Below are 60,000 nucleotides of genomic sequence, written 5' to 3'. Positions count from 1 at the left end.
TTATCTTAAATTAGGAATGTTTTCTTTTATTTCAAAGATTATAATGAGTCGTATTTGAGTAGGATTCATGCTTAGGTTCCGGGTATAAATATTGGACCCCAGCTATTGTAAAAGATCATCCAATCAATCAATACCAATTACTTTTTTTGGCTTTACGCCAACCCTTAGGAGTAGGAGCACTGTAGATCTCGACGAGTTCTTCAACAAGCAGGGCTGCATCGATTCGGTCGACCTATGGCTTGTCTGTGAGTACCGTCATGGCTTATACTTTTGTTTGTAAGGTTGCATCGGTCTAGCCGATCTCTTATGGGCTCTAGTATAAGTTAGTTATCGATCTGTATTATTATTCGTAAGGCTACATCAGCTGATTGATCTCTTATGAATCATAATATAGATCAAAGTTATCGATCTTGTGTCAGATAACCTATTATTTGATGCAATATCACCAGTATCGAATCGGCTAAGATTAGTAAGGTTTTCCTGGCTGTTTTTAGTTGATTCACCAGTTATCGATCTTGTTGTGATCAATGTTCTATTAATCATAACAAGTCATCTGATTGAGATAGAAATAGATCGACATCATATCATCACAATTGGTCGTCTTCCAGTCTGGTCATACTATGAATCTCATGATTGATGGCTTAATTCTACTAGATCGGCTATTATATCTCTATTCCAATCAAGCATAGTACGTATTCAAAGACATGTTTCGATCCGCTAGTTAATGGGATCTAATCTATTGACACTACCATAGCTGCATCGATCTGGTCGAACCTCACTGGTAAGACTTTAGATTAGGGATTATCGATTAGTGGTTTTGTTCATGGTCGAGATATGTACTCTTTTTGTTTGCTATGCATGCTTCGGCTATTTTAGCTGATTCGCCTGCGCTTTCATAGATATGGCATGCTTTCATGAATCTGTTGACGTATAGTTGGTTTTATGGTTTTTCTGGTTTTAGATTATTGTCATCATCATAGCTGCATTGATCCAGCCGAACCTCACTGTTGGTGGTAATGAATTAGATCTAGACGATTCATAGATCCTTTTATATTAAGCAATCGATTGTTTGCGTGGCATATCCGTTTTACTGAATTCATTGGCTTTGCACTATGCATTTGATTAAATCTGATCTAGCCAGTGATGTATCTTTAACGTGTACATATTGATAGCTCAAGGGAAAGGATTCATTAAAAGCTGGGTGCATTGTGCTCATTATTATAGATCACTCATGACCCACGAGCGTCACAATCCTTAACAGTCAATTTTCTCTCGTATCGGCTATTTAGTCGATTTTCCCGTTTGGCTGCTCCCAAAGCGGAACCCTTGGAACTGTCTGGGCAAAATACTGATAAACTTTCTTTTCTTGTCAATTGCAGGTCAAATTGACTGCCATGCCCTCGGGAATTCGCAGGATCAACTGGTCCTGCGTTGAAGCCAGGTAGATCTCCAGATCATTTCGGCTTGTTGTGTTTCCACCCGACGCGTCGACCACATTTCACGCCAACAACGGCTCATGGAGATCATTGATGAAGACCCCATCTGGAGACGAAACCCACCTGGCAGCCAATTTTGTGAGGAAATCGGCAACATCATTGTCCTTTCGGGGGACATGATGTTGTTCGATCCCTCGAAACTTGTCCTCAAGCTTGCGCACCTCCTAGCAATATGCTGCTGTGAGAGGGCTCTTGCAGGAGGACTCCTTCATGACCTAGTCGACGATCAACTCTGAGTTGCCATGGACATATAGCCGCGTGGTGCCAAACTCAACGATGATGCGCATTCCGTTGATGAGGGCCTTGTACTCCGCGGCATTGTTGGAGGCTAAAAAATGGAGACGGATCATGTAGCGGAGCCTGCTCCCATCCGAGAAGATCAGAACCACTCTAGCCCCCGAGCTAGGTGCCATGATCGACCTATCAAAGTACATCATCCACTACTCATGGGTGACGTCTGGGTTTGGGAGCTGAACTTCCGTCCATTCGACTATGAAGTCGGCGAGAGCCTAAGACTTAATAGTGGTGTAGGGGAGATACCTGTTGTCATGGCCCATGAGCGTCAGTGCCCATTTGGAGATTCATCCTGTGGCATCACGGTTGTGGACGATGTCTCCTAGTGGGTATGAAGTGACGACAATAACCTCGTGATCGGTGAAGTAGTGCAGGAGCTTTCGGGTTGCCATCAAAACGACGTATAGAAGCTTCTGGACCTAGGGGTAGCAAACGTTGGCGTCAGCGAGTACCTCACCGATGAAGTACACCAGTCGTTGGACCTTTAGGGTGCATCTCGGTTCTTCCCTTTCGATGATGAGGGCGGTGCTCACAACGTGGTTGTTTGCCACGATGTAGAGGAGGAGGGGTTCTCCCCGTTCAGGGGTGACAAGGATTGGGGCCAACGTCAGTGATGCTTTGAGGCTTTCCAAAGCCTGTTGTGCCTCCTCGGTCTAGACGAATGCGTATGTCTTCTTGAGAAGTTTATAGAGAGGCATCCCATGTTCGCCTAGTCGGGAGATGAACCGGCTCAGGCCGGCCAAACAGTCGGTGAGCCTCTGTACGCCCTTTACGTTGCGTATAGGGCCCATGTTGGAGATGGCTATGATTTTTTTGGGGTTGGCTTTGATGCCACACTCGGACATGATGTATCCAAGTAGCTTCCCCTTTGGAACCCCGATTCAATTTGATGCTAAACCTTCGGAGGTTCACAAATGTTGCGGCCAAGTTTGCAATCAGGTCGCTATCTTGAGCTATTTTCACCACTATGTCATCTACATAGACAACGATTGTTGGTTTTGGCTGCTCGACTTGGTCAGGCTGGTCGGGCGGGTCGATTTGGTCGGCGAAGCACCACTGCTTGCACATTTGATAGGTGGTGCCAGCGTTCTTCAGACCGAAAGGCATGGTTACATAGCAGTACAAACCATACTAGGTGATGAATCATGTCGCGACCTGGTCAAACTCTTTCATCATGATCTGGTGATAGCATGAGTAGGCATCTAGGAAGGAGAGGATTTCACATCTTGAGGTGGAATCGACTATCTGGTCTATGCGTGGCAAAGGAAAATGGTCCTTTGGACATGCCTTGTTGAGGCCAGTATAATCAACACACATTCTCCATTTCCCATTCTTCTTTTTTACAAGAATAGGATTAGCTAGCCAGTTGGAGTGGTATACCTCTTTGATGAATCCGACTGCCAGGAGTTTGGCGATATTCTCACCAATGGCCCTATGCCTCTCATTGTCAAAGCGACGCAGGTGTTGCTTGGTGGGCTTTGAGCCTAGGATGAGGCATAGTGCATGCTCGGTGATCTCCCTTGGTATGATCGGCATGTCAGAAGGTTTCCACGTGAAGACATCACGATTGGCGCATAGGAAGTCAGCGAGCTCATTTTCCTATTTGGTTGGGAGCTTGGTCCTGATCCGCACCATCTTGGTCGGGTCGGTGGGGTCGATCCTCACTGCCTTCATTTCCTCAGTTGGATGGAAGGCACTTGAGGACGTCGGCTCGTTGCAGTCGGGAACTGCTGGAGTCACCGAATTCCTGAGCTCTGAAAACTCAGCGGAGTTGATGACAGTAGTGGCGAGCTCATAATGCTTGTGGTCGCACATGTAACCATGCGAAAAGGTGCTACCCATGGTGATGACACCATTCGGTCCTGGCATCTTCAGCTTGAGGTAGGTGTAGTTGGGGATCACCATGAACTTGGCATAGAATGGCCGCCCTAAGATGGCGTGGTAGGACCCTAGGAAGTCCACCACCTCAAAGGTGAGGACCTCCGAGCAGAAGTTGGCTTGGTCACCAAACAAGATGGGAAGGTCAATCCACCCTAGTGGGTATGCCTACGTCCGTGGGATTATGCCATGGAAGGGAGAGCTCACTGGGCGGAGCTTCGACCAGGGGATGCACATGGCGTCGAGGGTATCAACGTAGAGAATGTTGAGGCCACTGCCTCCGTCCATCAACACCATGGTGAGGTGCTTCTTGTGGATGATGGGGTCAATGATGAGTGGGTAGAGACCCAGTCAGGCGACATGGGAAGGCTGGTCTCTTTGATCAAAAGTGATCGAGGAGTCTGACCAACTAAGGAAAGAGGGGACAGCCGACTCGATGGTGCATGATTCTCTGTAGCGTACCTTGTGCTGGCGCTTGGAGTGGATGGTGTCGGATCCCCCAAAGATCATGAGGCATTCCTCAGGGCTGAGGAAGTCATCATCATCCTTGCCTGTCATGCCTCCTTTATTGGCCGCCTCCTCCTTGCCTTTCCCTTCCTTTGGTTTGCCGGTCTACCGCAGAAAGCGCTTGAGGAGCTCATAGTCCTTGTAGAGGTGCTTGACGGGGTCGGCATGGTTGGTGCATGGACTCTCCATGAGATTGTTGAAGTGGTCAAGCTAGGCCTGCTAGGGCTGCTTGCCCGCACAATCAGTCACGGTGACCAAGGCTAGTTTGGCTGGTCGACGCCGATCCTTCTTGTTCTTCTTTCCCCTTTGTGTGGAGGGGCCTTCACCTTGGTCCTCGCGCTTGGCATAGCCCCTGTCCTAACCGCTGCTGAAGACCGCCCCAACCACCACCTCGTCGAAGGCGTGGTTCGTGGCGATGTCAAGTAGGTCGCAGGTGGTTTGGGGCTTCACACAGTCGAGCTTGTAGATCAAGGATTCACAGGTTGTCCCAGAGAGGAACACGCTGATGACGTCCGCATCAACGACATCAAGAAGGGAGTTGCACCGCTTTGAGAACCTGCTGATGTAATCCCATAGGGACTCGTTGGGCTCCTGCTAGCAGCTCTTGAGGTCCCAGGAATTCCTAGGATGGACATATGTCCCCTGGAAATTGCTGACAAAGACCCTCTTGAGATCCGCCCAGTCGCGGATGCTGTCGGGCAGAAGGAATTTGAGCCATGCTCGAACATGCTCCCCCACGCAGATGGGGAGATACTAGATGATGAAGTGGTCATCATCCACTCCTTCGGCTCGGCAGGCGAGCCAGAAGTCTTTGAGCCATGTACTGGGGTTCATTTCCCCGGTGTATCTGGCGATGTTGGTGGGTGGTCAGAAGAGCTATGGATCGGTGCTCTCTAGATGCAATGATCGAAGGTCCATGGCCCTGGGCCATCTGGGCTGGGGCACCAGTCATTCGGTTAGCCGACATGCCTAGGGTGCGTGTCCCCGCATCCCTTGATGGTCAGGCTAGGCCCGTGCCGCCTGCTCTCGTCGCCACTCGATGGACATCATCATCGTGCGGGGCATGGCGTCGATTGTTGATGATGCTGTGAGCATCATGGTTTGGCTCGAGCTATTTGCGCATAGGTGGTCGGTGTGGAGCGGGCACCGGGTTGGGCTATGGTGCAGCCGTGGCTTCCTACCCCACACCGGCAACTGTAATGGTGAGTGGATGGAGCGATTAGACTAGTGCGGCCCTTGTCCCCCTGCAGGGCAAGAGGCTGCAAACTGGTGTCGTGACACAGAGCTCTCCGCCTATTGAATAGCGGCGGTCTCCACCAGCGCCTGGAGGTTTCGGTGGATTGCCTCTTCCTGGGGTCGGCAAGATTAGGGAGGCCACGCAGAAGCATCGCAGCAGCAGCGATGTTCTGGCCAGCCCAAGTAAACTGAGGGGGATCATTTCCTCCGTCTAGGATGTTACGCTAGACTTGATAGGCATGGGCTCGAGTGCTGTACATGGGGTGACACACATGTGGCGCAGCGTGCTACGCCGAGCGAGCGAGCGTAGATGGCTACTGTCTCTGCCGCCTTTGTTGTAACTCCTCGCCGTGTGCCTATGCATGTGTGAGGGCCTTCGCATGAGGGTCTAGAGGCATGTGAGTCTACAGAGACTCTGCTACCACTGGTGGCTATCCTAGGGCATCTGCCATAGCGAACTCCCGGGATAGAGGGTGGCCAGGTGCCACAACATCGCCGTCGATGAGGTCATGAAAGGAGGCGGGAGCATAGCCCACCATCGCCACGAAATCAGATGTGAGAGGCAGCGGTGTCAACATCCTTTGGACCCCCCCATGCACACGTGTCCCTAGGGGACACGAAGCCATAGGGGAACCGATCGCACGGCGGTCGCGATGGGGACAACAGGGTCCCTCCGGAGAGTCGGCAGAAGGCATTAAATAGTGAGTAAAGAACAAAATGTACATCACTCACCCTGGGGTTTGAGCCCAGCATGGGCTCGAGGCAAAGCACGAGTGTCTCTATGTTGGGGTCATCGAGTGGCCAGGGGCCAGTGGAGAGCGCTCCTCCTCTAGTGGATGCCAGGATGAGCGCCTCCTGGCAGAGGTGCAGTACACCGAGCCGGTCGGCGATGAAGTCTAGACTCCCAAAGAGGAAAGTCTGGAGCGGCTGGAAGATGGGAGGAACCCACATCCCAACAAGTGGGAATGTAGGAAACTCCAGCGAGCTTAAGCGAATCGTATCGCTCAAGCCTGCCATGACGAAGATGGTGGAAAGGTGCATCATCCGATGACCAAAAGCGTGAACGCACGACGTCCTCCCCACGGACGACGCCAACTATCCGTGTGAAAAGTGACCAACAAGTAAATATTTGTAGTTTTGCCGTGTGTTGTGATCGGATGTGGCCTAGCCCTCAATGATATAGGATTTATACTGGTTCAGGCAATGTGCCCTACGTCCAGTTTCAGTCGGTTAGTGACTTTATTCCTAAGCCCAGGTGCTCGAAGCTTGCTGTGGGGTTACAAACGAGTAGGAATGAGAAGGGGGGTGTTAAAGGCCCAGTCGGACTCTGAACCATATGGAAGATAGTGATGGGTGCTCTAACGTGCGCAAAGTATTGGAGCGTATACTCTGTGTAGCTTTAGGGTTCTAGAGCTTTTGAGATATCCGAGTTCTCAGGTCCTCAAGTGCTCGAATCGTCTAGCTTCTCTTTTCTTTTGAGAGCTAGAGAGATTTTTAGGAGAGAGCTCATCCCCTTTTATAGTCGAAGGGGATGGCCTTATAAGTCAGAGAAAGAGAGAATGAATACGTGTGTTGCCTAGTCTTGTTACCCACGCTGTTGGGTACGAGATGGTCGTTGGTGCCACAATACTGTTTATGTCTAGACGCATGTGGCAGGCTCTACTGTGTTCGCCTGGTATGGTAAACGTCGGTGCCTACAATACCGTTCATGCTCTGACACGTCTGGAAGGTTACATAGTGCCCGTCTGGCATAGCCTAGTGGCATCGTCCTGCAGGTGCATAGGGCAAGGCAGAGTACGGTCCTCGATATTGCGGTTGACTTAAGCGCCTTACCTTATCTGCTCCTCCTGATCCCTAGGCATTCACCGAGCAGCCATCCCCGGTCGGTCATTCCGAGTCGGCCCCGACCGTGTCGGTCGGGGAAGAGCCACGAGCAGAGGTCTGGCGTATCCCCAGTCAGAAAAGGAGGTCAGAGTCAAACTATGGTCCCACTTTGGCCAGGCCTTCTGGTCGGGGACCAGATCGTTGTCCTAGCCTATCATTATGTATCTGGGCTGGCCCAGGATGCAAGTGTTGTCGCTATGTCATCTGCTGGGCCAAGTTTTTGCAGGGAAGCGGGTCCATTGGAGACCCTGGGTTTATGAACCCGACACATACAAATTAAATTAGAATAGTTCACTAATCAATGAAAAGGTTTGAAAACTAATCTACTCATTGTTACGAACACACATGCACGAAAAGCGCTCTAATCAGAGCTACGGTGAAAGAGAAATGACTACCGAAAGATTTACTCATAGGAGAAAAGATAACTATAAGCTTAATTTATTTTAATTATATAAAAGCATGTATAAGGTATTTTTAGGTAAATACCCAGTTGTATTAATCCAAGTTATATTTGTATTAGAAAACCAACATAAGACTAATCTTATTTTATTTACAAAAGACTTAGGTGGAAAACTTAACTTACTTTTAATTGGAAAACTAATTGCATAAAGATTAGTCAAATTAATATTTTCTAACATGTGAAACAAACATTACTAAAACATAGATTACTTCATTACGAATCTAACGCAAGTTGAATGGGTCAAATCGGAGCTAAAACGCGCGAGATATAGGGTTTAGAAGGCTAGATGGCAATCTTGTAATTAACTGGATCTATTTTTGAAATAAAAACAAATAAAATTCGGAATTAAAACCGAGACAGGGACTGTGGGCGTAATTTTGAAGAAACTGGAGGTCTCTTTTGCAAAAGCAGAGCGAAGGGGTAAGTTCTAATTGGGATCGTCCGATCCAGATCGGACGGCTGTGGTGGCTTCGGGGTTTCTGCCGGCCGGAACAAACTCCTGGCGGAGACGGCTCCCTTGCTGGTGATGAGCTTCACGCCGGCGAACTAGGAAAGAGGGCTACAGACCTTGGTTTGGCATTGGAAAAGCACTGGGAGCTGGAGGGGCGCACGACGAACTTGTTAAAGGGGCCGGGGATGGTGGCAGGTGAGCGGAGATGGGACCAGGCTCGCCCTTGCGGCTTGGTTCACCGGATGAGCTAGCGCAAGCAACAGAGAGGGAGAGAGGGAGCACATGCAGTGCCTGCATGTTGCTTACCGTCGTCCAAGGCTTGGCGGGCCACTCAAGGCTGCGGCAAAGCTGCAGCAAGGGAGGTCGATGGTGTCGGTGGGAATTAGGGTTTCACAGTGGCTGTGAGGCGCTGTGGTGTGGCGGTTGCGCTAGGGTTTGGGATGAGGGCGGTGCGGTGAACATTAGGTCACGTGCAGGCCTAGGAAGATCGAACGGCGGCGGTAGAGGCTTTCCAACTCGAGTCCAGTTTCGATGGGGAAGGTGACACTGTAGCTGGGGCCATTGCCATGCGGGCCCCACCTAGCGGTGGCACAGGCTAGGCAGCACCTGCTGCTCGGCTCCACTGCTGCCTATGGGCCACGGTGCTGGGCCTTGGCCCAAGAGCGCGCAACGTGCGAGAGTTGGGTAAGGGAGGACGAGTCGGTTGTAGCGCGGGGAGAGGGCGACCTTAAGTGGCTATGCTACTACTTTGGCTTGCTAGGCTGGCCTACTGAACTGGGCCATGGGATCGAGATTCGAGTAGGCCCAGTCTTGATGCCAGGGCCAATCGGGCCAAAAAGAGAGGGGAAGAGTTTTCCAAATTCATTTTCCTTTTCTTTTCTTTCAAAGCCATTTTCAAACCTTTTTGAAAGCAATTTGAATTGATTTGAATTTTGAACCAAAACCACTCAGCACATTAAGCCCAATGCATAGGCATGTATGCTCAAACATGTTGCTACCTTATGATAAATTTTAATTTAGTGAAAAATATTGTTTTTCCTATATTTTTATGAGCATAAAAATTTAGAATTAAATCATTTTAACTCTATTTTCTAAGAAGCAAATTTTAGGGTGTTACACTTATCTGTCGACAAAAGCTGGGATATACAGTACAACCATGAGGGCTACATGGATCTGGCTTTAATTCAGTAGAAGGACCTTTTCTAGCTTGCTAGTGGTTACCAAAAGGCACAAATGGGGTGTGTTCTGGGTTGGGTGTAGTGCGGCCTCTATTCTTAAGAGTATAGCCTACGCGGAATGTGCCTTATGAAAGGGGGCTCTATATTTGTAGGGCACAAAAACCTAGCGGCCCTAACTTGTTAGACGAACCTTTGAAAGGCTTCATATTGAACCCTACTGACCTTCCTTGCAAGTGGGTTAAGAGGCTCGCAACCTCAAGCGAAAGGGTAAATCACGACTCATGGGTAAAGATGTACAACCTTTGCAGAGTGTAAAACTATTATAACAGCCGTGCTCAGGGTCATGAGTGGCCTAGAGAACTCACGGAATAGGTAATGAACAAATATGGTGAACGGAACATGTGTTGAATGTAATTGATGACAGTTATTATGCTTACTCATTGTCATATTGCCATTACTCGTAATCATGTAGTTATTTGGGGTTTAAGCTAAACTTGCTATACTCTAATGCTAAAACTTGACTCACCAAAAATGCTAACCGCTGTAAACCGTGTCAAACCTTTTGAGCTTCATAACCCCATGTTATATTGTTGAGTACGACATGTACTTACGCTTGCTTTATTTTCAATTCTTGGATAAAAATCCTTGATGGGTAACAGAAAGTGGTTCTAGTGAGTTTTCTAAGGAGTGCTAGGTGTATGTTACCCACAGTCAGCCATCCCTGCGAAGTTGGAGCCTAAAGAAAAGATTAGTAACCATTCCGCTATACTCTGATGTAAGTGTTAATATAACTATATTTCTATTATATACCATTATTTCTGATATTTTTCTTTTTGTTGATGTATGTGTGGACTTTCTGGGCACACATATGGCGAGCCTAGTTTTGTTCTTAAAACTGGACGTTACAATGAGGTACCTCAAAGAAAGGGAGCATGAACAATGGTAAACTAAACAAAACAAAATTAATAAGAACTAATCTACCTCCGGCTGACAAGATGTTTCCTTTCCAACCACCTAACCTCTTCTCGATTCTATCCTCTATCATCTTCCAATCTTTGTTATTGAGTTTTCTATAGTGCATTGGAATACCCAAATATAAAAAAGGATAAGAGCCTACTTTGCAGCCAAATGGCTATGAATATTTTGATTCACAATCTCTAGCCTGGCCAAAGTAGAAGATTTCACTTTTATGATAGTTAGTTTTAAGACCAGACAATTGTTCAAAAACACATAGGAGCAGTTCACGTTTTCGGCTTGTTCAATATCATGGTCCATAAAAATAACTGTATCATTTGCATATTGCAAGATAGATAAGCCGCCATTGATCAAATGAGGCACTACCCCTTTCACTTGACCATCGTTCTTAGCTCTAGTTAAAATGATTGCCAACATATCTAATACTATATTAAATAGAATCGGCAATAGAGGATCACCATGTTTTAGGCCCTTTTCAGTTTGAAAATATGACCCTACATGACCATTTACCTTTATCCCTACATTTCCTCCTTGAACATATGCTTTGACCCACTCGCACCAAATAGGATCAAAACCTTTCATTCTTAGGGCTTGTTGTAGGAATCCCCGCTTAACCTCTGGCACCTATGTTAATGTCCATATATCAAGGTCTCACTGATCAAATTCCCACATAAGAAGACCACCAGCACGCATCATTTTGCCTTGACCACATCCTGCTAGCTTTTTTTAATCCTCCCTTAGGGTGTGTAACTAGACTCTAGCCTGCTACACCGCATACACAAGTATGCAACATGAAGGAAAAAGGTCCCTCTATGGTTTGATTTTTCTCCTCAAACTCTAAAACCATACATCTTACTCCCCCCTCAACTCTTAAAACCATTTAAATCAACTCACTTCCTTTGTTAAAAGTGGATTTCATGACTATTTCATCCTTTTATTTAGTAAAAAGATCTTACAAATACCTGATATGGTTTAAAACCACAAAAATATCTCTAAGGTAAATAGGTAATAAAGTTTGAGAAAAATCCTATGCCTAGGACCACAAGGGGCTCCAATAGTGATAATCTCAATGTTAATGATTTGGTCTTTGGCATGTTTAAGATTGGTACATGGTTGTTGTGTTCTCTTAGATTTCTGGCTATGTCTACTGACTTGTTTATCCTTGGTGGTATTGGATAGTTATTTCTATAACCACAGGTGTAACACCCTAGGTGTTAAGTTTGCATAATTTGACTTGCATTGCATTGTGTGACCTTAGGAATAGCTTAAACATGTTTAGAATGCCATTATGAACAACTTTGGTATTCATGGCTAGAGCTAATTTGGTCACTAAGTCATAGTTTAAGTGTAAGCCATCATTTGAATGTAGCATGTTTGACCTAGTTTGAACTATGTGATAGAAACCTTGCATGGATGTGGTCACTAAAGCAAAGTTGTAGTATTTGATGAGTGGAACAACTTTTATTTTTGGGTGATAAGTTAGTTCAGCTCCTAACATGCTTGAAATTGGCTCACAAGAATCCGCTTTTTCCTATTTTTAGCACTTCGAAAAAATTTGCTAAGTGTTTGATGCCATCAGTGTGACGCGCTCAACTTTGGGCTGATTTTACTCCCTAACCATTGCGAATTAGGAGAAGGTTTCTTAAGCATTATTGTATCTGGTACTTAGGGATACAAGTTTGGTTAAGGTTGTTTGCACTAATAAACTACGGATTAAGAGTTTTATCGCCTCCAAATAGCTCTGTCAGGCACAATTGGCGGGCTCTGATGGTGGCTACAGTGACCGACCGTCTTTAGGCTTCAACCGCCACATGGAGCCGATGGAGGCTGAGCATCGGCGTTGTTCTACCTGGTCGGGCCATGTCGAGCCACAGCGTGCCTTCAACATCCCCAGCATCTGCCCGTGACGCCCCACTCTCCCATTTGCATTTCCCTGCCTCCTCCTTCGCCATAGCGCTCGCCCGTAGCAGCCGCAGCAGCCCCGAGCTCGGGCCGTCGCCATTGCCGGCCACCCCACTCACCTAGCACCGCGTCTCATCATTTCTCCACCACCGCAGCAACTTATCCATGACCCCAGCGTCTCACCACACTCGCATTGCTCGCTCTCCGCGCACGGTAAGGCTTCCGTGCCACATTTGGCCTCGCCGGTGCTCCGCCGCCGCACTCCGTCGTCGTGGCCGCACCGCCTCCGACCGCCATTCACTGTAATAGTTGGTGAGATAGCTTCGCAGTAGCCTATAGATGCTTGGCCGAACCCTAGATCGAGCCTTCATGGCCGACTCCGGCGTATCGCCATCGTCCCGCTCTGCCACGCCGCCTTGGCCGCCACTGTCGAGCTGAGCTTCACTAATCCATCCCAATAGCTAGCCTAGTGTGTGCGCTAGGTCGTGGGGGTCACTATAGTTCTGATTCCATCGCCGGAGATGTCGCCGTCGGTGAACTCTGGCCGCTCCGCGTCGAGTAGCGCCGCTGCTCTGTTTCGCTGTCAATGACAAGCGGGTCCGACTGACCTGTGGACCCCGGCTGTTAGCGACACAGTTTCAAAGGATAGTTCATTTATTTTCAGATTTGTTGCAAACTTTAAAAAATCATAAGTTGAGTTGTAGGGATCCAAATCTTGTGAAACAAATTTTGTTGTGTTCCTGAGGAAGTGTAGTATTTTATAAAAATATGATATATATAGTTTATGATGTTTTTATTGGGGATTTAAATGTATTTAGATGAATGCTTTTTGAATGTTAATAATCTTGTAAAATAGATATCTCAAGCTAGAAAACTCCTAAAATTGTGATTCTAATTTTGTGGGTTTTGTATTTACATGCTATAGCTTGGAAAAATAATAAGCTTGCTGTAAACTTGATTTACATATGGTCTTTCTATTTATTTATTAATAAATGGCATTTTCTAAGGAAAGTTGTAGGGATAGAAATATGTAACATATTGATATGCAAATTTTTGTATAGTAGAATGGAACTAATATGAAGCTAGAAAAAATATATAATCTATTGCTTGACACTTTTCTATAGGGTTTACTATTTTCACTAAATTAACCCTTGCTAGCTTATCATTTTTGCATAGGATGTTATACATGTGCAAATGGTATGAAATTTTCACAGTAGCCTATTGTGAGCATTAGGAGTCCACTGTAATTTTATGAGAATTTATTGTACAGCTTTGGTGTATGTTTATTATTTACCCTAATTATTTAATTAAATTAATAAAGGCATTTAAGTAATTAAATTGGGGTTCACCATGATGTTTTCTATGATTCTTGTGATGCATACTAACTGTTGATGTTCATAGTAAGGTGTAGAATCCATTGATTGTATGCAACAAACTAATTATCACTTTATAATTCAAATACAAGGCAGCATGTATAGTTTTGATTGTGTGGATGATTTTATATGGATAATGGTCTTTGCTATAAAACTTGTTAATAACAAAGTTGTAGATAACTTACTAATCTACCTTATGTTAAATTTTCATGGTCATAGGACTTAGGGTTTTAGAGTTCTAGCTGTTACAAGTTTGCTATCCGAAATGTTTACTTTCTGGACAGATTTGATTAAATGATTTGTTTGCCCTATATAACTGTTGAATCACAGTAAGAGTCTTAAAAGAGAGTTGTAAACAATTTCTTAAGCTTTCCATAATGTCCACATTCATATGATTTCAATATATATAATTCTAGTTATGGTTAAAACAAATAGCTGATATTTTGTAGTTCGGTAAATGAGTCACATGAGTGTGTGCTTAAGTAATAGAGAAGAGATATGCACCTACTCAGTAAAATATGATGCACTTGTTATTACTTTCACACCATGCTATTGAAATTACTTACAAGGATGCATTTAGTATGTTTTATCATACTATACTTGTCGACACTATGCATTCGCAATATCTTATGTCATATTCATGCATATAGGATCGACAGAGGAAATAACGTTGTTGGAATTCAACGAAGAAAAGGAAGGGGATCAACAGGAGAATCCTTAAGCCATAGCACCCGGGGACAAGGAGCAAATCCAAAAGAGCTTTCGGAGTGCCCTGATCACCGCCCCACTTCTTTTCTGAAAGGCAAGCCCAGAGCATTCTAAGTCTCCCAGTGTTTTATAAAATAATACTTGAATCCTTTATGATTGATGTATTAGGTTATAGGAGTTGTCTAGAAACACTTAATGCATGGAACTACCTTGTCTAGATATATACACCTTTAACCCTGTGTAGGTCCAAGATTGAACATATGCTTAGCCATGCTTAGACCGGTAGAAGTCGGGTGATTTCCTGTCACCTACGAGATTAGGTGGATACCAAAACACGGTTGGCTATATTTGCTATCACGGAAAAGAACCATGGGGTAATGTAAATCAAGGCTAGGTAGAGTCTATGGTAGGTTGACTCATGTGATTCTGTCTGTGCCGATTAAGGACCATACCGTTGTTGGCCCTTCTGACAAGATTGAACGCATGCCTATCACTTAGCTGGCCGGATAACTCATTCCGACCACGAAGCCGAGTAGCTTAACTCAGGCCGGGCCTTGTTTTGTTGTGTGCCCTCTATGGGGAGCAGATCAATAGACCATGGGCAAGCATGACCTGAGCGACCTGGTCCGGGGCCGTGGGCAGGCATGGCTTGAGCGACCTGGCTATCGTTAGTCCCTGATTGCGCAGCGCTGTACGAACCCACGAAATGTGCACCTGAGTTGTACCAAAGGTGACCCGACGCAACCCCGACGGGGGAAGGGTGGGTTTGTGTTAGGAATAAATTCCCAGCTGGTTAAAATCGATTCGAATCGCCGTCTCTCCCGAATAGTGAGAAACTTGGCTAGCACCAACATCGTAGTAATTGTATTATGGAAGTTGATGGTTCGAATAAATATGGAATTACTACACCTGCTATGGTTACTATTGTATGCTCTTAACATGATATATCACATGTTTGACATAGGATAGTTGCTAATCTAGAGATGAATAGCTATAATTAACTTGATGACCGAAGTATAATTGTATAATTGAGTTAATCACTTTTTATGCAAAATATTATCAAGCTACTTCAACTTATAAAGCCTTGTATAATCCTTAGAGTCAATTTATTTCTAGTTTATGATGAGTAAGTCTAGCTGAGTACCTTCTTGTACTTAGGGTTTTATTCCCATTGTTGTAGATGGCATAGTTTATCTTGGATATTGCAAGAATTGCTTCTATCCCGTCGTGGATGAGGAGTGAGCCTTGGGTAGGCATCTTTAATAATCCTTCTATATGCTTTTGTGGATTGTGATCATGTGTTGGCACCGTAATTGAACTATGTTGACAAATGCTACTTTCAAACTTAATTTGCTTCCACTATTATCTATCAAAATTGGTTTGTAATAACTTTATTTCATACTCTGATGATGGAAATGTATCTGCGAACTTTATGTAATATGTGACATGTATGTTGAATCATGTACGATCTTGGTTGTTTGTGGATCGTTTATCGAGACCCGTCATGGTACTCGACAGACTACCTGATTTATATGGGCTCAAGTATGACAGTGCGACCACTTGCGGATTACCATTGTACTTGTGCTCTTATAAATTGGTCGGTTCTGTGACAACAGGTGGGTGCCAAAAGTTGTCCTAGACCGAGAACTTAGATAGTGCGAAAGTATAGTATGGTTAGTGTCTCGAAATAATTAAAAAATCTTCCCTATCATGGCCTGGAGTGGTTTTGAAATAATTTTGTCCTATTTTTAGTTCAGAAAGTTCGGTAATACCTAATAAGGTTTTAAGCATACAAAATGTCTCTAAGCTTTTAAAATTTCTAAAAAATATTCTAGAGATAGATTGGGATACAACAAATCCAAATAAAATAATTAGAGCTTGTGAAAACATCATTAAAAACTTCAACAATTAGGTTTAGCTCTAGGAAAATGGAAAAAATATAAAAAAATATTTCAAAACATTCTAATTGATGTACAAACATGTTTCAAGAGCTTATGACATAAAAAAAAAGAGATGTAACAAGTATGAATGCAATATACATTAATGTTGAGCGCATTAACGCTATGCAATCATGAAGGTTGCTTGTTATGTTTTTTGTCGCAAAAAGTTTTCAAAACATGTTTACAAAACAATTTGAATGTTTTGAGAATTTTCTAGATATTTTAGATATTTTTTTGCATTTTCCTCGGGATATACCCATTTTTAAGCATCTAGAGACATTTTGATAAGCTCTAAATACTTTATTTGTATTTATCGTATCCCAATCTATCTATGGAACTTTTTGGGATTTTAAAAGTTTAGAAATATTTTTTTATTTAAAAACATTAAATAGTATTTACTGATTTTTTTAACAAAAGAAAGAAGAAAACGGCCTATTTGATATCTAGTTTTAAAGATCAAAGAGAAAAAAATAGACTACTTACCAAGATAGAATAGTCATTTTTCTTGGGCCCGGCCTACCAAATTTTAACAAACAGCCAAGACCCTAAATTGTGGACGGGATTTTGTTCTAAAGAGAAAACGATTCAAGCAGCTGTAGCCACTACAGATGGAAACTGGGCAAGGACTACCGTAGTACTGCCCCACAAACCCTTCTCCCTGAGGACAGCTGAAGCTTAGCACCTGCTCGGCGAAATGCCGAAGCGGAGACGCGAGAGCTGTGAGGAACCGTCGGCCACGGCGGGCAACGACAACCGCCTCGGTTCCCTCCCCAACGACGCCCTCCTTCACGTGTTGTCGCTGCTGCCCTCGGAGGACGCTGTGCGGACCTGCGTGCTGGCCCGGCGCTGGCGCCACCTCTGGCGGTTCACGGCCGCGCTGCGCATCGCCCGCGACGACGACAAACGGTGGAGCGTCCGGTGGCTGCACAGGTTCGTCACCAACTTCCTGCGCCTCCGCTACAGCCTCTCGCCGCTGGACGTGTGCGACATATTTTGCTGCCCGTTCGTGTCGTACCGGGGTGGCCACGCTGCGCAGGCGTTCTGCTTCAAGGTTGCGGAGGAATGGGTCCGCAGCATAGTGTCGGAGTACCGAGCTCGGGTGCTGAATGTTTGGATCTACACTCCCGAGAATATGCTGGAGCCTGCTGACGCGCCACTCGTCTCGCAGCACCTGACTAGGGTGGAACTAGGCGAGGTGGAATTGCCAAGCGGACTTCTAGATCTATCAGGCTGCCCTGCACTGGAGCATCTCGAGCTGATATCTTGCAGAATCCAGGGCGAGAGGATGTTGTTTCCATCAGTGAAACATCTTAGAATCACTCACTCCAGTTTCGGCATTATCCCCCGCTGTAGCATTTCGGCCCCAAGTCTTGTTTCCTTGCAGCTATATGACAATCGGGGCTTTACTCCTGTGCTTGAGAGCATGCCGTCACCAGCAAAAGCATTTGTCCGGTTTGATGACGAATGCTGTGATAAATGCCCTAGAAATTATTACGGGGATTGTGGTCATGGCAACTGTGATGGATGCTATGGGAATCTCTATTTTGAGGATGACGAAGACAATCAGTGTGTGCTTCTTGAGGGTTGGTCAGGCACAACGAATTTGGAGTTGATAGCTCTACCTGAACTGGTATGCTTGCACTTTTGTAGCTTTTAGTCTTGTCTGCCTCCCCTACCATCATATCTCTTGTATATTATGTAATCTTTAGAAAACATGTATCACCTTCTGTGTTCGCTTGAAACAGAATTGCATATGAGCTCTTTTACACTTTTCCACATCCACACTGTATTCCCCACAAAGCAACATTTTGAATCGGTATATCTCTTTGTAGACATGTAGTAGTTAGTTTGTGATAATTGTCTATAAAAGATGCACACATCTGTTTGTGCTCATGGATGTTCGAACTTATAACTTTAGACAATTCGAAAGCATACAATTTGGAATGTTTTTAGCTTCTGCTTTCACCTAATTTCTTATGCAACTAGAAACCTGCACCCATTTCATATATAATTCAGTGTTCACGACACGAGTTAAGTGCTTTGAAGGTATACCTTGAACCATACTCCACTCCTTTGCAATTTGCAGTTTGTCTGCAGAAAAGATTTTAAATGGCGCCCTATATTTAGAAAGTTGAAAACATTGTCGCTCAATGAGTGGTGTGTTGCTGATGACTTCAGTTTGCTAATTTACTTTCTCCAACATTCACCAATTCTAGAGAAGATTACTCTTCAACTGTCCAAGGTACCATTATTTGTTTCCTACCTATGTCATCACTTGTTCGGTTAAAACTTTACATATATTGGGTTCACCTCTGTGCATATTTTTTCATCTAAAACAGATGCCAGAACCTGTTGTTAAAGCAAACGGATGCTGTTGGCCCCTTCGATCTTCGGAACGGGTGAGTCGACCACTCACCGGCGTTGCCGACCACACACTATGGCTAGAGGTAGAACAAGATATTGAGAACAGCTCACACACACTCTGCACAAGCACCAGTGTTGGCCGGAGCTCTCCGCTATAGCTCTGAATCAGAGCTCTGTAGTCTTAGTGTGGCAACTGAACTGAGTATTCCATTGCCCTTTGGATGGAATATATACTACTCTAGCTGTATCTCTACTAGGTATATAGTTGTTGGCCAACTAGCTACTCCTGAGTACAAGAGTACACCAACTACCTACTCCTAAGGTACAGGGTACACCAACTACCTACTCTTAAAGTACAAAGTATATCAACTACTCCTAGAAGTACAAAGTTTACCTCAGCCTAATACCAAGACATGGCTGATGTAATAGCTATCAACTAATGTACTAGAGGTGGCCTATTGCCACACTGCTACAACTACAGGAATTGGCCGGCAGAGCCGAGCAGTCCCCAACTCCCAATAGGGAGTGGTCGACCGAGCCGACCAGTTTCCAACCAAGGAGAAATGGGGAGCAGCAGATTGTGTCTAACAATTTCTTCCCCTAATCCTGCTGCTAGCTCGATGTCTTGACCTCATTCATGCCAATCATCTTCCTCAGCTCCATAAACCGCAGGCGTCTGAGTGACTTAGTGAGGATGTCAGCGAGCTGTATTCCGGTCTCGACAAACTCGATGACGATCTGCCCTCCATCGATGCAGTCCCGGAGGAAGTGGAACTTGATGTCGATGTGCTTGCTCCGGTCGTGGAGGACAGGGTTCTTGGCGAGGGCGATGGCAGGCTGGTTGTCCACCATTAGAGTTAGCGGGTGAGATTCCTCACCGGTCAGCTCGCCCAGCAGCCGTCGCAGCCAGACAGCCTGGCACGCCGCCGTGGCCGCTGCGATGTACTCTGTCTCACAGGTTGATAGTGCCACGATCTTTGGCTTCAGCGACTGCCAAGCAATCGGGGCCGCTCCAAAGAAGACGAGCACGCCGGAGGTGCTCCGTCGCCCATCAATGACGCCCGTCATGTTCGCATCGCTGAAAACAGTGAGCTTCGGCTTACCTTCCTTTGCCTTGGGGGTGCCTCACTGAACACCGTGAGCCTCAACCCTCCCTTGCCGCCGCTCTTGGGGAAGATGATCGCTTGATCGAGCGTCCCCTTCACGTAGTGCAGCAACCTTTTCACCGCCAACCAGCGATCGTCGCGCGGGTCCTCCATGAAACGGCTGACGTACCCAACCGCGAACGCAATGTCCGGTCGGCTATGAGTGAGGTAGCGCAGCTCGTCGACGATACTTCTGTAGCGCGTCGCGTCTACCTTGGCAGCAGTGCTGTGTTTGCTCAGCTTCAGCCGCTCCTCCATCGGAGTTGCGCACGGCTTGCACTCCGCCATGCCGCCGCGCTCTAGCAGCTTCTCCGCGTAGGCGCGTTGACCAGGGAGATGCTCTGCTTCCCCTACCTCACCTCGATGCCGAGGTAGTAGGAGAGCGCGCTGAGATCGCTCATCTTGAAACGAGCTGCCATCTCGCGCTCTGCTGACAATCAAGTCATCCACATACATGCCGACGATGAGCTCCTCTTTCCCCCATCGCCGTGTGTAGAGCGCGTGCTCGGTTGCGCACCGCGTGAACCCAAGCTCGCCCAGCGTGGCGTCAAGTTTGGCGTTCCACGCTCGTGGGGCCTGCCGTAGCCCTAGAGCGCCTTGCGTAGTCGGAGCACCCTGTGCTCCGCTCCCTTAACGGCGAAACCCAGAGGTTGCCTGACGAAGACCGTCTCTGCCAGCTCGCCGTTGAGGAAGGCTGATTTTACGTCCAGGTGACGGACGCGCTAGTCCTTCGCTGCTGCCAATGCCAGCAGTAGTCGGACAGACTCCATGCGCGCTACCGGCGCAAAGACTTCCTTGAAGTCGATGCCCTCGCGTTGCACGAAGCTGCGGGCGACGAGCCGAGCCTTGTACTTGACAATGGCGCCGTGCTCGTCCCACTTCACCTTATAGACCCACTTCAAGCCGATCGGCCTGCAGCCCACTTGTGGATCTACTAGCTTCTATGTGCCATTGTCCTCGATGGCCTTCATCTCTTCCAACATCGCCCGTCGCCAATTGGCGTCGCGTTCAGCCACTGCGAACGTCGGTGGCTGCTCGGCACTAACAAGGAGCAGCTCTGGATCATCGAGCAGTCGACTCGCTAGGCCTGTGGCCCATGCATTGCCGACGATGTTGTCTAGCCTACGGAACCGGACCTCCTCGCCGTCGTGGAAAGCATCCACGAACTCGCTGATGTCGCTCGGAGGGGAGGTGAACTCGATCGGTGGTCCCCTCGGCACTGCTACTGAAGTGCTCGGCACCCCCTCTGCAGTGCTCGGCACCCCTCCCCGAGTGCTCGGCACAGCTGATGAAGTGCTCGGCACCCCCTCTGCAGTGCTCGGCACCCCTCCCGGAGTGCTCGGCACTGCCCTAGGAGTGCTCGGCTGTGTTGCTGGAGTGGTCGGCACTTCCTCTCTAGTGTCTCCATCACCGTGGATGACCAAGTGCTCGACGACAAAGTTGCTGGTGAAGCCACCAGCTTCCCTTGTGCCCGGACTGTCCCAGTCCCAGGCCGTCTTCTCATCGAACACCACATCCCTAAAGATCACCACCTTGCTGCTCTTGGGGTCATAAAGCCGATAGGCCTTGCTGCCCTCCGCGTAGCCTAGGAGCACCATCGGCGTGCTCCTGTCTTCCAGCTTACCGAGGTGAGGCTTGGTGTTCTTCACATGGCCGACGCAGCCAAATGTCCTGAGGAAGGACACATTCGGCTTGCGTCCATACCAAGCCTCGAACGGCGTCTTGCCATTCGGGTCCTTGGTGGGCGCGCGGTTGAGGATAAACACCGCTGTGGTCACCGCCTCTCCCCAGAACTTCGCTGGCATCTTCTTAGCCTTCATCATGGATCGAGCCATGCCGATCACCATCTGGTTCCGCTGCTCCACCATGCCATTCTGCTGTGGCGAGTATAGCGTAGTGTGGTGCCGCACAATGCCCTGATCCACGCAGTACGCAGCGAATTCCACCGAAGTGAATTTATCGCCGCGATCAGTCCGCAGCACGCGTAGCTTCTTGCCGCTCTCCGCTTCCGCGCGCGCCTTGAACTTCTTGACCACTTCCGCCGCCTCGGTCTTGCTGGTCAAAAGCTGCAGCCACATGTACCGGCTGCAGTCATCCACCACCAAGATGAAGTACTTGCGCCCGCCGGGCGTCGCCGGCGTGATCGGCCCGCAGAGGTCAACATGGACCAGCTCGAGGGCCTCTGCCACACGGTACTTCGCCGTCTTCGGGAACGGCAGCCTTCTTTGCTTCCCGGCCAGGCAGCTGTCATACAGCTTGCCTGCGTGCTCGATGTCAGGCAGCTCGGTCACTATCTTCTCCAGCCGACCAAGAGTGTCGAAGCTGAGATGTCCATACCGGGCATGCCACAGCCACAGCTCCTTCGTGCGCTGTGCAGCCAAGCAGATGGGCTGCTCCACCTTGAGGTCGAGCAGGTATAGCCGGTTCCGGGACCTCTTCACCTTGGCAAGAAGCCGCTGCTCCCGGTCCTTGATCCTGAGGACGCCGTCCTTGATCAGTACCTCGCTGCCGCGCTCATTCAACTGGCCAATGCTGATGATGCTTGAACGCAGTTGCGGGATGTAATATACATCCGTTAGCACACGGTGCTCGCCGTTCTGGCACCTGAAGATGATGGTGCCGTGCCCTTGGATTGCCACCCTTGAGCAGTCACCGAACTTCACCGTGCCGGTCACGTCGTCGTCGAGCTTGGAGAAGGCTGCCTTGGAGCCCGTCATGTGGTTGCTGGCGCCGGAGTCCAGGTACCACCGCTACTCCTGCTCGCTGCCCACACGTCCAAGGTGGACTTGGGCGCGCGGTTCGTCGATGTTGATAGCCTTCAGAGTCTTCCCAGACCCTTCCACCGCCATCACCTCTCCCTTCTCTTTGGCCTCAATGTTGTGCAGTGCACAGAACGTCGTCATCAGGAGAGTGGCCTCATCATCATCATCAGCCTGCGCCAGATGAGCCTTAGACTTCTTCTCCTGCTTGCGATTTGGGTACTCCTTTGCCTAATAGCCCGTCTTCCCGCAGTGCCGGCAGGCGTTGGGGACGACCTTCTTCTTCTCTGAAGAAGCCTTGCCGCGGCGCTTGTCATCGCCACCGTGGCTGGAGGAGGCTTCCCCGGACTTCGTCTCCTTCATCCGGGCAGCCAACTCCTTCTCTGTCAGCAGCAGTTTGCCGCTGTCCATCGTTGCTGTCGGCTGCTCCAGGCGCTCGTCCACCGCCCGCAACCGACCAGTCACATCCTCAATGGTGAGGGTGGACAGGTCCAACATCGTCTCTATGGAGAGCGATCTGGATGTATTTCGCCGGCACGGAGTGGAAGTATTTGGAGACCGCCTCTTCTTCGTCGATGGTGACGCCGTGGCTCCTCAGCTTGCTGATGAGCGCCTATAGGCGGAGGGAGAAGTCCTGCATCGATTCACTATCCTTGAACTTGAGGTTGGCGTACTCCTGCTTCAGCAGCTGGGCCGTCGCCTTCTTTGCACGGTCGGAACCGACATGCATCGACGCAATGGCCTCCCACGCCTTCTTAGCAGAGCTCTTCGCCCCCAACGGCTCCCTGTACTCCGCTGACACAGCAGCGAGGATAGCCTCCAACGCTAACATGTCGTCTTCTTCGTTGTCGGTGCCCTTGTCAACAGCATTTCAGAGCCGTCGGGCTCTGAGCTTGACCTTCATGGTCACCGCCCACTCGCCATAGTTGGTGCGAGTCAGCGTCGGCCAACTGGTGCCGTTGACCTCTCGCACCGTGTGCACAACGACCTCCTGTCGTGGCTGGGCAGCCACAGCAGCGCCGCTGCTGTCGCCCAAATCCAACCCGTCCGTCATCGCCAGCGGTTAGTCCGGCGACGGCGCTTATACGGCTCTCATACCCACTTGTTGGCCCTTGGATCTTCAGAACGGGTGAGCCAACCACTCACCGGCGTTGCCGACCACACACTATGGCTAGAGGTAGAAGAAGATATTGAGAACAGCTCACACACACACTCTACACAAGCACCAGCGTTGGCCGGAGCTCTCCGTTATAGCTCTGAACCAGAGCCGCTCTGAACCAGAGCTTTGTAGTCTGAGTGTGGCAACTGAACTGAGTATTCCATTGCCCTTTGGATGGAATATATACAACTCTAGGTGTACCTCTACTAGGTATATAGTTGTTTGCCAACTACCTACTTCTGAGTACAAGAGTACACCAACTACCTACTACTAAGGTACATGGTACACCAACTACCTACTACTAAGGTACAAAGTATACCAATTACTCCTAGCAGTACAAAGCTTACCTCAGCCCACTACCAAGACATGACTGATGTAATAGCTACCAACTAATGTACTAGAGATGGTTTATTTCTATACTGCTACAGCTACATGAACTGGTCGGCAGAGCCGAGCAGTCCCCAACTCCCAACAGGGAGTGGTCGGCCGAGCCGACCAGTCTCCAACCAAGGAGAAATGGGTAGCTGCATATTATGTCTAACAGATGCCATAGCCCATGGGAAGGATCCATGGTATCTAAATGCCTCAAAGCAATTGAAGTCAAATATCAGGACGATGGAGTGTTTGATAGACTTTTAACGATCTTAAATACCTATGGTGTATCTTCTGTGGTGGTTACCATCCAAAAGAAGGAATCTTTATCTTTTGAAAGTAAGTTAACTATTGATGCTTTTTGTTATTACTATATTTGCAGACTATGTGTGTGTGTTTGTTTACTAAATCTTAATGTATACCTGCAAAAAGATAGGCAACATAAAGGTTGAAGTTTCATGTTAGTATTATAATGATTTTTATATTGAAGAAAAGGAATTAATATGATTCATTAATTAAAAAAATCTAAAATGGGGATTATAGTAGCATTACTTTGGTTTACCTTTATTTAACTATTTATTCGCATCATCGTACACACTTCTTCCTGCCAATGTTACTGTACAATGCCGGCTCCCTGTTCTCATCAGCCATTGCCAGCATAGGTGCAGAAACCACAGCAGCCATTGCCCTGGTTTCTGTGCGATATTCAGATGGGGCTACAGCCAACTTGTTCTTTAATCATCTATTACCCATACCTAAGGTGACTATGAATGGCTGTCCTTCTGAGTTGAAAACTAATGCTTGAGTAGCATTTGTCACCACAGAATATTTAATCTGTCCACTTTCAAGGAATGGTCTACCCATGCTAGCAAGAGCTGGCGCTTTTCAAATTTCAATAGGACCTTTCTGTTTCTGCTCTCTAAACCATTGGTGAAAATCAGAATCGCTGCACCAAAGGCAAGAAAATGTATGACGGTTCCTCCTTTTGTACTCCCAATGAGGCAACTAGCTATATGTCTGTTTTAATGTGTAGAGCTGGGACACCACATATAACCTACCAAGTACCAAATAGTAAGCTAAAACTTTCAAACAGTTAGCACCATTAACACATCCTTCATGCTCTTCAATACTAAGTATGCAATACCATTTTTTGTATTTCAGGGCCCATTACTAGGCAATCTGAAATTTAGTTTGAACATCATATTTCTCTCTTTCTGCCTTTCTGGCTCTCTAATACTCACTTTTGTTTAATGGTTGTACAGAATTCAGTTTCGAGCAGATGGATGAAGACTGATGCCACTGACATCTCTACTGTCTCCTAGTTATTCAGAAATTTGTCATAAAATTTGCAGCAATGGCATTGCTGGCTTTTGTCTATCTAATTCTTAGCTCAATCATGTTTCCCGAATTCAGGGGTAGCTTGTATGACTGTAGCTGAACTTGGATCAATTGCACTTTGCATGATGTATACATTTGAATGCATCATCTCGACTTTCAACTGGTTTCATTCTGGATGCACATACATTTGAATGCATGAGTCTCAACTTTCGACTGGTTTCATTCTGGATGCACTTTTTCTATTGTTGTGTACCTAGTATAACTTCCTGATGAATATGCTTGCTTCGTTCATAGTCATATATTTAGGCTTAGTTTCCCTTGTTTTGTTGTACCCACAAGTGTAAAGAATGCACGTTTTTCCACACTTTGAGTAGCAGGTTTGGGTGATTTGAGATTCCAGCAATTCCTGAAAACCAAGGCATGGTTGCCGTATTTGTTACTGTGAAACAGCAATTTTTGGCTCGAACTACACATATAGAGCTATTCGACAATCAGCATCCTTCACCGGCTACTCTAAGGCTGCACGGGGCCATTGCATCCTGTTTCCTGCTAGAACGGCTCGTCCCACTTCACCTTATAGACCCACTTCAAGCCGATCGGCCTGCAGCCCACTTGTGGATCTACTAGCTTCTATGTGCCATTGTCCTCGATGGCCTTCATCTCTTCCAACATCGCCCGTCGCCAATTGGCGTCGCGTTCAGCCACTGCGAACGTCGGTGGCTGCTCGGCACTAACAAGGAGCAGCTCTGGATCATCGAGCAGTCGACTCGCTAGGCCTGTGGCCCATGCATTGCCGACGATGTTGTCTAGCCTACGGAACCGGACCTCCTCGCCGTCGTGGAAAGCATCCACGAACTCGCTGATGTCGCTCGGAGGGGAGGTGAACTCGATCGGTGGTCCCCTCGGCACTGCTACTGAAGTGCTCGGCACCCCCTCTGCAGTGCTCGGCACCCCTCCCCGAGTGCTCGGCACAGCTGATGAAGTGCTCGGCACCCCCTCTGCAGTGCTCGGCACCCCTCCCGGAGTGCTCGGCACTGCCCTAGGAGTGCTCGGCTGTGTTGCTGGAGTGGTCGGCACTTCCTCTCTAGTGTCTCCATCACCGTGGATGACCAAGTGCTCGACGACAAAGTTGCTGGTGAAGCCACCAGCTTCCCTTGTGCCCGGACTGTCCCAGTCCCAGGCCGTCTTCTCATCGAACACCACATCCCTAAAGATCACCACCTTGCTGCTCTTGGGGTCATAAAGCCGATAGGCCTTGCTGCCCTCCGCGTAGCCTAGGAGCACCATCGGCGTGCTCCTGTCTTCCAGCTTACCGAGGTGAGGCTTGGTGTTCTTCACATGGCCGACGCAGCCAAATGTCCTGAGGAAGGACACATTCGGCTTGCGTCCATACCAAGCCTCGAACGGCGTCTTGCCATTCGGGTCCTTGGTGGGCGCGCGGTTGAGGATAAACACCGCTGTGGTCACCGCCTCTCCCCAGAACTTCGCTGGCATCTTCTTAGCCTTCATCATGGATCGAGCCATGCCGATCACCATCTGGTTCCGCTGCTCCACCATGCCATTCTGCTGTGGCGAGTATAGCGTAGTGTGGTGCCGCACAATGCCCTGATCCACGCAGTACGCAGCGAATTCCACCGAAGTGAATTTATCGCCGCGATCAGTCCGCAGCACGCGTAGCTTCTTGCCGCTCTCCGCTTCCGCGCGCGCCTTGAACTTCTTGACCACTTCCGCCGCCTCGGTCTTGCTGGTCAAAAGCTGCAGCCACATGTACCGGCTGCAGTCATCCACCACCAAGATGAAGTACTTGCGCTCGCCGGGCGTCGCCGGCGTGATCGGCCCGCAGAGGTCAACATGGACCAGCTCGAGGGCCTCTGCCACACGGTACTTCGCCGTCTTCGGGAACGGCAGCCTTCTTTGCTTCCCGGCCAGGCAGCTGTCATACAGCTTGCCTGCGTGCTCGATGTCAGGCAGCTCGGTCACTATCTTCTCCAGCCGACCAAGAGTGTCGAAGCTGAGATGTCCATACCGGGCATGCCACAGCCACAGCTCCTTCGTGCGCTGTGCAGCCAAGCAGATGGGCTGCTCCACCTTGAGGTCGAGCAGGTATAGCCGGTTCCGGGACCTCTTCACCTTGGCAAGAAGCCGCTGCTCCCGGTCCTTGATCCTGAGGACGCCGTCCTTGATCAGTACCTCGCTGCCGCGCTCATTCAACTGGCCAATGCTGATGATGCTTGAACGCAGTTGCGGGATGTAATATACATCCGTTAGCACACGGTGCTCGCCGTTCTGGCACCTGAAGATGATGGTGCCGTGCCCTTGGATTGCCACCCTTGAGCAGTCACCGAACTTCACCGTGCCGGTCACGTCGTCGTCGAGCTTGGAGAAGGCTGCCTTGGAGCCCGTCATGTGGTTGCTGGCGCCGGAGTCCAGGTACCACCGCTACTCCTGCTCGCTGCCCACACGTCCAAGGTGGACTTGGGCGCGCGGTTCGTCGATGTTGATAGCCTTCAGAGTCTTCCCAGACCCTTCCACCGCCATCACCTCTCCCTTCTCTTTGGCCTCAATGTTGTGCAGTGCACAGAACGTCGTCATCAGGAGAGTGGCCTCATCATCATCATCAGCCTGCGCCAGATGAGCCTTAGACTTCTTCTCCTGCTTGCGATTTGGGTACTCCTTTGCCTAATAGCCCGTCTTCCCGCAGTGCCGGCAGGCGTTGGGGACGACCTTCTTCTTCTCTGAAGAAGCCTTGCCGCGGCGCTTGTCATCGCCACCGTGGCTGGAGGAGGCTTCCCCGGACTTCGTCTCCTTCATCCGGGCAGCCAACTCCTTCTCTGTCAGCAGCAGTTTGCCGCTGTCCATCGTTGCTGTCGGCTGCTCCAGGCGCTCGTCCACCGCCCGCAACCGACCAGTCACATCCTCAATGGTGAGGGTGGACAGGTCCAACATCGTCTCTATGGAGAGCGATCTGGATGTATTTTGCCGGCACGGAGTGGAAGTATTTGGAGACCGCCTCTTCTTCGTCGATGGTGACGCCGTGGCTCCTCAGCTTGCTGATGAGCGCCTATAGGCGGAGGGAGAAGTCCTGCATCGATTCACTATCCTTGAACTTGAGGTTGGCGTACTCCTGCTTCAGCAGCTAGGCCGTCGCCTTCTTTGCACGGTCGGAACCGACATGCATCGACGCAATGGCCTCCCACGCCTTCTTAGCAGAGCTCTTCGCCCCCAACGGCTCCCTGTACTCCGCTGACACAGCAGCGAGGATAGCCTCCAACGCTAACATGTCGTCTTCTTCGTTGTCGGTGCCCTTGTCAACAGCATTTCAGAGCCGTCGGGCTCTGAGCTTGACCTTCATGGTCACCGCCCACTCGCCATAGTTGGTGCGAGTCAGCGTCGGCCAACTGGTGCCGTTGACCTCTCGCACCGTGTGCACAACGACCTCCTGTCGTGGCTGGGCAGCCACAGCAGCGCCGCTGCTGTCGCCCAAATCCAACCCGTCCGTCATCGCCAGCGGTTAGTCCGGCGACGGCGCTTATACGGCTCTCATACCCACTTGTTGGCCCTTGGATCTTCAGAACGGGTGAGCCAACCACTCACCGGCGTTGCCGACCACACACTATGGCTAGAGGTAGAAGAAGATATTGAGAACAGCTCACACACACACTCTACACAAGCACCAGCGTTGGCCGGAGCTCTCCGTTATAGCTCTGAACCAGAGCCGCTCTGAACCAGAGCTTTGTAGTCTGAGTGTGGCAACTGAACTGAGTATTCCATTGCCCTTTGGATGGAATATATACAACTCTAGGTGTACCTCTACTAGGTATATAGTTGTTTGCCAACTACCTACTTCTGAGTACAAGAGTACACCAACTACCTACTACTAAGGTACATGGTACACCAACTACCTACTACTAAGGTACAAAGTATACCAATTACTCCTAGCAGTACAAAGCTTACCTCAGCCCACTACCAAGACATGACTGATGTAATAGCTACCAACTAATGTACTAGAGATGGTTTATTTCTATACTGCTACAGCTACATGAACTGGTCGGCAGAGCCGAGCAGTCCCCAACTCCCAACAGGGAGTGGTCGGCCGAGCCGACCAGTCTCCAACCAAGGAGAAATGGGTAGCTGCATATTATGTCTAACAGATGCCATAGCCCATGGGAAGGATCCATGGTATCTAAATGCCTCAAAGCAATTGAAGTCAAATATCAGGACGATGGAGTGTTTGATAGACTTTTAACGATCTTAAATACCTATGGTGTATCTTCTGTGGTGGTTACCATCCAAAAGAAGGAATCTTTATCTTTTGAAAGTAAGTTAACTATTGATGCTTTTTGTTATTACTATATTTGCAGACTATGTGTGTGTGTTTGTTTACTAAATCTTAATGTATACCTGCAAAAAGATAGGCAACATAAAGGTTGAAGTTTCATGTTAGTATTATAATGATTTTTATATTGAAGAAAAGGAATTAATATGATTCATTAATTAAAAAAATCTAAAATGGGGATTATAGTAGCATTACTTTGGTTTACCTTTATTTAACTATTTATTCGCATCATCGTACACACTTCTTCCTGCCAATGTTACTGTACAATGCCGGCTCCCTGTTCTCATCAGCCATTGCCAGCATAGGTGCAGAAACCACAGCAGCCATTGCCCTGGTTTCTGTGCGATATTCAGATGGGGCTACAGCCAACTTGTTCTTTAATCATCTATTACCCATACCTAAGGTGACTATGAATGGCTGTCCTTCTGAGTTGAAAACTAATGCTTGAGTAGCATTTGTCACCACAGAATATTTAATCTGTCCACTTTCAAGGAATGGTCTACCCATGCTAGCAAGAGCTGGCGCTTTTCAAATTTCAATAGGACCTTTCTGTTTCTGCTCTCTAAACCATTGGTGAAAATCAGAATCGCTGCACCAAAGGCAAGAAAATGTATGACGGTTCCTCCTTTTGTACTCCCAATGAGGCAACTAGCTATATGTCTGTTTTAATGTGTAGAGCTGGGACACCACATATAACCTACCAAGTACCAAATAGTAAGCTAAAACTTTCAAACAGTTAGCACCATTAACACATCCTTCATGCTCTTCAATACTAAGTATGCAATACCATTTTTTGTATTTCAGGGCCCATTACTAGGCAATCTGAAATTTAGTTTGAACATCATATTTCTCTCTTTCTGCCTTTCTGGCTCTCTAATACTCACTTTTGTTTAATGGTTGTACAGAATTCAGTTTCGAGCAGATGGATGAAGACTGATGCCACTGACATCTCTACTGTCTCCTAGTTATTCAGAAATTTGTCATAAAATTTGCAGCAATGGCATTGCTGGCTTTTGTCTATCTAATTCTTAGCTCAATCATGTTTCCCGAATTCAGGGGTAGCTTGTATGACTGTAGCTGAACTTGGATCAATTGCACTTTGCATGATGTATACATTTGAATGCATCATCTCGACTTTCAACTGGTTTCATTCTGGATGCACATACATTTGAATGCATGAGTCTCAACTTTCGACTGGTTTCATTCTGGATGCACTTTTTCTATTGTTGTGTACCTAGTATAACTTCCTGATGAATATGCTTGCTTCGTTCATAGTCATATATTTAGGCTTAGTTTCCCTTGTTTTGTTGTACCCACAAGTGTAAAGAATGCACGTTTTTCCACACTTTGAGTAGCAGGTTTGGGTGATTTGAGATTCCAGCAATTCCTGAAAACCAAGGCATGGTTGCCGTATTTGTTACTGTGAAACAGCAATTTTTGGCTCGAACTACACATATAGAGCTATTCGACAATCAGCATCCTTCACCGGCTACTCTAAGGCTGCACGGGGCCATTGCATCCTGTTTCCTGCTAGAAAATCTAAAATCACATAAAGCATTTGTGATATATATAGTTGGCAGTCCATTTTCTATCAAACCCAGGTGAGTTCTAGGACTCATCCAACTTGTACTGCTCCTGCCTCTTTCTCTGGTGCGTATCAGCTGTAATAAATGGCAAAAGAGTTGAAAATGGTACAAATTTGTCCAAATACATACCTAGAAGCTTTAAGGTTTGTTGCAACTTTGCATAGCTCTATGCAAGGTTTTGGAGTTCAGTGAGCTGTGCGACTCCCAACTCTTTCCTCTATAAAAGTAGAAACATAATCCTTTACTAGCCACTTTTGCCCGCGCTTCGCTGCGGGTGACCAACTTAAGAAATATGTCTTTATTACTGTCATTGTAGATTTATTTCACACCAAATACGTGCTTACCATTTTTATGTTTTTACGATAATTTGTTATGCACTTTATTTCTTTTGAGCAACAACTACAATGGACTTGGGATTCCATTTCTTTTGTATGTTCACAGGTAGTTAGCATTGGTTTGTTTTGAATGTGGCTTTTTTTTTAAAAAAACACAAAGGCACACCAACACAAGGGGAGTAGTTCATTCAAGGGCACAATTGCAGAATACAAAGCAGGACGACATAACAGCAGGATACGACATCGCTAAAACTCAACAACACAAAGAAACAGAAAAGATACAACTCTAGGGGAGCAACTAATCTACTTCCTCGAGACAGATGGCTTCACGGCTGCTCTCTTGAAATTCTCTGGCAGGCTTGGGCTGTGTGCATGGAAGGGGAGACTCCACTTCAGAGGCCTCTATGGGAGTGGGTGGTGGTGCTTGAGGCGCTGCCACACTGCTCTCCCTCTCCCACGGATAGATGGGTATCCCCCTCGGAATCGAGGGGTGTTGCCCGTCTAAGGCAGACATCCTCCGTTGGTCTCGAGTGACAAGGTAAGCTTCTCTTAGCTGCTTGGCGTAGCGGTTCCCCGCTTCCCACATGGCTTCAGCGGTGACAGTCTCACGGCTTTCGGCGGCGGCTGTTTCGGCGCGAGCCATGGCAAGGCTCACATGGAGCTTCCTGATGAAGGCCTCCGCCCCTTCGGCTCGAGCGACGCACTTCCTCAACTCAGAGGCCAGCTTCTCATGGTGCTCATCCAAGGCCAACAGATATGTGGCTAGGGACACCACAGTAGGGTCGATTGCTTGCAGAGGGCGTCCTTGCAGAGCCTCTAGGCGTGTCCTCCAGAATGGAGTGTCCTTGTCCGAAGGCGGAAAGAACCTCATGGGGGTATGGGCGAGGGGTCCTGCATAGATTTGGCATAGGAGTCGCAGAGCTTTGCGAGCTACCGCTTGATAGGCATCAGGGAAACGAAAACCAATGGTGGTCGTGCTCCAGCCATCAATGCTGGTGGAGTTCTCACTTTTCCCGATGTAGACGATGACCTCACACCGCTCAGTGTCATGCTCTATGAACTCACGACCTTCATACACGGGGACCTCTCGGATTCCCAGCCACTGCGTGGTGGTATACAGAATCTTGGGAAATCCCTTTATGCCTTGGCAGGTGTTGCTAGTCCAGACTCCTTCAGCCATCCCTGCGGGTTGGCTAGGAGGGTTTGTGGGTTGAAGGCAAGGGCACAGTGGCTTCGATGAGGCCATGGGCTTTGGTCAAGGAGGAAGGAACTTTGGTGAGGTGGTTCAATGAGGGGGGATGCTTGGGAAAGGTAGCCGGGGTGGTTCTCATTTTGTAGAGGGCTAGGGCAAGGCTTCTCCGAGAAGCTTCACCTGCCTATAGTGGGGCTATAGCGAAAAAGTGGGGTGCACCATGTGTCTGTAGCGCGTGGTCAGAAAAAGTTGATAGGTGGGGCCTAGCAACAGGGTTTGCCTGACCCAAGAAAAGGGGGTCTGGCATGGGTGCAGAGCGAAGGACCGACCAAAGCCGCAGAAAAAGAGTAGAAAGACGTGGTCCATGATAGGCATGAATTACGGCGGACGCGGCGCACCAAGCCACAGTATAAAGCCAGCTAAAGTGCATAGATGGTGGCATATGAAAGCCGTGGATGCCGCGCACGCAGTTGTTATCCATGCATCCACGATCCTTCCCCACACACTAGTGTCATCGTCTCTGCAGACGCCAATGTCCCCTCTCCACACAACACCACGCGCACCACCGGCCCACGACGCCGCTCGAGCCATCACCTTTGTCCCCCACAAGGCCGCCAATGGCGCCGTCCTCTATGCACCACACAGTTGTACCTTCTGCATTCCACAGCACTGCTATGTGGCAGCGCTTGAGTCATGACCTCCGTGCCTAAAAAGGATGGTGCTGTTGTCCCCTCCATGAAGCCAGTTCCTTCAAAATGATGCCAGTTAGTGGCGCCGTTGATGGCACGCACCCGATCCCTTGGCCCTGCCATCAAGCTCCTATAAAACGCCCCCTCGGCTGCCTCTTCGATCACCGCAAGACACCCTACCATCAACACTAATCACCCACATAAAGACATGAAGTTTTAACCAGTTCCAACAATTGAAGAAGAAGCCTAGCGTAAGGGTTGCAAGCCATAGAGCACCTAAGAAGACATCAACAAGAAGGTGGAGTACACTGCGGGAAGGAAGAAGTGGATACGCTCAACATGTGCCTAGATGAAGAAGAACTCGCCATCACCATCTTTGCCTTCCTAATCCCTCCTCTAGTGGGTGCAATAATACTGTATATCCTTGTAATGCGCCCGTTACCATATGGGAAGCCCTAGCTGCCCATGTAATCAAGAAGCATGCAATAAGAATCCTACGATTTATGTTGGCAACTAGGACATTTTGAGATTTTGTAGTTCAAATCCTCAAAAAGGGGAAAACAAAATATGGCATGGCCATTGCTGCCAACGCTTCGTTGTAGGCGATGTGTTTGGTATGCAAAATCTTAGGAAACATGGCAAGCAAAGATATGCAACACATTTTGTAGCATCTTGGTAAAAAACTGACCTACTTGGTACACTAAGTGTTGGGAAAATATGGAGTTGTAAAGGAACTTAGATTGTTGGTTGGCACTAAATGATGCCTATTTTAGGGCAATAAATTAGTACCATCTTATTGGAAAAACGATTGATGGAGTTGGACTCAAACAATTAACACACAAATTCAACACACAACATTAGGTGTGACTATGCTATAGGTGGAAAGAGTACCAATTACATCATTCTCCACAGTGGAAGACGTCTACACAAAACTACTGAAGTGGGGGGCTCAAACAGGTAACTCTAATAGTGCCAAAGCATTACAATACGCTGGACTACATATTAGGCGGACATCAAATGCACTACACTATGGGTACATTTTATTACTTGTACAATAACCCTTAAGGGGATACATTTGGACCGTATTAGATTCATTCCCTGAGAGGCGATGTGGCCACTCAGATCATGCTTCAGCCTGAGGAACACTTTGGAAGGATGGCATGAGAGCAGGCAGCATCCCCTGGCAATGGCTGAGTGGGTGCAAGGACCCCTTGATCACCTGACTCCTTATTAGAATTTGCTTGCGAGGCTTTAGCCGGGGAAGACACAGGTGGCCCATGCACAATCGCTGCTTGGATTCTTTCCACTGGTGCAACTGGGATTCCTTCTAGTATGGGGCACTCCCTCTCTTGCAAAGCGAGGGCCCTTCTTTTCTTCTTAGTGACAAGGTACAAATCCTTCAACTGTTGAGTATGTCGGTCTTCGGCCTGCTTGAGGGCTTCAATTGATGCAGCTTCTTGGCTCTCTGCTCTAGCTGCCTGTGCCTTAGCCTCCGCAAGCTGCACTTCAAGGTTTCTGATTTGCTTCTCAGCACCCTCTGCTCTACGAATGCACTTTCTGAGCTTGGTAGCCTGCCTATCATACTGCTTATCTAGGGAAAGCAAATAGTTAGACATGAACGCCATAGTTGGGTCACCTTGTTGTAATTCAAGCCCTTGGAGGGTCCTCATTCGAGCTTCCCATATAGGGCCTCTCCTTACCAAAGGGGGAAAGAATCTCATTGGTGTTTGACATATCTGCCTCTCATAAATTTGGCATAGGTACCTCAAAGCCTTGCGAGCGGCAACTTGGTAAGTGTCCTTGAACCGGAACCCCGTGGTAGACACTACCCATGGTATTGTGTTAGGAAAATCCTTACTTGCTCCGACGTAGACGCTCACCTCACACCGCTTGGTGCCATGCTGCTCATATTCCCTGCCAACGTATTCTGGGTGGTCCATAATACCTAGCCTGGTCATTGTTGCATATAGAAGCTTCGGGAAACCAGCCGTGTTCAGGCAGTAGCTAGTGGTCCAGTCTTCCTCCGCCATCTGCAAGGCAAAGAAGGGGATGTCATGTTTTGAACATATATGAAATGGTAGGATTTATGTAAATATGGTTATACCTCTCACCTTGTTAACGCCAGTGGACAAGAGGAAGGGCGTCTTATACTTGTAGCGAGTCGTTTATTTTATGAGATCATATAAAGGGGGAAAGAGCAATGGGGCTTGATAGAAAAGGCAGATCAGTTAAGGCATGGTTCGAAGTTTGAGGAATTCATCTTTCGGCACCTTATTTTTATAGGGACAGGAATAACACTGTATGCGGTAACACAAAGATCTTATTTAATGTGGGGGGCTATTTCGTCGATGTGGGTGCCTCTGTGAAGTAGGATGGGCGGTGGTGAGGTGACGTTTTTGGAAGTGGTTGTTGGGCACCTAAGGGCGTCTCCAACATCTAGCTATTTGGCTACCTACTATGATGCGGGCAGGGGGAAAATAAGAGAGGGAGTAATCACTAGTAACGAACAAATAGATGAGAGCGAAGCATGTAAGTCTGCTATTACAAGAATGTATAAAATAATCTTCGATCTTTTCTCTCGCCTATGTAGCTAGCACTATTGTGGATGTCCTAAGGGGCATGCTCCACCAGGCATGGGCATGAAGCGACCATTGCCTAGGCATTTAAGTGTTTATATACTCATGGTTACCCTACATAGGACAGGCGTGCTCAAGGCTTTGATGGGCACGTATTTTTTTGCTTGGTTTGCAAGGACACGAGGACATGTTTTGTAGGCGTGCTCAACGCTTTGACGGGCAGGCCTTTTGTTGCCTGGTTGGCAAGGACAGAAGGACATGGCTTGTGGTCCATAACCTAAGGATGTTATTTATTGTGGAGGGCTTTTGCACCGATATGAGTGGCATCGTGGAACCTGTTCGCTTTTGCTGAAAATAAGCGCTGATTTACTGTAGTTGCTGATTTGTTGTGAGAGAAAAATATTGTTCTGTGGCTGAAAATAAGCCGGCTTATAGAGCAGCCGAACAGGCCGGTGAAGTGTGATGGACGGTGGTGAGGTGACATATGTGGCGGTGGTTGTTGGGCACCTAGGGCATGCTTCATTAGTCATGGGCGTGCGCCGACCTTTGTCTAGGCATTTAAGGGCCTGTCACGTTGATGGTCACCCTACATAGGGGACAAACATGCTTGATGCTTGATGGGTACACCCTTTGTCGCATGGATGGCAAAGAGGCAGCGACAGGCTCTGTGGTTCATGGTCATGCCTTTAGTGGCTTGGACGGCAACGAGGTGACAACATGGTGGTGGCTGTCGTGTAGATGCCCATATACCATTTATTTACCCTCCCATTGTGCTGTTAGGACTGTGTATGCTATGCTACTTAATAAACTCCCTATTATCGCTGTAGTTATTTTGAACCATTGGTCATACAACAGTGCTTTTGTTTCAGAATAGGTCAGCGTTAGAAGAAAATTAATATTTATTTTTTTTGAAGCAAACAAGGCGAGTAATATTTTAAATTTTGCAACAACTTTGTTTCCTAACATTAATGCATAACTTACTTAAACAAATACAATCTGTGTTGTGTTTATTGCAATTAAGTGTAGTCTGAATTTTTATGCTGACATCTATATAGACCTTTAAGGCCCCCTTTGGATGGCATGAGAAATAGAGGATAGGAATAGGGGAAATGTAGGATTGAAGGTGGCATGTTGTGTGAATCTTATGGAATGAATCCTATAGGAATTTATCCTACCGTGCCTTTGGTTCACAGGCAGCTCTTCTCTCGGCTGCTATCTATATCTATACCTAATAATAAAGAGAGAAAATTTTCACCCATTTTTTTCGTCCATCCATTTTTTCGGTCCGCCTCCGACTAACTACCAGCATCACTCTTTCTATTAGCTCACTTACTTAGTTTAGAGATGCAAAAACCTTATATTTACACAACTCATATTATTTACACAACTCATATGTCATATTTTCATATCACGTGACATATCACAATAGTCGCATATTTAAGTTCAGTCAAACTTCTATTAATTTTCAATACGAGATTAATCTTTTATTGCGCTAACTTTATCGTGGGCTTTAAAATTTAAATAATTTAATTCGGCCCAATTACATGATATATCAATTTTCTGTTTCAATTCTCTCTTTCCATTTCGTTTCCACCACCCCCTGCGTGGTTCTGTATGTAATAAATAATCTAATTTGTATCTAACTCGGAGTCATTTTTTCTGGTATAGATTTCTTTTTTTTTCCGTTTCCACCTCCCCCGTGCGTGCTCCATGCCAAAACAACAAAATAAAATAAGGCTGCTACAAATAACATTAGTAGACTATTAAATATAACATTAAGGCTGCTAAAAATAACATTAATAAGCTATTAAATATAGCATTAATTAGTTGACAGTGCATGATCCTATTCGGTTGGACCACTGCCTGGAACGTGGATGGGTGAACGTTGTCTCCCTAGCTATACCAGGAACCTATTGCAACAATAAATTTGGAATGCTCAATTACTGACTCCTGACCTATGCCTTCTTTGTGGACTGCCGGTGCAGCCCCTACGCATGGAACTTGCCATATAAATAGCCATGCCATATAAATAGCCAAGCCTGCGCAGGTGGAGTAATGCCTGGCAGGTGAGCTACACACATGACAAGGATGGGCTACCTGAATAAATGCTGGCACTGTTAACCCAGTTCCTTCCTTGGAATGCGCTGCTGGCCTGCAAAATGGCTGTGCACACGAGCTGCAGCTTGTCCACTGGCAACATTTTTGCACGGGAACACGCATCCATCCACACCATGACAGAACGTGCACCCTTGGACCCATCCAAAGCTGATGCTAGTGCAGATGCATGACCCATGAATCCCTTGACACATCTATGGCATGAAATAAATTTACTATGCACAACCAGAATTTACCGTGAGAGGCAGCGAAAGGACGATGTTCAGACCCTGAATCTCTTGTCACATCTATGCATGGAGTAAATTTACACTGCCAGGAAAGAACTTTACTACGCACAATAAAAATTTACAATGCAACATGCAGGTGACCATGCAAGAGCGCAAAGGAAGGTGGTCCTTGAATCTCTTTTCGCATTTATGATATGGTATAGGTTGTCTAGGATGCCAGTGTCATTTATGATGGCAGTGACCTATCCTAGAAGAGGAACCCCCGAGTCCATTAAATAGCCATTCTTGCAACCGCAGTGCAAACCATTCTTGCAACCATGCTAGGGGCCGAGCGCATTGCAACGTTACTTGGCAGGCCATGCCCACTGCACCACATACCCTGTAAATACATATGTCTGAATTGTCTAGACCTACAGCAAGAAGCTCTGTGTGCACAATGCCGAGCAGACCATGTATCCCACCATGCATCCCACCGGACCCTACAGGTTCTAGAATCCGCCCAGTGTAGTCACCCCTATATAGGTAACATTTAATTGAATAAGCACTCAGCATATCTTGCAGGTGCTGAAGAAGGCAACCAGAGATGTGGTACGCGTACGAGATGTGTTGAGCCTTGTTGATGTGGCCGGGGTGCAACAATACGTCTGTAACAGGGCTATGGTGGTTTACCTTAAAAAATGGCCTGGCGATAGATTCTACTCGCGTAGGTCCAAGCAAGAGAACCTCTGTGTTGCCTGCAAACAGAGGCTAAAGAGCCCATACAAGTTTTGTTCCATTGGGTGCAAAGTATGTAGGTTGTTTTTTTCGTCACATGAGACAACTAAGGTCTGGAACTTGGTAACCATTTCATTGAGTAATTGTTACATAGGAAAGGATCACATCTGGCATGACACATGATGCTGGCCCAACGAAGCGGCCATTCAAGCTGGAGGATGGCGCTCAATCTAGTCGCTCACTCCATAAGGTGGCAGCGACGTCGAGGAACACACGTAAGAGTCGCCCGAGGCGTGCACCATTCTTTTGAGCTAGATACATTGTCCTAGGAGCCTACATATGAGGAACAAAACGGAGAGGCTACTATTTCATTTAGCTGTGTGGCTTCATGTCAACCTAGGTCTGTAATATATTTAGGTAGGGACAGGCCTACTATATTGTATGAGTCATGCACCGCTGGCATGCTATCCATATGCTCGGCCTTTTTTGCATGCAAACGACGTGTGCCCTGTCTTACTTTCTACGAATGCAATCAAGGAATGGGATATTAAGTTTTCCCATGCGCTGCTAATACTAAGGTTGGGACGTGGTGGCTTGTCGCCAAATATGTTGTCACTGAATTGCTGATTTTAAAAAAATCTTTCACGCAAATAACTAAGTTCATTTATTTGTGCAGCGAGAATTTTCCAAATCTACCGAGTGAATTTACGGTAGGAACCCGACCAAGATCTAAGGTTGGCACACTGGTTTTTCCCTAGCTATACCAAGAACCTATTGCAACAATAAATTTGGAATGCTCAATTACTGACTCCTGACCTATGCCTGCTTTGTGGACTGCCGGTGCAGCCCCTACGCATGGAACGTGCCATATAAATAGCCATGCCATATAAATAGCCAAGCCTGCGCAGGTGGAGTAATGCCTGGCAGGTGAGCTACACACATGACAAGGATGGGCTACCTGAATAAATGCTGGCACTGTTAACCCAGTTCCTTCCTTGGAATGCGCTGCTGGCCTGCAAAATGGCTGTGCACACGAGCTGCAGCTTGTCCACTGGCAACATTTTTGCACGGGAACACGCATCCATCCACACCATGACAGAACGTGCACCCTTGGACCCATCCAAAGCTGATGCTAGTGCAGATGCATGACCCATGAATCCCTTGACACATCTATGGCATGAAATAAATTTACTATGCACAACCAGAATTTACCGTGAGAGGCAGCGAAAGGACGATGTTCAGACCATGAATCTCTTGTCACATCTATGCATGCAGTAAATTTACACTGCCAGGAAAGAACTTTACTACGCACAATAAGAATTTACAATGCAGCATGCAGGTGACCATGCAAGAGCGCAAAGGAAGGTGGTCCTTGAATCTCTTTTCGCATTTATGATATGGTATAGGTTGTCTAGGATGCCAGTGTCATTTATGATGGCAGTGACCTATCCTAGAAGAGGAACCCCCGAGTCCATTAAATAGCCATTCTTGCAACCGCAGTGCAAACCATTCTTGCAACCATGCTAGGGGCCGAGCGCATTGCAACGTTACTTGGCAGGCCATGCCCACTGCACCACATACCCTGTAAATACATATGTCTGAATTGTCTAGACCTAACGAAGAGGAAGAACCGGTCTGTACAACAAGAGCTCCACAATGCCAGCTGGACCAACCATCTAAGTGGATGGATAAACACGGCGGAACAGCTGGAAGAATTCGTCTCCCTTTGGTTGCGAGTGCAGGCAATCGAACTACAGCAGGATGTAGAGGACTCCATTACTTGGCGCTGGACAGCGGACGACTGCTCCTCTGCCCGGTCAGCCTACACAGTTCAGTTTAGGGGGTCGTACACGCTCGTCAATAGTGTGGCAATTTGGAAAGCGGAGGCTCAGAATAAATGTAAAGTCTTCATGTGGATATTGGTGCAAGGAAAATTGCTAACGGCGAAAAACTGCAGCAAAGGGGATGGCCGCACCGTGAACATTGTGTGCTTTGCAACGGCCCCCTAGAGACTTGCTTGCATCTATCCTTTCTTTGCCCCTTCGCCGGAACTGTTTGGAGTACTCCAATGGGAGCACATTGACCCCCAGCTTATCCAGGGAGGGGAGGAACCTCCACACTTCAGTGCTTGGTGGGAGAGGACCACAGCTAGAGTGCCAAAGGAGGAGAGGAAGCGGTTCAACGGCTTGGTGATATATACAGCCTGGAACATCTGGAAAGAGCGGAACCGTAGGATTTTCGATAGCGCCTTTGAGTCGGCTATGCAGGTAGCCGCAAGAGTAAAAGACGACATAGCGGAGAGGAGGAGGGCTTTTGGGGGGTAATTTTCAGGTCTGAAGGGTTAGGCGTTTTTGTGGAGCGCCCTTTGTGTTTTCTTTCCCCTAACCTTCAACTGCTTCTTTCTCTGTACTTAAACCTCTTGTTTTTGCTTCTACTTAATTGATGGGCAGAGCTCCTGCCGTTTTTCCAAAACAAGAAAAAGACGCGATTCATCTAGTTGCTGCTGGGCTTACTGAAAGCATGCTTGCGTTGCACCATATGTGTATGTGTTGCAGGTGTTGAAGCCATCTGCACTCCAATCCAAACGCTATGAAAACTCTGTAATACAAGCTGATAGTGCTCTTTTCATAAGCAATGTCAATTGTGCTCCCTGGATATATACATATATTTATATCAATTATGATAGCATCTTACAGGATGAAGCTTTTGCTACAGGATTCATCTAACTAAGTTTTCCATGGTACTCCTAGAAATATACTAACTGCATAGGTACTCAAACTTATTGCATACACGGGCGCGCGGATTCGCGCGCCATTCCACTAGTATATTAAAGTCTTGGTCAAGATAAGGATATCACAAATTTCTGTTAATATGCAATGTGCCCAATCATGCATGTTAATGTAACCAATCCCTCTTTCAATAACTTCTTCTCGTTTCTTGCAATCGTCAAGTGGACAAGTCCATGTGTTGGGTGTAGAAATCATTCTTCAAATACCTACCTTGTGAACGTACAAGCCACAATCCAAATCTGAATTATCTTCACTAAAAGTATATGGTTTACTGATGACAAAAGCGTTTCCAGATTATTTTCTACTGAGTGCAAGTATCCTTAAATTTCCTTCAACTGTGCACTTTTATCATATGAATATGATTTTCTTCATCTCATATACTTAAAAGTTACAAAACAGAACCAGACCTCAAAATTGATTGTAGTTTTGTGACAACCTTTTGAGTGTTGTGCTTGGAGTCCAGAAGCAAAAGCTGGTGCTCTGTGCAACATGATTCGTCATAGTTCTGGAACAGCCTTTAGTTTCTATACAGTATGCACGTATCCAAAGTCAGTCTTAAATTGTTTAAATTTTAAAAACACTCCATAAGCTACCGAAGCATATTTTGCTGGATGACAAAAATATAGTATGCCAGGTTGTTCAAGATGTTCAGTATCTCACCACTTCCCTACTCTAGTTCTTAGAAATCGGGGTTGCTTCCTAAACATAACAAATTGGAGCTGCATTGTGCTGTTTAAGCTAATCTCTCCATATCAAAACACGCATAAAAAAAATCTTTCACGCAAATAACTAAGTTCATTTATTTGTGCAGCGAGAATTTTCCAAATCTACCGAGTGAATTTACGGTAGGAACCCGACCAAGATCTAAGGTTGGCACACTGGTTCGTGAAGACTTTTGAATGGTAAAAGCAGCAAAGCAATCAAGTGAGTGCCTATGATCCAACTCTATCATTCAGATTTCCATAATCTCCATGGGAGAACTGTACTGTGTTTCATTTTGTATAGGCCTCCAAACAGCCTATAGGCAACCTAGGAGTACAAGGTTCACAGGAACTTGTTAGCACAGGGGAGGCAACCTGGGAGAACTTGGTAGCACACGGGAGGCAACCTGGGAGTGCAGGCATGACATAGATATCCAGCTAGTGTCCAAAGCACTGGATATGGGGCCATGAAAGGAAAGTAGACAAAGCACTCTAATCGAGTTGAGCCAATATTACACACGAAACGATAACAAACAAGGAGGGGTACAAATTATTCTTCAGTTCAGTAGACTGAATGGCTGTCGCCAACACACTACTAACCCACTATAACAGGGAGACAAATGAGGCGTAGACCCTACATCTACGATAAAATCACAAAGATGCTTATCTACTAAAGTAGCATAACGGGCTAATGGATACATGAGCCAAAGGACCTCTAGAGGCTAACACAAGTGCTCACAGGCAAAACCCATGGCACGCCGGTCCACTTTTCACTAAGCTGCACTGGATGAAGCTGTGTAGCGATATATTATTCATGCTGAAGCGCCAGACGTAGGCTTACTCGTCACTGCAAGTTAGAAATATTTTGTCACCCAACTGATGGAACCAAACAATGAAATAGTGTAATAAGAAAGAAGGTACCTTGGTCCGCCTTTCTTTGCAGAGAATAGCTCCTTGCGAGCAGACCTTGGTCTCTTGCCTAGAACAGTGCTGAAAAAATATACACACATATAAGCAAATCACCATACACTGGACCTTCTCCACCCGGGGAGGTGAACACAAGGAGAGATAACGATCAATGTTGGCGTAAACTAATGTAATAGATTCTAAATCAATTTGCTAGGGCAAGCAGAGCACACTAGGCGGTCACGACAAATAATTTCAATCACTTAGTTGACGAAAGTACGTACCCATGGTCCTCATGGACAGCAGAGGGTACAACCTTCCCCTTGATGGATGAGGTCTTGGTACCACCTACTGTCACAGGATCAGGTGGAGTTGAGCTACCTTCTGGATCACTAGGAACTTCAGAAATAGCAAGACCTTGTGCTGGGCGGTCTTTTGTAGAGGCAACGTTTGAGGGTCCAATCATGTTCATAGCTTTGGGATCCCTAGGATCATGCGGCGGACGCCCAGGAGGACCACGAGCCTCAACAGACGTTGGATCAGGAAACACCCTCCTAGCTTGGAAGCAGAGCTGCCCGGTTCTAAAGGTTTGCTCACTTATAACCACCTGGAACACATACCTTCGACCAACAAGGCCGCGAAGGGGTGCAGGCAGCAAAATCTGATTGGATGAGCTTTCTTCAACAAGTTCAGCGGCAGTCCGCCGAACAACCTGTTCAGCTACTCCTCCGAAGAGAAATATTTTCACACGGCCAGTTGGATCCTCGACGATCGCATTCAGCTTATAGCTTGGGTGGGAAAAAAGAAGACCCATTAGGAACAAGCTGAGACAATTTGTTTGATTTAAAGGGACATTACCGTTCCAAGCAAGAATTACCTGGGAATAACCACTGGTTTATCCTCATCACAGTTTGTACATTCGAAGCCATCAAATGTAGCCTTCAGTCCCCGATGGCATATACTGCAACCTTTATACCACCAACCATTCGAAACGTCTATTTCTCTTATGGTTGCATCACAGGTAAAACGAACACCCTACATGGAAGGGCAGAACAAATTTTGGCAACCTGATCTGAGCATCGGATATAGGGAATCGCTATGAAGGAGGCAGTACATTGATGTCATGGGGATCCAATGTTAGGAGGGCTGCAACAGTTTTCCTATTGGCGCTTGCATCATCAGCAACACCGGCGTCCGCATCATCATCGCCTGGCAGGAACACGACCTCAGATCCTCTCCCCTATAAACTGAGGACAAGACCAACAACCATTTAGGCATCCTACAAATTGGCAAAGGCAGTACAGGAGAAGCATCATATTACCTAGCACGAAAAGCGTTCATCTCTGGAAGGTCAATGTTCATGTACCATCTGGTGGCATCACCGCTCACACATGTTGTGGAGCCTACATTGACAATGTGTTGGAGAGGTTATAACATCAACTAAATGTTACACAAATCATATATAGAAAGTATACAATAAACAACACACACCTATGTATTGCTTAACTTGCAACCCAGCAAAAACAATCACAACGGGCTCATCTTTATCAATGGTTTCAATAAGAAACTGGTCCTCAAAAGAGGTTGCATGGTCGCCCCACAAAGTAATTTGCATGACACGATCGCTAAAAAAGAGTCACAACAAATTAATGCTAATCCAGGAAGACCATAAAGTGCTTAGGAATCAACCTTAGATCACGTAGCTCCAGCACCCTCCGCACGGCCACACCATTTAGACTGCTAGATCGCACCACAGGATGAATGACTGTAAGCTGTCCAATAATATCTGATGGAAATCCAAACAGCGCATCACCTGATAAGCTAACCCGGAAAGACAAGAAAAGGAGCCTTAACAGGCAAGGCAAGGGTAGTACTTACCTGCTAGGCCATGTTCGTTCCTCCTCCGCTTGCGGTCTAAGGCCTCAAAGTCCACAAAATTAAAACTATGGAGAGGAAGCTGAGCGGCCAGCGCCGTAGATATCTCCTCTACGGAAGTCCACGGTGTAAAATAGATTGTGTGTGGGTTTGGCACAGGGTTGTACTTTCTTGGCTGTCTGCTAACTTGGAATTTTTTTATCATATACGGGCGGCCTTCCACTAAAGAATCAGCAAATTTTCCCAGGTCTTTATGCCCGATGCAAGCTGCAATACCCACACCCTGATGTAGAGAGCCTTAGATTAACTGCACAGACATATCTCAGGGAAACCGCGTATATGAGTAGGTAGAAAGGGACATACCTCTTCATCAACCAGAAGAAGTTCCATGCCAGTTACACCCGTTGCCTTAGGATTCCAAGATACCTTCCACATCCTAGCAACTCTAACCTTGATGGTCCAATTGTGCCTTGATGGATTTATCTGTGATACCAAGGTGTACTCCATCTGGTGTTGGGGCATCAACAGAAGAAAAGGAAGTGTGTTAAACATAGCACCATAAAGTAGGTAAGTTAGGAGACCATAGGCTGGAAAGATGCAGGCAAAGGCTATATAACCCAAGAAACACTTACCAGAGGGCCCGAAGCACCTCTTTGTAAACAATGTTATCAGTGAGGTTGGAGACCAGATCTGTACCGTCGTCAATCAAAACACTTAGACCATCTCTTGAAGTAACACGTGATATAGCAACATACAACTGGCCATGAGAAAAAACTGGCCGGGGCAAGTATAAGCCAACATTATGCAAAGTTTGTCCTTGGCTCTTATTTATAGTCATTGCATAGCACAATCTTACTGGAAATTGGCGTCTGCTAAGAACAAATGGCCATTTCGTGCTTGACACGTGCAAGGCAATTCGAGGAAGGAGAACTTTGTCGCCAATGTTAGATCCAGTTATTATCTGAGCCTCCAATACACGGTCTCCTAACTGTGTTACTATAAGTCGTGTACCATTGCATAGTCCAGCACTTTGGTTTAAATTACGCAACAACATTACAGGTGAACCAACCTTAAGAATGAGTTTATGAGAAGGGATGCCTTTGATCTGTAGTGAGTTTAGAAACTCAACGGGGTAAAGTATGTCTGAGTTACCATTGTCCTTCGAGGTTTCAACCAATGAATCAGAACTGAGGTATACTTTTTCATGTCCTGGAATCAAAGAAAGCACGCGGCTATTAATCTCATCAATGGTGTCATTTTTTGGAGCAATGATAGCCCGTTCCCTTAGGTAGTCTGGGTCTGAGAAGGATGTTTCTAAGTTGGGATAGGTAGATCTTATGATATTATCAATAGGGGAGCCAAGTTTTGGAACTAAGATGTCATGAGGTATCTCAACCAACTCAGAGTCTCCATCATCAGTATGAGTACTACCCGTAGCAGTGCCATCCCCAATACTCAACACCCAATCATTAAATGCTTTCACCTGATCAGTGGGCAAGCCATTGCGGGTCATCCCAAGTAAGCGCATATTGATTGTTAGCCTCAAAATCTTAATATGATTCCACAGATAAGAATTAGTTATAGATGCATCAATGGTGTCTAATCTGCTGCCACCCTCGACCACAGGGAGTACTTGGCGGAAATCTCCACCAAGCACCACGGTCTTCCCACCAAACAACCTATTAAAACATGAAGGGTCTGCCTCCCCAAGAATGTCACGCATACTACGGTCTAAAGATTCAAAGCAATGTCGGTGGGTCATAGGTGCCTCATCCCAAATGATTAATGAACTATGAACTATTAAATCGGCAAGAAAAGTTCCCCTGCTAATACTACACATGGAAGACTCATCAATGACTATAGGAATTTTAAACCGAGAATGTGCAGTACGACCGCCAGGTAGTAATAGGGAAGCAACTCCAGATGAGGCCACAGCAAGGACGATAAGGTTCTCGGATCGCAGGCGTGAAATAATTGCATTCCAAAGGAATGTCTTGCCAGTGCCACCACATCCATACACAAAAAAACACTGTCCTAATTTATCATAGACGGACCGTGTGACAACCTCATAGACATTTTTCTGTTCAACAGTCAACTGGCTAACGAGGGTGGCATGGGCACGCATGAGGTCCTCGCAATCATAGGCCAGTTCATCAGCTAGCAACCTGTTCTTAATTTTGTTACGTATGCTTCGGTCAGGCTCCGGCAAACCATAGTCCTTCATTAAACCACCATTTTTCACAAACAAGCTATCGAGTTCAAGCAAAACATAATTTTTAAGATGGTCCTCTGGAACTTTATAGGAAGGCCTCTGCACCATCTTTCTGATGTTATAAAGTATATCGTCAGTAAAAAATTGGTAGAAGTCATGGAAGAGGGAGGATGCGTCACAAACAGAGCAAAAAAGCACAATAGTAACAAGTAGCTGCCGCATCTGAGCAGATGATCCCCACATAGCTGCTTCCCTAAGGGCCTCATGCCACTCACTATCATCGCCAAGAAGACCCATAGCCTGGCACGCATCCTTAAACGTTGGACATACAACACCACCAATAGTTCGAAGGTCTTCATACGAAGTAGCACCCTTGGCAACGTTGAGGAGCATACGGAGGTAATAAAGCTCACCACAGCTCGGATTAATATAGATAGCCCTACCAATTTTTGTGGGCCCCTTGCGCGGGCGCCATTCCTTGTACTTCTTATTCCAAACCCACTTTGTTGGGAATTCTATATAAGTTAGTTCTCGAGCGCTTGGGAACTTCCTATTAGCAGAAAACCATTCGGTCAGTGTTGTCTGCATGTAACGATGGTTATCTACAATATCAGACAAGGATTGGCTAGCTGGGTACACAACGTTATTCATGAAAGGGAGATGCACAGCCAGCCTCTCCACTGCAGGGGTTCTATAGTGAATATCAAATTCAAACAGGCGCCAGGTAGCTTCGTGGGAAGATAGATACCGACAATCAATGTACTCACGGACCTCATCGACATCCTCAGCCTGCCTCTGGGAATCTACTGGCTGGGCACCAAGGCTGCTACTACCGACCTCAACCTGTGAACTGGTCCCAGCACCGTCCGATGCACACGTTTCAATGACGGCCCTAGCACGGTCCGGGCCTTTTGTAATATATTTAAATAGATACTTGATAAGATGTGTTTTATTGCACCACTCAATATTTATGTGTGCTCTAAATCTTTTTAACAATGTCATGTTGTACGGGACAACCCATTTGTTATCAAGCTTAACACCATATCGCTCAACAAAGTGCCCAGTGTCAGGACGTCGCATGTACTGCACAAAGCCATCCTCACCAACAATCGTGTTTACCTCATTGCCCTTTGGAAAGAACTTTGAGCACTTGTTATTTTGCATGCACGGGCAATTCTGGTTCAGCTGACCACAAGGGCCATGCATCATGAATTCATCGACAAGACTATAGCCTAGTGGGTCAGATGATTTATCTGGTATCTCAGCACATATTATTGAGTCAATAAAAGAAGGGCGAGGGTCTTTAGTGTTACCTTCAAGCCAAACCAGAATATGAACGTGGGGCAGTCCACGCTTTTGAAACTCAATGGTATAGAGTACTGAAACAAAAAAAAACACTACCTGTATTAGAAAGTTGGCAGGTAGCCAAATAAGCCATTCAATTGCACATTATTATAATACATGGGGCGAAACATAGATGAACAAGGTACCCAACGGCTAACTCTGGTGAATTTGTTGTGCCCAAATAAGCAACAAATGCAAGGGGGTGAGAATTGCTTCCATACCTACACGGGCCTTCCCAAAATAAGTCCCTTTCTTCAACCCAGAAACAAGCTCGTCCACCTTTAGCTTAAAAACTCGACTAACTATATCAGGTCTAGCATCAGGTCTTTGCCCTGGAACAAATGTAAGGGCATCAGCTATTTCTTGCCACTTTGGATTACACGTGAAAGTAATAAACATATCTGGGGGTCCATATGATCGGCAAATAGCCATTGCATCTTGATAATTCTGAACCATATACCGTTTGCTCCCTGTAAAGCTAGCAGGCAAAATAACCTTCTTACCAATGGCATTACCATCAACATCACCCTTGCGAAGCGCATCCTGGAGCCCCTTGTACACCTCGGATCTTAGGTTTTTATTATTTGCAACTATAAATCTAAGCCTATTCTCCTCTACGGATGCGAAAGCATCAACAATATATTGCTGGAATAATCGGTCACCACGTATCAATGTGGTTGCCTCGCATCTGCGTTGTTGTAACCTGTAAGCATAGTACTCAAGCATTGTGACGTCACCTCTAACTCCAACCTTCAAGGTTGCTGACCTATTGTACTTAATTCCTATTTTGAAACCTTGGTCTCCATAAGGGAACAAAATCGGGTATTGTAAGGACATATAGTTGGCATGTAGGTTACTAATCCGTTTAAGGCCACCACCCCTCTCCTGAATGATTATATCTGGACTCTTCTTTTCCTCAGAGAAGTCCCCGACTATCAAACCAGCTATCTCGGACCCTGCCGGTGCACTATACTGGGGCATGTTCTTGGACCTATCGTGTAGAAGCCTAAGGCGTAAAGGTTGGCAACGACTCTGCACCAGTAGGTCCCTAGCTGCCCTAAATGATTTAACCAGCTCATTTGATTCATCAAATGTTCGTACTAATCCCTCAACTATCTGTTTGTCAACCTGATTACCATCGTCAGATTCCTTATGCTTATCAAAAATCGATATTCGATTTTGAACTTCGTTTTCAGTGTCAAAAATATAGAGCTGTGCATAAACTGGGGCTGCACCCTCATCCGGCAGCAAAGATCCGATTCTGTGGTGCACCTGTCCATTGATCTTAAAAACGTATGGACCAGGCCCCTTGTTCACAGCTGTGTCAATCTTAGCACCAAGGGATGTGAATGCAAACATAGAATTATAGGAACGAATAGATTTAATAAAATATTTGGAAAGAGCACCACCATTTGGATTCAGCAGGCCATCTAGGAAGGGAGGAGGGTCTTTTTGAAACGGCAAACTGACCTTCCCTCCCTTACAGCAAAGGTGGAATCGATTAGCGCCTGCGTCACCTGGATATGACCTTTTAACACGTTCTTGGTACCAAAACTGTGCACCACAATGTTGACACTGGTGTGCTGGAGGGCCGTAATATGAAGTTTCGGTGGAAAGGCAATCTACAAAAGGCACGTCTTTAGACGGGCTCACGAATCCATTTTCTGATGGAAGCGAGCGTCATTAGGCAGGACATAGTATCACCTGTTTTTTCGTGAGCCTCACCATAATTTCCTGCGATTGAAATCAAAATCTGCATGTTAACAAAGGGAAAGCAACACGCGCACGCACCCCCCCATACAAACGAGAAGGTACACAACCAACCTTGTTTCTTTAGCTGCCTTTTGGATTTCCGACGTTGTTGCCTCTCACGTACTGTACCCTCACCTATAGCTACAGCTACAGGCCAAAAGCAATAAAGGGAAGACACGGGATGAGTGCCTAATTAGATATGGGAACAACATAATCGAAGAGGGAATGGTAAACGCTAAAAAGAAGACAAAACACCATCCTTATAATAGGTAAAAATACACGTCCATGGGCATCACACAGGTATACCAAACGATAAAAAGAGGAGTATATAGTGACACCTTGGAGTGAAGCTGCACCGTTCCCCCGCACCCTCTTCCTTGGACGCCTAGAGGAAGCACCTTCCATGTGCCATCAATGCGGTCCTGTACACGTTTGGAAGCTAAAAAAATCATGTAGAGAAATGATGACCAAGAGGACAAAGGAAAAGTTAGTAGACGGAAGGAGAGATGTGAACGAAAGGAAAAGGAAGAAACAGGAAGGGAAACAGTGTGAGCGCACAAAGGTGTGTCTGATAGGTTCGTATTGGCATGCCAACCAAGGTAGCTCAAATGAAATTGTTGCTCCTAAATAAGTTAGCTCACATATGAACTGCTATGTCATATCACATGCAAACCTTACTCCTAATCAAGTTAGTTCAAAGGTAAACTGTTAGGTTTATGGGCACATGTTAAACAAGTTAGCGCAAAGGTAGGCCTTCCTCCTAACTAAGTTAGAGTAAACGTGAACTGTTAGGTTCATACCCACACGTTAACCAAGTTAGCCCAAACGTAGGCCTTCCTCGCAATCAAGTTAGCTCAAATGTAGACTGTTAGGTTCATATGCACATGTTAAGCAAGTTAGGTCAAATGTAACCCTTTCTCCCGAACAAGTTAGAATCACAGATGTAAGTGCACGAAATCGCTGCTAGGATCATATGCACATGTTAACCAAGTTAGCCCAAATGCAAACCTTCCTCGAGCCTCTCAAGGCATCCATAAGGAAGCACCTATTTTAGCCCAAATGCAAACCTTCCTCGAGCCTCTCGAGGCCATCCATAAGGAAGCACCTATTTTACAATATCTTTCATTAGGTCCGGTTCGGAGCACAAACCTACTATGCAGGGCTTCGTATGCAATATGTCATTGTCACTCCATTAGTACTGCCTGACAAATGGCACTGCAGTGCACTTGTGCTGGTGGTTTTAACGTAATAAATGGGAGAAGCAACACCGCGAGGTACTACAGGGATGAACTATATGAGATATGACAAGGCCACTTGCAAACAATGGGAGGAGGGTGGTGAAGGAATGGCTAGCATGACACATCCTTATATAGGCAAGAGCGGGAGAGGAGGCACGGGCATATCTGCCACCACAAGGCAGGAGTAGCCCATCGATGCTAGTGGGGCCCAACCAAAGCAACACATTGTCCCACGTTTGGGAGTGGTGGCCATGCAGGTTCGTTGGGAGGTGTTGGCAATGCACTGATAAGGACCGCTGACATGCATGGTGTAAAAGAGATGTTAGCCTACCAAAATAAAATTTGTAAAACATGCACTATTAGGTACCTATTGCACACATGCTCATGGCAAATCTGGGCGATAAGATCATCTACAGCTAACTATAATGTTCTAACATGCGATTAAATTTCTGTGTAGCAGTACTTTTTTTGTCAGGTTAAGAGACTCCTGCTTTGGCCTCATGTGGAGCTGCGCCCTTGCATGTAAAACTGGAGGGCAGCAAGTTCCTCCATGTAAAACGGTGATGTAACTCTTCATGGTAACATCATGCATAGAAGATGGGGCAATTTTTACCTTGCAGCATTTCATTGGACCCCCTACCTACTTCATTCAATGCACCAAAGAGTATAATACACTCCCCCACTTCACTGCATGCCCCACCTGATATGCATGCATGGAAGAGCAACAGGACCACCGACCTCATTCACTGCACACACGCATGCATGGGAGGACACAATATATGGCTCCTGCAAAATCTATCCAAGTTTGCCTCTCTGTTCGTTTACCTATTTTCTGTTCATTTACTCATTGGTACATGAGGGTAATTCAGGTGGACAATGAAATTTTTTACTAAAGGCCTCACTCAAATGGACGACTGTGGCAAATATGTACCGTGCCTTTTGTTACTGAAATTTAACCGCTATAAACTACCATGCCTTTTGCTATTAAAAAATAAACGATGTAAATTAAGCTCATGAACAGTTTTAGCAGTCCTCTCTCTCTAATTTACTCTGGCTTCTAACCTGTGCAGGAAGCAAAAGCAGATCACCGCGCGCTGAGCAAGGAGATGGATGATGGAGAGGGGTCTGTCCTGCTCTGGCACAGTCCATGCTTGGAATAACGCATGCATTGTAAATTTCTCTTGTGGTAGTAACTTTCCTATGCATGTAAGGACATACAATTTTTATCTTAACTCTTTTACTTACCCACTTTATTCAATGCACCAACCTGTGAGCTGGATGACCGTCAATCTGAGCAAGGAGATGGATGATGGAGGGGTCTGTCCTGCTTTGGCACAGTCCATGCTTGGAATAACGCATGCATTGTAAATTTCTCCTGTGGCAGTAACTTTCCTATGCATGTAAGGACATGCAATTTTTATCCCAACTCTTTTACTTACCCACCAAACTGTGAGCTGGATGACCGTCAATTTCCTATCGAACGTTCCACTCAAATGGACGTTACGTGGACACCTTGGGAGGCCGCCTAGACGGCGCGGCCTCATATTTCTAATTTTTCTAGTTTTGGAGTAAAACGTTTACTGAATTCCGACTCGATGGCCTGATTTCAGAAATTGCATACTCCAATCGAGTTCCCATTTCTAGTTGCATTGGTGGTCTTCAATCAAAACTGAATCGGACTTTGCTTGCGCCTGGACATCCGATCTAGGGCGCTAGAGTCGGAAGGTGCCGCGCGCGCAAGAGAAGGAGCTCGCGCCGCCTGTTTTTCGCGCACCCCACATCTACGCTCGGCGGCGCCCCAGTAGCGGTCCCGCGTCGCCCGGATGTCACCCAGCAGCAGCAGCAGATGGCTGCGACAGTGGGTCCTATTGCAACATGTGCAACACCAGATTTACTTTTGCAACATCCAGTTGAAACACTTGTAACAATATACGTCCGAAAACAGCTGAAACGCTTGTGACATACATCTGAAACATTTGCAAAACACCTAGAAAACACTTGAAAGCCTTGCAAATATATGCAACATCCAGATGAAACACTTGCAATAGATGTATGAAACACTTGAAATATACGCTTGCAATATGCATGTATATGCAACATCCAGATCTACTTTTGTAACGTCTAGATGAGAACACTTGTAACATACGTCTGATACAAATGCAACATTTGGAACCTACACTTGAAACATACGTGTATAGCCATTGCAACATGTGCAGCATCTCGATCTACTTTTGCTACATCGATATAAAACACTTGCAACGTACCTCTGAGACACTTTAAACATACGTCTTCAACATGCTCTTTCAGGGCAAACATCTCCTTGTTGCATCGGCGAGTGGAAGCTTGTCGGCACGTGAAGGTCATGGGTATGCTCGCCGGCAGCGCAAAGCTCGCAGGCAACGCGGAGCTAGGCGGCGGCGCACAGAGGGTGGGTGTGGGGCGGCACGGGCGACAGTGGCGTAGAGGGTGGGTGGATGGTGCAGTGTGCTCGCCGGCGGCACGGAGCTCATCGGCAACTCAAAGCTGGACGGTGGTGCACAGAGGGACGGGGGTGGGGGTAGCAGGGCGGCGATGGCACAGAGGGTGGGTGGGCGCGGGTGGCACAGAGAGTGGGTGGAGCATCCGGCGGGTCAGAGCGTTTCCGAAACTGAATAATAATGTCATGCCCACACTCCACGGTTGATGAAAATCGTTAAAAGATGCAGAACGACATGCATCATAAAACGTGATGTTTCAATCGGAAATCAAAATAATAGTACAATTAAACTTGTTACTCACTTACTCCGAACATATGGAATGAAAATTAATTATAGTGTTTTTGTGAAACATAGTATAGATGTAGATGCTTATATATAATTTTTTTGTGTGAAACATATAGCGTGGATGTACTTGTAGTCATTCATATAAAATTTATAACTCCAACTATAATATTTTTAGGGCTAGCTTTTTTTCTACGCGAAGGCCATTCCCCCATTTCCATTTAAAGATAAACGGAAATACATGAGTTCGATCAAGGATAGAAAGATTACAGGGAAAAGGAGCTCCTAGCCTAAACTCTGTCTCACAGTCAGAGGGCTAAAGGAGAAAGAGAGCAGAATGATAGTCCAACATCCACTACCAGGCATAACAGAGAAGCAATATTTCAAAACAACATTATCTGAACCAGACGCACATAGTCCCAACACCCAGCGAAATAGACCACGCGCCAGATCCACTCTGCTTCCGGCGATCTTCACAGGTCCACTTCTTCGTCATCGCCTCCAAGCTTCAAGCGCTTCTGACCTCTGCATTTTGTTCTTGGTAAGGATTAACCTTGCAGCCTCTCGGAGCATGGTATTGACTCCATTGATGAGCATCTCCCTCTCCACATCAGCATATAATCCTGCCTAAAATCTCATTAGCGCTCCTGCATGGCATATTATCTCAATTGGACTTTTGATAATTTTTCCTTCAAAACATGCTGCATTACGGGCCTTCCGGTTCCAGATAGCCCCCACATGTGAAACTTCCCCCCATGTGGCAGCCAATGTTCACACCACTTCCAACATTGAGCTATAGATGTTGGGATATTATTAGCACCCAACACTCTTGTAATGACAGCCCAAACCACTTTAGCAACGGGACAGGTAAAAAACAGGTGGTTCACATTTTCATCCTGATTACAGAAAGCACAACTTGGACTCCCAGACCATTTTCTTTTAAGATGATTGTCTTTTGTGAGTATAGCATTGTTAGTCAGGAGCCAAATAAAAATTTTAATATTTTGGGGAACTTTGCCCTTCCAAATATTCTTATGAAAAGGGCCAGAATCATCAGAGGTCAAAGCATTATAGTGAGATTTCACAGAGAATTTCCCACTTTTTTCAAATTTCCATAAGATGACATCATCAGAATCATGTAGTCTAAAATTGTGCATATCAGATTGGATCAAATTCCAGCAAGAATGCAATTCAGGTGTAAGCCACCTTCTAAATTAAAAGTGATCTGTACACTACCACTCATCACCTCAGCTACAAAGACTTCCTTCTGATGACATAAAGTAAAGAGAACGGGAGAAATAATGCATAAAGGTTTGTCATAAAGTCAGGGATCAGACCCAAATCTGGTCTTATACCCATTCTATTTTTAGGGCTAGCTAATTCTAGGTTAATAAGTTCACGTTTTGATGGACTAGTATTCTAGTCTAGTACCCTTCAATCGTGTTTTGGCAGGTCTCTCAGTTACTGATACTAATCCCCCTGCTCGCCGACTACCGTACGTTCTTCACTGAGCCCTCGTTTACGAAGAAATGTGGATCAGTAGAAAGCAGGGGCGGAGCCAGGTATCTGGCACTGGCAGGGTCTGGCAGCGGCCATACCTAAAATATATGTTGTATATATATCAATACGAGTCATTACTTCTTGGATTTCTATTATATTTGCTGATCACAAAGTAATATATAGTCATATAATGTTGTAGTGAGCCAAGATGCATATTAGATGTTTCATCTTTATAAATTTCGCCACATCTTAAAATTATTTCTGCCTCCTCCACGGGTAGAAAGCTTTACGAAACTTCCAAGAAATTGCTTACTGCCGCTTCCCTGTGGTTTCCAGGAACCTTCAACCCGTGTTGTGGCCTATGTTTTTTTTTTCTGGCAAGGTATATATAACTCAAGACAAGGAAAGGAAAGAAGATAGAAGGGAGCTAGCAAGATATCGGCGATGGAGGGCGACAACGGCGCCAGACCGCGTCCGGGTCGCGGTCCTCCCGCACCGACGCCGCCGCCGCCGCCGCCGCCAGGTCACGAGGAGGGGGCCAACGGCGGTGGGCACCGGCGTGGTGGGCAGACGAAGAATCAGATCTTCTGGCCGCGGCGCCTCCGTCGCGTGGCCGTAGCTCTCGTGGTAATGATCGCCGCAGCCGTGTACCTTCTCTTCGCCGAGGCTCTCGCCGTCGCCGCGCCGCCCATTTCGGCCGCGTGGTACTTCGTGGCCTTTGCGCTGTGGATCATTGGGCTGAACATGTTGTACTCCTGGATGAACTGATCGACGCGAAGGTGCAGACCAGCTGATTTAATTTCAGGTTGAGCTATGTACAGAAGTTCTCCACGCGGCCGGAATCCCGCCGGCCCGCCGGGGTTCACGCGCCGGCCACTGGCTCCCTCTCCTCTTCTTTCGGTTCACCGGGCCGGGAGCCATGCATGTAATATAGCTGAGTTCAATCCGTTTTCGTTCATCCTTTTCTCGCTCCTTCATATGAATTGATGGTCATACCAGACTTTCTATCCTACTACGTAGCTTTTTAGTGCGAGGCTGCGAGCTCCTTTGAGTTGATGCTAATAAATAAACCATTTTTGTGCTGCCCGATCAAAGGACCCTTGATTCGCTGTATTTGACATGGATCAGCAGTCACTCGTCAAATCATGATAGGTTTTCAGTTACCAGCTAGCATGTTCATCTTCAAGTTTATTCTTCTTTGTTTGACGATTATACTGGCACGCAACCAAAGCCTCTCCGCTCTTGCAATTCGTTTGCGGTTGCGGACCGCGTAGGTGAGATTCAATCAGTTTCCTCGCGGGAGGACGGAAATTTCCGTGGAATCCTAGCTAGTTGTCCACCTCCTCAGCTCCTACCCCCACTTCCACTCCAATACTTCGAGACGAAGCAAGCATTAGGCCGGTGGGCATCCGTATGGCCGGCCGCGCGCGCACATCTTTCTTCTCTCGCCAGAGATCGATCTAAGCATAAGCACAGCCCCCTCGGTCATGATCGACATCGACCGCGAGTCCGCGAGCGCGAGGTTATGCTTTCGTCAGTTGCTCAGCCTGAGCGCCGTGATATACATACAGTAAGCAAGTCACAGCGCGGACCATACCTCTGAGCGAGGCTCTCATCCTCCGAGCTCGAGCTGGCTTTGACGCCGCCACCTTCTGCAGCGTGCTTCGACTTCCGGCGTGTCCGGCCGCTTTGATTTTAGGGCTTGTTTGCTTGCCAGTTTCCAGGCAACGATCCTGTCAAAATCGCCTAGGGGTGGTGCAAGCCCCCGCCACGTAAGGTTACGCGTGTAGGCAATTCAAGCCACAAATTGCTCATGAGTTGAGATATGAATTTATGATGGCTGGTACAAAAGTCAAACATTGCAAGTGACAAACATGCTCGGAAGAATTAATATACATACTAAACTGTACAAACGAACGAATTTCTCTTCATATTGCTGAGATCGAGAAGTAGTAAAAAAATATTCCTTTTTCGAGAAAAAAATTATTCCTTTTGCCTGAAATACTTTGTCGTTTCACAAGTCGTCCCTACTACTGAGAACCGAGCGTAGCTCGGGTGGCAAGGTCCGGTGGTTGGACCTTGCCGGCCAGGGATCGAGCTCCAGTGGCTGCGATTTCCTGGTGTCTCACCGGGGTTAGTCCCAAAAATAATTCTGTTGCCTCTCACGTGTGAAACCACAAAGGGAATGCGACGCACCTCGTCGTCTACGGATCCATGGACCCGGTGATCTCACAAAGGACGCGATCATGGAATCTAGGTGTAGTTGTAGGATCTGTTTGTGTACTTGTGGTGTGAGTGCGGTGTGTGTGAGTGTGTGGTGTTGGTGTGTGTCTGTCCATGAACAGATACTACAGTTGTACCTAGATGAGAGGCGCAAAAAAAAAAAGTCGTCCCTACTACTACTATGCTTGTTCATGGTTTCGCAAAAAAAAGATAAATATAAGTGCTTCTGGTGTTTAAATTTTGTCCACAAATATAAGAATTTTTGGTATCCAATATCAAGATCTAGCCTGCCTTCTTTAACTAGGAGCATTAAACATTTATTTCCCTCCTCAATTTGACCTAAAATATATGTATCTTTTTTTATTGAAAAAATATATTTATCTATGGAGAGAGTATTGTGTTTCAAGGATCCCAACAGGCATTAGCTAATATATAGGCAGATACAAAAGGCCATATCTTTTTTTTTTTTTTGAGAGAGTAACAAAATGGTACGGTACACTTTTACGGTTTTACCGGTGAATGAAGAACTTTTTTTTTGAGACTCACCAGTGAATGAAGAACTGAAGAGATGGCGTAATGTGCATTTGAGTTGGGATTGCCAGATTTGGTCCAGTGCATATATATGTATCTCTTCCGTTATTTTTAAGCTCTTGTGAAGAAGATGTTGACTTGGTCGCCGACGCTATAATAGAAGTATTCGATAGAAGAGCCCAGCCTGCGTCCTGGACTGGCCCAACTGGATTCCCTTTATTTTTAGCAGAGGCCCAACTAGATTCCTAAAGGAAAAAATCCACATTACCTCCCTCAACTTTCGCTAAAGTCCGTTTTTCCTCCCTGAACTCCAAAACCGGGCAAAACACGTCCCTCAACTTTTAAAACCGTTCATCTTAACTCCCTGGCCCTATTATAAGTAGTTTTGAAGGCGTTTTTGTCTTTTTCTTTTTTATTTATTTCAGCTGAATCTTTGAAAGATCATAGTAAATCACAGAAATAATCATAAAATGGAAAATCTAATTTTGTTAGACTCCACATGAGTACATCTACACAATGAACATATAATATGATATACTTTAGTACAAAGTTTTTGTTGTGGCTTTAGATCTATGATTTTCTGTAATTAATTGGAATAATTCATAGCTTTAGTTTCTATGGTCCAATTATGATGAAATTTTTATGATGGGCTAATTATTATATGATTGAACTGTAGTAAAAATTTTATACTCATTGGATCATATATAGCTTAGTTATAGATTTATTTATATTTAACAAGCATAAACCTAAATAAAATCTATAACTAAATTATACATGATCCAATGAGTATGAAATTTTTACTACGGTTTAAGCATACAATAATTAGCCCACCATAAAAAATTCATCACAATTGGACCATAGAAATTACAGTTATGAATTAATCCATTTAATTATGGGAAAACATAGATCTAAAGCTACAACAAAAACTTTGTACTAAAGCATATCATATTATATGTTCACTGTATGGATCTACTCATGTGG

At 46.5% G+C, this 60,000-nt stretch overlaps 3 protein-coding genes and 1 pseudogene across 3 annotated transcripts; 1 reads left to right on the top strand and 3 right to left on the bottom strand.

Annotated features, from left to right (window-relative positions):
- The first annotated feature begins 16,900 nt into the window (after positions 1–16,900).
- On the top strand, positions 16,901–25,612 carry LOC136533584 (F-box/FBD/LRR-repeat protein At3g26920-like). The gene is made up of 4 exons (XM_066526140.1): positions 16,901–17,912; positions 18,369–18,524; positions 18,622–18,681; positions 25,344–25,612. Exons 1-4 carry the CDS (start codon positions 16,977–16,979, stop codon positions 25,401–25,403), a joined length of 1,212 nt encoding a protein of 403 aa, XP_066382237.1. The 5' UTR covers positions 16,901–16,976; the 3' UTR covers positions 25,404–25,612.
- A 9,075-nt stretch (positions 25,613–34,687) lies between these two features.
- Positions 34,688–45,982, bottom strand: LOC136533582 (replication protein A 70 kDa DNA-binding subunit C-like; annotated as a pseudogene).
- A 106-nt stretch (positions 45,983–46,088) lies between these two features.
- LOC136533581 (uncharacterized) lies at positions 46,089–47,183 on the bottom strand. Its single transcript, XM_066526137.1, has one exon. It carries the CDS (start codon positions 47,181–47,183, stop codon positions 46,089–46,091), a length of 1,095 nt encoding a protein of 364 aa, XP_066382234.1.
- Positions 47,184–47,286: 103 nt separating this feature from the next.
- Positions 47,287–50,375, bottom strand: LOC136533583 (uncharacterized). Its single transcript, XM_066526139.1, has 5 exons — positions 49,242–50,375; positions 48,986–49,051; positions 48,516–48,857; positions 47,379–48,455; positions 47,287–47,292 (listed from the first exon to the last, which is right to left on the bottom strand). Exons 1-5 carry the CDS (start codon positions 50,373–50,375, stop codon positions 47,287–47,289), a joined length of 2,625 nt encoding a protein of 874 aa, XP_066382236.1.
- Positions 50,376–60,000: the final 9,625 nt, after the last annotated feature.

Source organism: Miscanthus floridulus, unplaced genomic scaffold (assembly GCF_019320115.1).
Source record: "Miscanthus floridulus cultivar M001 unplaced genomic scaffold, ASM1932011v1 os_1001_1_2, whole genome shotgun sequence".
In the NCBI taxonomy this organism is placed as follows: domain Eukaryota; kingdom Viridiplantae; phylum Streptophyta; class Magnoliopsida; order Poales; family Poaceae; genus Miscanthus; species Miscanthus floridulus.
Note: the sequence above shows the minus strand (reverse complement) of the source record. Positions and strands in the feature narration are given on the sequence as shown.

Coding starts and splice junctions, on each gene's coding strand:
- LOC136533581 (XM_066526137.1), bottom strand. CDS start 47,183: ATGCGTGACATTCTTGGGGAGGCAGACCCTTCATGTTTTAATAGGTTG.
- LOC136533583 (XM_066526139.1), bottom strand. CDS start 50,375: ATGTTTGCATTCACATCCCTTGGTGCTAAGATTGACACAGCTGTGAAC. Junction 49,052..49,241: donor CTTATTTTGGGAAGGCCCGT/GTAGGTATGGAA, acceptor TTTTTGTTTCAG/TACTCTATACCATTGAGTTT. Junction 48,858..48,985: donor TATTCTGGTTTGGCTTGAAG/GTAACACTAAAG, acceptor CCTTGTGGTCAG/CTGAACCAGAATTGCCCGTG.
- LOC136533584 (XM_066526140.1), top strand. CDS start 16,977: ATGCCGAAGCGGAGACGCGAGAGCTGTGAGGAACCGTCGGCCACGGCG. Junction 17,913..18,368: donor TGATAGCTCTACCTGAACTG/GTATGCTTGCAC, acceptor TGCAATTTGCAG/TTTGTCTGCAGAAAAGATTT. Junction 18,525..18,621: donor TTACTCTTCAACTGTCCAAG/GTACCATTATTT, acceptor CATCTAAAACAG/ATGCCAGAACCTGTTGTTAA.